The 72,089-nt window shown below is 33.4% G+C and overlaps 3 protein-coding genes across 10 annotated transcripts in view; 2 read left to right on the forward strand and 1 right to left on the reverse strand.

Moving 5' to 3' along the window:
- The first annotated feature begins 25,090 nt into the window (after nucleotides 1–25,090).
- Nucleotides 25,091–38,274, forward strand: LOC127725189 (uncharacterized). 7 transcript variants are annotated; one of them, XM_052232044.1, is made up of 10 exons: nucleotides 25,097–25,124; nucleotides 26,349–26,400; nucleotides 28,425–28,859; nucleotides 30,055–30,164; nucleotides 30,794–30,905; nucleotides 31,412–31,509; nucleotides 32,185–32,246; nucleotides 33,002–33,085; nucleotides 33,965–34,046; nucleotides 34,948–38,274. In XM_052232044.1, the coding sequence occupies exons 2-10, from the start codon at nucleotides 26,373–26,375 to the stop codon at nucleotides 35,173–35,175; spliced, it is 1,239 nt and encodes a 412-aa protein (XP_052088004.1). In that variant the 5' UTR covers nucleotides 25,097–25,124; nucleotides 26,349–26,372; the 3' UTR covers nucleotides 35,176–38,274. The 7 variants fall into 7 exon arrangements, with proteins under 7 accessions (XP_052088005.1, XP_052088004.1, XP_052088007.1 ...); XM_052232047.1 differs by lacking the exons at nucleotides 25,097–25,124; nucleotides 26,349–26,400 and adding exons at nucleotides 25,133–25,172; nucleotides 27,591–27,643; XM_052232043.1 differs by lacking the exon at nucleotides 25,097–25,124 and adding an exon at nucleotides 25,139–25,172.
- A 10,546-nt stretch (nucleotides 38,275–48,820) lies between these two features.
- On the forward strand, nucleotides 48,821–59,611 carry LOC127725192 (uncharacterized). Of its 2 annotated transcripts, XM_052232053.1 has the most exons (8): nucleotides 48,823–49,444; nucleotides 49,914–50,023; nucleotides 52,220–52,331; nucleotides 53,304–53,401; nucleotides 55,791–55,852; nucleotides 56,592–56,675; nucleotides 57,344–57,425; nucleotides 58,991–59,611. In XM_052232053.1, the coding sequence occupies exons 1-8, from the start codon at nucleotides 49,099–49,101 to the stop codon at nucleotides 59,213–59,215; spliced, it is 1,119 nt and encodes a 372-aa protein (XP_052088013.1). In that variant the 5' UTR covers nucleotides 48,823–49,098; the 3' UTR covers nucleotides 59,216–59,611. The 2 variants fall into 2 exon arrangements, with proteins under 2 accessions (XP_052088014.1, XP_052088013.1); XM_052232054.1 differs by lacking the exon at nucleotides 56,592–56,675 and having other exon boundaries at nucleotides 48,821–49,444.
- Nucleotides 59,612–62,331: 2,720 nt separating this feature from the next.
- The window catches only part of LOC127725187 (uncharacterized), a 20,128-nt gene continuing 10,370 nt past the window's right edge, over nucleotides 62,332–72,089 (reverse strand). Inside the window, exons 6-8 of the mRNA XM_052232042.1 lie at nucleotides 68,341–68,580; nucleotides 65,902–66,138; nucleotides 62,332–63,016 (exon numbers count right to left, since the gene is read on the reverse strand). Of these exons, the coding sequence (XP_052088002.1) occupies nucleotides 62,424–63,016; nucleotides 65,902–66,138; nucleotides 68,341–68,580 (1,070 nt within the window). The 3' untranslated portion in view covers nucleotides 62,332–62,423. The remainder of the gene's footprint in view (nucleotides 63,017–65,901; nucleotides 66,139–68,340; nucleotides 68,581–72,089) is intronic.

Genomic DNA, 72,089 nt, shown 5'->3' on the forward strand with positions numbered 1-72,089 from the left:
AGTGTACGGAAAGTGTTTAGAGAAATTTTCCCTTGATCCGGATGAATTCCAACTTAGGGCTTGCTATATCAAACAAATTACAGTAGACACGACTACCAAGTAAACATGAATACGCGACTACCTAGCCAGCCTCAATGATAAATGTGTATTGCGTTACTTGCAGTAGAAGGGTTTTTCTTATGATACTGGACTGCGGTAAAACTCGGATTGCAAAATATAAGCTGGAAAAATTAGACACACACTTTAATTTGCTAAGACCACATGTATGAGATTTAAACGAAGAATGGTCACCAAATTTTACTGGCCTTTACTTTGTCGAAAACTACATACCTCGGCTGAAGTTAACATAAATGTACCATCTTTTGTGTTCGATGGATTATTTTTTTCGCAAAGAATATATATCAAGCAACAGACTGCCTTGATTAATCTATGATGTTCCCAGAAAGTAAAAAGTAATTGATTGTGACATCACGTTTCCTATTAAGGAAATCGATGGAGATATGATAGCAAAAGAAGGGTTACCTAATGATTGTCCACTGGCTCCATAATCTTTGTAAATGAACGGAGTCAAGTCTAGAACCAGTCTAATCTTCAGAACAAGACAACATATGTGGTGCATCATGTACACTTAAAGAGATATCTGGCCACGGGGTTGAAACTTAGGAATCTACAGAAAGTTATCATGTTCAACCAAAGCCCACGGTTGAAACCTTACATTGACAAGAAAACGAAACTCCGAGCCGAACATATGGCAACATTTAAAAAAGAATTCAATAAGATGATTAAAGGGTTTGCAAAAGCATTGAAAATATCCGGAACTGTGTTGGTATCCGTAACAACACGAAAGCTTTAAAACTAGCAACCATCCCCAAATTCAAGAAACGGACTATATCTAATGATTTATTGGCTGTAATCCACAAGACACGAACCAAGCTGGTATTTGACAAACCAATCTACCTACGTTTGGAGATTTTGGACCTGCTAAAAACACTGATGACTGATTATGAATAAGACTACCTAAAAACCAAAATACGGAACGCGAGCCACGATCTGCTTCACACACAATACTAAGTCTCGTTTGCAATATTCACACCACAGACATTTACAAATACATATATAAACATGTGCTCAGTGGTACGAGATCTGCAATTACCCGACTGACCATAAATCCAAAGTTTAGACTAAGGTCAAAAAGAAAGTTCTTGGAATCTTTAACGAGCCGGCTGGCCAATCTAAGATATTCTCCACGTTGCCCATATGCATTGTACCAGAGATAAAGGTAGATATTGCCTCTAAAATGGCCAATAGCACTTATGCACTAGACCCGTGCGAACTTGTCACATTAGTGTGAGGGGTACCTGGTGTGTCACATACTAGTAGTCCAATAACTATTGCCGATTGTCCAAACTTAGATATTCTCCTTGTTGGCCATAGTACCAGAAGTAGAGGGAGACATTACCTCTAAATGGACTTTAGCACTTATACTCTAGACCCGTTGCTTATTCTCCTTCGATATATCATTGGATATTTGATATTTAACTTTCTGGTACAGCGCTCAAAAATCTTATTCAAGTTTATTCACAAAGATCTTGGCCACTGCATTGTACAATGTGTATAACAAAGTGGTTCTCTAGTTAACACCCTGTCCTCATAGCACTTAATGATATAGCAAATTCCGGGCGGTGTGTGCTTCTCTTAGGGTTTGATGTCTGGTTTGCAGTAGTTCATTCGGCACCAGTGACTCATCATTTCTGCGGCCGAGATCTCTTTCTGTTCATTGATTTATTTTACAAAGTCTTTCAATTGATTTCTCTTCGATCCCTCACAATTTTTTGACTTGACGTCTTATGTGTAGTGGCGATGAAGACATATAAAATATACAGCCGTTCAAGTCAACCATTTAAAAACATCTTATTTCGACTTCCACCCAAGACGACGTACCGACGTCGACAAACGAAAGTACAATAAACAAGGAACGTAGTTCGCGCTATTTTCGCGACATTATCCGGGCACGCATGGAAAATAAATACAATTATATATAAAAAAAATTTAAAGTTACCAATTAATGACTTTAAATCAAATAATTCTCAAAACATGTCCATGGTTACGGCAGAAAGTGAAATTAACTTTCAACTGTCAATATCAGATTTCACTGAATTTAACTTTAACTTTCACAAATTAGTGTCCGTGTATCCACTTGTGAATTCTTTCATTCGCTCGTACTGATGCTTCTGTCAGTCTGATTTTCGGCAATGGTGGCGGGTCAGTTTCTCTGTGTGGTTTCCCGCTAACTTTTCGGGAAGTTATACGTTTGTGTATAACCTTCTTCGCGTACTGGCGAATGCATGGATTCCAATATTTTTGTATTATCTGAGTTATTGTAGCTAGTACTCCAGAATGTATCAATGTTTCATGTACATCCAGTACAACCAATGGAGTAAGTGGGGGATCTATAGGTAATAAATAAGGGAATCTAGCAGTCTCTGTCAGTGGTTCGTTGTGAATCCTCCCACCGCAACGAATAGTTCCATTTAAATAAAAAAAAAAATAATCTTAACTGTTTCACGAGTGACAATCTTTTGCTGGTCTGTGACTTCAAGTTGTTATAGTTCACTAGTATCAAGCTGGTCGGTTTTCTCTGTGATTTTGGAATTTTACAGTTGTCTACAAATCTCAGAATAAAGGCGGTCACTCGGATCGTTTTGTATAAGGTGCTGTACCGAGTAATGTCCATAATAATATCAATTCCTGTTTCCTTTAGACTGTTCCTGTTTTTGGTGTGTTGTCCTTGTTGTCGTGTTCTACGAAGGATGATTATACGGTACTACTTGTGAGTTCCATGTCGGCCATTTTTTCTCATCTGTTAGCCATTCCTGTCCGTTAAACAAGAGTGTGTTCTATAAAAACTGTTCCGCAGTCAGTCCTCGAGTCAGTCTGCTGGATTCTCTTTAGTTGGACAATATCTCCATTCATCATGTGCAGTCAAATTTTTTATCTCATCAATTCTGTTCTGAACGAATCGTTTTAACTGTCTCGACGTATTCAACCAGTGTAGAACAATTTGGCTGTCTGACCAAAATACCACTTTGTTGCTAGGTTGGGTAGTCCTGATGTGGCTAGCGAGGCGAGCGCCGATAAGTGCTTCCATTAGTTCTAATTGTGGAAGAGTCAATCTTAAGTGGGTCTACACTATTCTTCGCCATTACTACTGCTAAATTACTTCCATTACCAATATATGCTACTGCTCCATATACGCCCATACTTGCATCGACGAAAACATGTAGTTCATTGTGGTCCATGTTGACTGACGAGTTTGTGAAATAGTGTATCAGTTCTGCAGTTGTTGTGATCTTTAAATATTTAGCAAGTTTTATCCATAGATGTTGTAGTTCCGACGGTAGAGGTTTGTCCCAGTCCATTTTCTGTCTCCATAAATCTTGCATATACTTTTTAAATTAGTAGTTTGGATCTCACAGTAATAGGGCTTAACGGATCGTAAATCCCTGAAGACTGGCTAAGAATCTCCCGCTTTGTGATATTCCCGATTTCCTGTATCAATTTTACTTCCGGACTAGTTTGTCTGTTGTTGTATCCCAACGTAGTCCAAGTATTTTTGTTTTGGTGTCTTTGTCCAGTACATTTTCAGCTTGTGCAAGTTTTCGGGAGATGATTACTACTTGATGTCAATGAGCGAAGATTAAACCCAGCTTCTGACATTAAGGATCTTGCTTCACGGAAGTATTTAAGAGCTTTCATCTCATTTTCAAGGCTTCACAAAATGTTATCAACATACAAATCCTTCTTCCGTTTTGTATTCATCTAAGTGTTTCAGTAATGCTGCATTTAAGATTAATGGAGAGCATTTGGTGCCAAATAATACAGATTTAAATCTGTAAGTAGTCAACTGGCTAGTTTGATTATTCAGATCCATATGAAGCGTGTTACATCTCTGTCACTGCTGTCTAGGCCAACATGTAGAAAGGCGTTCTCAATATATGTGCTCACTCCAATTTTGATGAGTCGAAATCTCATCAGAATTTTTGTTAGATCATTAAGTACTGGTGTTATCTGCATTAAACAGTCGTATACTATTCTAATGAATGTGGTAGCTGAGTCCTTTCTTACAGCATGGTGTGGAATGTAATGAGTTTTGACTGGAATTTTGTCTTAATGTACCTTTTCGATGAATCCTCTTTTCTCCTGCTCTTTAATAATATCCCCATATCTGTGTAGTAACTCTAGTTCCCGACAAAGTTTTCTGATTGGGCTCTCTGTTCCTGATTTAGCGATATAAAAGTTTGATGGCAAGTCAAAGTGTTCATGTTTCCATGGCAATTTGGCCTGGTACTGTCCGTTTTCAAATCATTTAAGTCTGTTTTCAATTATTTTCTCCTCCATATGATGACTTGATGATGTTCAAAAGGACGGGAGAAATTGATGAAGTCCTGTTATCGCTAACTGGTCCTTACAATAAAAAGCCAATTATGGAGCTAACTGTTGTGAGTCAATCACCTCGTATCACCTTATCCTATACTATCTTACAGTAAAAGTCTGCTCCTATCAGCAACGAAATTTCAAACTGTTCATGTGAAGTCAGTGGATGCGCAAGTTTAAGACTTCTTAAATACGGCAGATTTCTCACGTTACGTGTCATGTTGGTCTGCATAGGAACGTATATGGTTGAAACAATCAGTGCGTGAATTGGTATATTCTCTCCAGAATCGGTCTGTATATCAATGGTTGCAGATTCAAGTTGGCGTACATTGTTACTCACATCTCCAAATGCAGCAAGTTGAACTGTTTCTTTTCCTGTGGCGTTAACATTCACTTTCCTGGCCAAACTCTCAGTAATGAAGGAACGATGAGCGCTCTCGTGAAATAAAATGTTTGTTTCTTCGTAATTGTGTTCAAAATGTACTGGTGCTATTGAGGTTTTCAACAAAACATTCGAGTGTTGTTTTACTTTAGATGACGTGTGCATTACAATTGGTACGGCTTTCTCTCCGTTTTGACCTTCCGTCTTTACTGACTGCGACTTCTGTCTAGCTACAAATCGACCTTCACACATGATTGTATGCTTCTTGCTGCATTTTCGGCATTTATTCTGTGAATTACATTCTTTGGCGAGAAGCGATCCAAGGCAATTAAAACATAGCTTCTTATGTTTTACTACGGCAACACTGTCGCTGGGGTCTTTTACCTTTATACAATCATTAGAATCATTAGAATGGTGTGTTCCGTCACAAAATACGCAAACATGTGTCTCCTTTGGCATTTTTGTCTGTTTATGGTCATAATGAGATTGTTGTCTCGACTTCGCTCCAGCAAAACAAGTAGCTGTCATGCTATTAACTCTGTAATCTGTAGTCTGGCCTACTTCTAGAATGCTGATTTCTTTTACAATCGATTTGCGTAATTCAATCAAAGAAATATTGTTGCTGCCATGTTCTCGTGCGATATTTTTGCGAATTTCAGGTGGAAGTTTTCCATGTACAGGGCTCCGTACATCTCTGGTGCCTGGCCTTTTGATTCTAGCCCCCGAACATACGCTTCAAGATTGTCTCCATAACTTCTCAGGCTTTGTAAACTGTTGCTAAGAATCGGCATTTCCATTAACGCTATCATGTAGGTATGAATTACATTATGGGGCTGTCCAAAACTCTCTTTGACTAAATTGACGGCTGTTGTGTAATTTGCATTTGTCAGTGCGAAACCTTCAATTGTTTGGGCGACGTGACCATGGAGTTGGGCCTTCTGGTAACTAAATGTCTATATCTCGGTCAAATTACTGTTGTAATGGATAGTTGATTCATACGAATACCTGAAAGGTTTGGCATTGTAAAATGTCCCCATCAAAGTGCGATAAATCTAGTTTCGATAATCTGTGGTTTTGACTGCTATTTGATACCGTAGAAAAGCCTTGGTTGTACAAATTACTTGTAGACTGCAATTCACGATGGGTATTTAGCATGGAGCGGAAATCATCAAAATGTGTTTGTTGTACATTTATTACATTTCCATTGCTGTGTATGACATTGTCATTGGTAAGCGATGAATTCGTCGGGTAAGTAGGTGTAAAACTGTTTGCGTTTGGATCTAAAGACGTTGATGCGACTCTTACATTTTGAGACAGGGAATCATTGTGTTACAGTTTTATCTCGAATTTTCCGAAACTTGGACTCTTGGTTAAACATATACTCATCAGACTCTTGTATTTCCTCCGCTACATCCTCCTCCGACGTTGAATCCAGTATCTTTTCATTTAATTCCACGATAGTCCTCTGTTTCTGTTCAATGGCATCCGCTATTAGTTTCACTTCGTCTTTGTCTAAGTCCGATTTCTTTTCAATGTCCTCGAATTTCTTTAGTAACCGTGTCATTTGTCCTCTGTGTCCTGCCCGTACTGCTTTCAACTTCGAATCCATTATTTCCAACAGTCACGGCACCAAAATACAGTGGCGATAGGAGACATGTAAAATATACAGTCGTTCAAGTTTACCATTTAATAACATCTTATTTCGACTTCTGGCCAAGCCGAGGTCATTGCTGTACCGACGTCGACAAACGAAAGTACAATAAAAGAGGAACGTAGTTTGCGCTATCCACGACACTTAGGAAAGCAGTCAAATTCTGCGTACACTACGAAATAATGGAATCTTCATTATCTCATGTGGTTTTTAAAATCTTGTTAAACCCCTTGATCCGGCATCTTTACATTCACAGTTATCTTGTTTTTATCTTACTCTTTTTGCTGGGATAGGGTCACTTTGGGAGTGATTAAAAGAGAGGCGAAAGATACCAAAGAGACATTTAAACTCACAAGTCGAAAACAAACTGTCAATGCCATGGCAAAAAACAAAGCACGACGAAAAAATAAACAAGTACACAAAGCAATATGTCAATCAGTCTTTCTCAATCGTCAACAAGTCCACATTCAGTTCTCTTTTCGCAATGTCCGATATGATCAGTGGGTAGATCCTTTTCTTTTCTAAACCATTCAAGTTGGTGAATATATTTGGATTTGTTTTTTTTTCAAACTTGTTCTTGAAATTCACTGGGAAATCAATCTTTTCAACGTTAATTCATCTCCCATCGCTGGTACTTGTTCACCCGGCCGTGACTTTTAAGGTCTACCATTCGTGGTGTATTGATGCCAAAAAATTGCTCGTCCTGGTTCTTCACATCCATGATCGATTTATTGTCTGCCAGCCAATTATGTAAGACCTAGTATTGAGATCCGGCAATGGATCTATATTTGCCGATATCAAATGTTATACTAATCACCTCTTTCAGTGCCTCATCACTTTTATCCTATGTCCAACTTGCAAATTTCTCTCCAAAGCTATTATACATCGTTTTCAACATATCTTCAAAGTTGGTCGCCTTTGTGAATACTTTGTCCAGCAATGCATAATTACTAAGCTTCTTCTTCTTCCTTCTTATCACCAACCATCTTTTCAATCATACAAAGTAAAATTACATAATCCATCTAGACTGTGAGTTTAATTGTCCTTGAGGCAAATAACCCATCCAAGGTTTTTTCCTAGGGTTTCCTACTTCTCTTACGATTGTTCCTTGTTTCTACTGGTTTCTCCACAACACTTTTTAACAAAGCAGTCTTTTTCATTCCGCTAACACCCTTCATGCTCTGTTTCAGGGTCCATCTTTAAAGTTCCCTGTATGTCATTTCCTTACCTTTCCTTTTTGTCCGTTTTGTTTCAATCAGTTCAGTTATATGAGCTTTTTCTTATTTTTTAATTTTTTCAAGCAGTTGATTCCTTGCAATAACTGTTTTACTATTTCAACATCCAACATCCTACTTTTTGTTAATGCCATTTCGTTATTGTATATCTTTTTATCATCCTTCTAAACAATTGTTTTTATCATTTCAAAGTTTATTTAATATTTTTTTTATACCTACCCCGATACTAGTTACTTATCAACAAGGAGGGGAAATAAGCCTATTATGATTTAGGGTTTATTTGTAAACCGTTAATTTTAACATAGGTTCCCACCAATTCATTTTCTTTTTTTCTAGTCTAGTGAAAGCCCCGACTGTATTAATTTTCAGTTCTTCTATTCCTAGGAATTAAAAGTTTTACTTTGTCAGAATTTTACATCCAATTCTGTAATTTCTGTGATTTTAAATATCACATTTTCTGGTATATTTTTCTCCATTTTATAGCTTAATAATTCATTTTCATTCAGATCATCTGAGTAAATACAATCTCCCACACTTTCCATTTTATTTTTTAATGCCATGTCTTGATTGTATTTCTCATTTTTATCATTCTCATGCCAGGTCAATTGTTGAAAAACCCTCGATAGATCTCACCACAGATCCAATATCGAGGTCTGATAATACTTACCTCCTTCCTATGGTCTAAATCTAATTCGAAAAAGATCCCAACTACAGTACTTTTATCCTGACTAGAGCATATGACAGATAGACTATTAAGGTTTTACCGACCAAATGGCCAAGATGTGTTTACTAACAGAAGATCCGCATCATAGGCTACAAATCGGGGTCTGAGATTACTGACCCCTTACCATCACTTAATTAAAAAATTTATTACGACAACATTTTGATCCGCACATGATGCAAATTAAAGATGTCAGACCACCAATTCAAAATCTCCATCTATTCAACCATTTTTTCCATTTTCACAGCTTCCTAAATATTTTACCGTAAGATTAACTTCATGGAAACCAGTTATATTTTGTATATGTATCACCTTTCTACATGCTAATTTTCAACCCATGTCCAACTCATCCAGCAGCGCCTGCATACGGAGTATATATCTCCAAATTGATACGATATTCCAGGGCCTGTATTTCCTGTCATGATTTCCTTGATAGAGGGTTGCTGCTCACAAGGAAACTTCTGAACCAAGAGTTCCAAGTGGTGAAGTTGAAGTCATCCCTTCGTTAATTTTACGGACGCCATCACGTGTTGGTTGACCGTGATGGAATATCTGATTCACAGATGATAACCGACAACGGATATGTTCCGATTGTCGTAACTACAATCCCGTCTTCCCTTTCCCCGATTATGACCTACCGAATTAGACTTATTACTGGGTACCAACATGAGCAACTCGACGGGTGCCACATATGGAGCAGTATCTGCTTACCCTTCCGGAGCTCCTGAGATCACCCCCATTTTTTGGTGGGGTTCGTGTTGGTTAGTCTTTAGTTTTTTATGTTGTGTTTTGTGTACTGTTGTTTTGTGTTTGTCATTTTCTTTTTTAGCCATGGCGTTGTCAGTTTATTTTGACTTATGAGTTTGAATGTCCCTTTCGCCTCTCTTTAAAGTCTTGTAGTGAAATACCATTAATCCTCAATTTTTAATGCAGACTTATGGACATAAGTAAATTTTGGCTCAATATATATTTTTCTTTCATTGACAGTTTCATTTCTGCAAATTTTTTGGTCAGTTTAAGTAAACAATGACATCAAAAGCACTATTTTTAGTTCTAGATTGGAGTGAGTGAATTTTAGGTCTGACACCTAAATGCAATGATTTCAGGTTTCCTAGACTAAAATGTCCCGGTATGAGGACTCACGCAAGGACTACCTTATATGTTGAATATGGGGGTCTGATATAACAGACCCCTAAGCTACTCTAAATCTAACTCCATACGTCAATGCTTTTATCCACACTAGTAACAAAATCAAACCAGTGACCTACGGTTTCTTGAGTCAAATTGCACATTTTGACACAACTCTTGGAAGGTCTACAACACATTTCTGTTATCAAGTTCTGACGTTACTGACCTCTGTGGGTTAATATGAATTATCATTGATAATTATGGTCATAATCATAAATTAACAAAACTTCAAACTTTTATAAAAAAAAAAGGATTTTCTACCTCAGGAATAGGCTACCTTATGAATTAGCTGTATTTGCAAAACCTTTCGGAATTGTTTGGTCCTCAATGCTCTTCAACTTTGTACTTTAATTTACCATTTTAAACTTTTTGATTTTTAGCGTCACTAACGAGTCTTTTGTATTCACAAAAGGTACAAATAAAAGCTAGTGGCCTATAGTTTTCTAGATCAAATTGTCTAGTGGGATACCTTTTACGCCCTAGATGTAAATGAAAGGCAGTGGTTTATGGATTATTTAATCAAGAAGCCCAGATAGAATACTTCACGGAATGTCTAAACCATATATAATATATAGAACATAGAATATCGGAATTACATAATTGACCCTATCAACCATATTTCCATTCGTAAAATAAGAATCAATACGGCAATGCTTTTATCTGCACTATAATGTTCCAATACAATCCAATAGCCCTATATTTCCTGGACCAAAAGGCTCAAGGGTGACAATTCACAGAAGGTCTATACCATTGGTCCAATATCAAGGTATGACTTACTGTAAATTCAGAAATTATTGCGATGTTTTTATTATTGCGAAAAATGCGACAGGGTTATAATCGCAATAATTTAAACACGCATTTTGAAAGTTTTTATATGAATTAAACAGGATTTTACCGCATTTTAGTCTAAAATGACAAAATCGCAATAATAAATGCACGCAATAATTTCTGAATTTACAGTATCCAACCTAAATCTAACTCATAAACAAATCCTTATGACCATACTTTTATTTGATCTCCACAAGGTATAAATGCAAACGAGAGGCCTAAGGTTTCCTGGACAAATGCCCAGGTAAGAAAACTCACCGAAGGTCGTCACCACATGCCCAATATCGGGGTCTTACATTACTGACCCCCGTCACTCGCCCTAAATTCAATTCGGAAAAACCTCTTTGATATTATTTTATATGCACTAGATTCCAATCAAAGGCAGTGAACTTGTATGTCTTGGATCAAAATGCCCAAACAACTCACGGAAGGTCTACACCATACAAAGGCCTAGTTGGGACAAGGCAGGAATGTCCAATATCGGGGTCTGACATTACAGACAAACTGCACTTGGTCTAAATTTAAATCGTTCCCTAAAGCAATTCTTGTTGAGTGGGGGTAGCTGGCATGTCACATAGTCTAACTTAGCTATTGCCTGCTGGCCAAACTAAGAGATTCTCCACGTTGGCCGTGATACAAGAGGTAGAAGACATTGCCTCTAAAATGTCCTTTACCACTTATGCCCTTGACCCGTACGAGTTTGTAAGCATCGGGTGGGGGAACTTGGTATGTAACATAGGCCAAACTAAAAGATTTTACATGATGGCCATGATACAAAAGGTAGAGGCATTGCCTCTAAAATGGCCTTTAGCACTTATGCCCTCGACCTAAACGAGCTTGGCAGCATTTGATGAACAAGGGGAGGCGTTGTACCCAGTATGTCACATAGTGTGACTTAACTATTGCCTGCTAGCCAAACTAAGGGATAATTCACGTTATCCATTGTACCAAAGGAAGAGGTAGATATTTCCTCTAAAATGGCTCTTAGCACTTACGCCCTAGACCCGTATAAGTTTGTCAGAATAGGGTTTGGGGTTCTTGCATTTCACATATTCCGACATAACTATTATCGAATCGGCATACTAAGAGATTCTCCACAGTGGCCATGATACAAGAGGTAGAAGAAGATATTGCCTCTTAAATGGCCCTGATCACTTATGCCCTTGACCCACACGAGCTTGTCAGCATGGGGTAAAGGGTGAGGGGGTGTACCTGGTATGTTAACTTGCGAACTTGTTATATCTCATAGTCAGACTTAACTATTGCCGCCTGGCCAAACAGAGATTCTCCAAGTTAGCCATGGTACCATAGGTAGTGGTAGATATTACTTTTTAAATGGCTTGTTGCACTCAGGTCCTAGACCTGTTCGAGTTTGTCAGCATAGAGTAAAAAGGGGGGAACCTGGAATATCACATAGTCCAATTTAACTATCAAACTAAGAGATTGTTCACGTCAACCATGATACCAGAGGTTGAGGTATACATTGCCTCTAAAGGGGCTCGTAGCACTGATGCTCTAGACCCGTACGCGTACGAGTTTTCAGCATAGGGTTTGGGGTACCTGGTATGACTCATTGTCGAACTTTACTATTATTTGTTGGCCAAACTAAGAGATCACAATGTTTGCCATGATACCAGAGGTAGAAGAAGACATTGCCTCTAAAGTCGCTCAGATCACTAGTACTTATACCCTAGACACATGCGAGCTTGTCAGCATTTTGGGGTTGGGGTGGTGGGTGGGAAGGGGGGTCGTTGTATCCTGGTTTATTACATAGTTCACTTAACAATTGCCGGCTTGCCAAACTAAGAAATTCTCCACGTTAGCCATGGTACCACAGGTATAGATACGCATTGCATCTTAAATGGCTCTGAGCACTTATGCCCTAGACAATTATAAGTTTGTCAGCATATTTCAGTGAGCCGGCTGCCCAAACTGAAAGGGTATCAAATTGGGGCCATGATACCAGAAATAGAGACAGACATTACCTCTAAAAATAGCACTTAACAATTATGCCCTAGATCTGTAGGCAGATTGTCAGCATAGGGTTAAATGGGGTATACCTGGTACGTCACATAGTCCAACTTCACTACTGTCGGCTGGCCAAACCTAGATATTATTCGCGTTGGCCATGAAACAAGAGGTAGAAGAAATTGCCTCTAAATGGCTTATGCCCTTGCCCGTAAGACCTTGTCAGCATTGGGTGAAGAATGGGTCGGGGGTACCTGGTATGTCATACTCTCACTTAACTATTGCCGGCAAGCCCAACTAATTGTGTCAGCATAGGGCGAGGGAGTCGGGGGTACCGGGTATGTCACATAGTCCGACTTAACTATTGCTGGCTTGCCACACTAAGAGATTCACCACGTTGGCCATGATACAAGAGGAAGAAGAAGACATTGCCTATAACATGGCTCTGAGCGCTTATGCCCTTGACCCATACGAGCTTGTCAATATTGGGCGAAGGGTGGGTTGTACCTGGAATGTCACATAGTCTGACTTAACTATTTCCGCCTGGCCAAACTAAGATATTCTCCATATTGGCCATGCTACCAGAGGTAGTGGTAGATATTGCCTCTGAAATGAATCATATTACTAATGTCGTAGACTCGTACGAGTTCGTCAGCATGGGATAAAAAGGGGGAACCTAATATGTAACATAGTCCAATTTAACTATTACCGGCTGGTCAAACTAAAAGATTGTTCACGTTGACCATGATACCAGGGCTTGTATCCTGATATGTCAAATAGTCCGACTTCACTACTGTCGGCTGGCCACACTAAGAGATTCACCACGTTGGCCATGAAACAAGAAGAAGATGAAGACATTGCCTCTAAAATGGCTCTGAGCACTTATGCCCTTGACCCATACGAGCTTGTCACTATTATACGAAGGGTGTGTTGCTTTAGACCCGTGCGAGTTTGTTAGCATGTGTGGTGGGGGGGGGGGGGTCCTTGTATCCTGATATGTCACATAGTCATAGTCCAACTTCACTTCTGTCGGCTGGCCAAACCTAGATATTATTCCCGTTGGTACCAGTTGTTGCCTCTAAAGTGGCTCATAGAACCTATGCCCCAAATCCGTACCAGTTTGCCAGCATAGGGTAGGGGTACCTGGTCTTAACTTTTAGTCTGAGCTGTTAAATATGGTCGAAAACGATTGTATATAATAGGAGTACTGTATAATTATGAAAGTGATTTAAAACCAGCAAAAAATGTCACGTCGGCATGTAAGAGAATTTAATAACAACCATTTTGTAATTCTATATGGAACGTGTCTTTACCGAGAAGCATCTGTAGATTGTATTTATGGTTCAGCTTAATGTTTTTATATAAAAGGCTATTCATTCATGTTTCAATTGACATTTTATATAATTTACCGAAAAAATATTTGTAATTATCGGTACTCCGTAAGCGTTCCCCTTTTATAATTGATTAAGTAAACGCAGACCTCGAAGAAGATACCCATAGTGTTCAGATTTTATTGTTATTTATAGCAATCTCAAATATAAACAGCAAACATGATTTTATCCTAATAAACGATATTTCCTTACAACGCTTAATCGAACCCAGGTCATCTCATGAATATTATCGCAGGCTCATGAATATTATTGCAGATTGGATAGAAAGTTGCCGACTGTTATCGCCGGCTAGCTTCACAATAGTAATTTTTGGGGCCGGCAAAGCTGCGCGAAAATTTACTTTCGATTTCGTACACAATAATTCTTTATTTTGGATAGAATATTCATTTCATCCTGTTTTCGACAAGATGGGTTATGTTTGTAGTTCTCACTTTGTCTATGACAGCTTATTCATTTCATTGCTTATTTTCAGTTCTAACTAGCTAACATTCACCAACCGAATTAAAAATAATTTTTTGTATCCCTCCATTCGGCGGTATATATATATATATATCGTTTTTGGCAATTGCCCCCCCCCCCCCTTCTCCCTTTTCTCCTTCAAAATTATTGGATCCACCCCTAAAACGCATTCATAGTGTTTACGATTGTTAAACTAAAAAGCGTCAAATATAGTATAGAAAAACATTTGAGTCTTATGCAACTTTTGGGTTTATAGACATATCTGAAAACTGGCTGCTAGCGGAGTGGCTGCTAGCGAGTGGCTGCTAGCTTGAGCCTAGCGCATTTGTTCAGGGTTTTTTTAAACGATCACCACGAAACAATCGATATTCTGACAAATATTTCTTTTTAAATTTTATTGTGTTGCAGTTATTCAAGCTGATGGAGCAAGGACGAAAGTACCGAGAGTTTCATCGTGTGGTAGCCATTGTCCAAGGTATCCTGAACAGGTGTAGAGTGTGCTGTATTGCCAAGGGGTTTCATGATGGGACATTTGAGGGATGACCAATTAAGACGTGGTGCGTTTGTTGGATTATTATACCAGGATAAAAGGTGAGACAAAATCTCTACAAGTTTTAAAAGTACACAGAAACAACAAAGACATATCGATCGGATGCCCATTGTAAACATGAAGAAATAATGTTATAAAAATGATATCAATGGGACAACGCTATTTGTTGTCGGGAGCTCTCTTAGATTGTAGCTTATCTTCGGATTACGTTTTTCTATATTTGATCTTTATAAAAATAAGCAAATGTGGTATGATTGCTTATGAGACAACTCTCCACTAGAGACCTAATGACATAGAAGTTAACAATTATGTATGAACAGAATGAGATTTGGGTTAAACGTCAACGAGACAACTCTCCACTAGAGACCTAATGACATAGAAGTTAACAACTATGTATGTATAGAATGAGATTTGGGTTAAACATCAATGAGACAACTCTCCACTAGAGACCTAATGACATAGAAGTTAACAACTATGTATGAATAGAATGAGATTTGGGTTAAACATCAATGAGACAATGATAAAACGATACAATTTGGGAGCATTCTAATAATAGCGTCTTTAACTATTAATAGTCGACAAGTTTTTCAATCTGTGTATCGTCAAGAGTCGAGAGAAGTTGTGAATGAATTTTATAGAGATTCTGGCAGATTTGACATTGACCCCCGATGTAATAAAGAAATATAGATTGGTTTTTTTTCTGAGAATATCAGAGTCCAAACCTACTGATTTATTTAGCTACGCTGCAGTGTGATAGAGAAATACTTCATGACATCCTTATTATGTTGGACTTGTTATCGGGGATACCCTTTAAGAACTAAATTTTGAAATAAAGGTGACTGTGGTGTACAATGGTAGCAAGTAATCAAGGCATTAACAAATTTAGTCATTTTGTTGGTTTTTTTTGTGTCCGTCTTTTTTTACTTTGTTTTGTGTGTCTGTTCATGCATAGCAGGAGACGCTTACCTTGTCGACGTAACTCCCACAGTTGTAGTTTTTACATTGATTTTTATTTGTTTTCATTGATTGATTGACGTTGTAACTTTGGAACACTACTGCTGCTTCGAATTTGTTACTTAACAGTCGAAAGCGTATTACAGTTTTGTTGTAGGAGACCATATGATTCATTTCCAGCAAATTAAAACCTTACAATCATTGCAACTATTGTAAAGTCTTTAGACTTGTTAGGATTATACACCAAGCTTCTATATCTGTTCTGGTTTTTCAATTATTTTCAGATGTTTAACTTCAAATCAGAGACTAGAATGCTTATTTATTTTTCACGACTTACAAGTAGTGTAAATGTTTGTATTGCTTCTAGTTTTTTCGATATGATTGTCAGTCAAATTATGAAAGTGTATGCTAGGTTTGTTTGCCCGTCATATGTCATAATCTATTAACACCACTCTGCAGCTGCAAATGTAGCGTGATCTACCATCTTGGAAACACTCAACTAACACATTTTTTTTGCGACTGTTTTATTTTATTATTACTAAAAACGAGGTTTCAGCTTATATTCCACGTTAAAGGATTCAGTGTGACTTAAAGTTTAGAAACCGCAATGGAAATGTTGTTCCTCTGCATTAGGTTGTATATATGTCATAGATTAATACCATATCCTTTCTTTTTCGTTAAGTTCGACGACAACGAAACAAAGAAAAACAGAACTGTTACAACAGATACATTTTGAAATAAATGATAGTTCAACCTTTTCTTATTTATTTAATTGTTTGTGATAGAAATTAATTCTTAACATCATTTAGAAAATGAGGAGCATTTTTTTAAAACATTTATCTAATATCAAATAATGTTATTTGATTAAAATAAGTGTAACCACAAGAATAGTTTTCGTTGTAAATGGTTCTCCTGAGAAAATTTGTCATTCGTACATTTGATAGCAGTGTAATTTACAATCATTAAACAAAATACAAAAGAACATTTATTTGGAACTGACCACACAGGGTTGTGTTATATGGTGAAATATCCCCTAAGTAGCCCTGTTGAAATTTGACATGTCTTTACTTATCCGGCATACCTTCTATATCAGGTTGCCGTTTAAATGTCTCGCCTTTCATCCCAGTTTTTAATTTTAAATTCTCCCTCATGAATTCGTCAGAATTTAAAACATTTCTATTCTAAATACATGGCTAAATAAGAGACAAGTCATAATTTAGGTTTGTTTGCTCGCAGTAACTTTCTTATTTTCTCAGCGAAACAACATTTAATATCTTGTAAACATTTTACAAATTACAAAAATATACCACAATTCAATCTATATACATTCACAATGTCCTCTAAATACATATCAATACAAACATAACTGTAATATATTATGCAGAGCTTAACGTTAACTTCGTCTATCAAAGTTACTGGAGCACATCGATAATAATCAAACGTAATCAGGACTTATATATGCCTATAAAACCCCACCCGTACTACCGCCCTCGAAATATTCGTGCAGAAAACAACAGTAACATCAGACCACTTCTGATTTACATACTAGCCAAACTTGTACCACAAGTCTAAAGATAGAAATAGAATAGGGAAATTCCAAATATAATAGAATAGAAATAAATTTAAATTCTCCCTCATGAATTCGTCCGAATTTAAAACATTTCTATTCTAAATACATGGCTAAATAAGAGACAAGTCACAATTTAGGTTTGTTTGCTCGCAGTAACTTCGATAAAACAAAGGAATAAATAATTTGAGAACTATATGCCAAGATTCAAGGAAACAGCCATTTGAGATTTTAAATTGTCTTTAATATACCCATCTTTGGCTTTATCAGAAGCCCATCTACCGTGGACTTTAAGTAACCTATCAGAGACTCCTCTATTAGCCCCCGTAGAAGCGCCACCACTTCTCAAACTATGAAGCCCAAACTTAAGCTTATCTAAACCAATATCTGATAAACTCTCTAACAAAATTTCTCTCGCTCTGGTATAGGACAATGGACTATTTATATTACATAATTTATAAACATCTTTCGATTTCATAAAAGACAGTGCTCTGAAAATATAGCTATCAGAATTTTTGCTCAATTCAGCTAAATTGATATACTTATTTAACCAAAAAACTGGACATAAATCTGTACCTGTTGCAGCTATAACAACAGAATTACCCCTTCTGTATAAATCAGTTTTGCTTTTATCAATGCGAATTTTAACATGACTGACTTGAAACTCAATATTATTCATCTTAATGTTAGCCAATTCACTATACCTCAAAAATCCAGAAAATCCTAACAGAAATAATACTACTACACGCAATTTTTTGAGATTATTATGATCTCCGAACTTCAAAACAATTTTCCTTAATATATCTGGCGTAATAGGTTCTTTTTGTTTATAGGTTTACTTAGCAATCTCCTTCCTCCTTCATAAATAAGACCAAGGAATTTGTCTGAACAAGGATTATGTTTGAAATTAAAGTCATGAAACCATTTTATTGAATAAAAACTTGCATCTAAAATCGCAACACTGGATCCCTGTTGAATGAGTCCACCTATATACATAGAAATCGTAGTAGTTGTCGCTGGTAAACACTCAAGTGAACATGAAACACACCGTTTTTCAAACTTTTTAAAATAGCACTTGTATTTCTTAATTGTAGAATTTGATCTAGACGATTCGACAAAAGAGGGTAAATCTCGTATGATACTGGCAAATCTCGAATCATTGACATAACACTCAAATTGTTTCCATTGATCTGTAAAATAAATATAATAATGAATACCAAGTAATAACTATAAACAAAGTAAATATAATTAACATCACTACTATAAATGAATGCGGCATTTCCCTCGCAAACAACCCAGTGCGGCATTTCCCTCGCAAACAAATGAAAGCGGCATTTCCCTCGCAAACAAATGAATGCGGCATTTCCCTCGCAAACAAATGAGTGCGGCATTTTCCTCGCAAACAAATGAATGCGGCATTTTCCTCGCACACTTACTGTGGCATTCAACCTCACAGTATCTAAAAAAGTCATATACTTATATATATACAGTGGCATTAACCCTCACTGTATTCATAAACAATTAATCAACAATGTTAACAATGACATATCTAATTGTTGCAGTTAAAACATCACAATGTTAAATTTAACATTCTTACGAATATAGTCTCATATCTGATAACTGCGGCAAATAACCATCGCAGAAAACTAAATCAACTACAGTCTGTATACAACATTCAATGCATAAATCTCAATACTTCGAGAAATCCAACAACAAAACATATACATTACTGTTAAAAGGTCTCTGTGCAAATATACTCTTTTCTTGTGAACCTTTTGTAAAAAAGTTCATAGGTTTTACGTACTCTCTAAAGTCTATAACGAAAGATTTAAATCTGTCTGAAAACCTATTCACTAAGATAGGCCAAAATAACGCTGATGGCCATTTAGGTACAACTAAAGTGCCTTTAGCTTTACATAACCGCATGTGATTCAAACACTTGCTAACTAAACAAACTGGTGCTTTTTGTTTCTCGACAAATTTATTAACATGTCTCAAATCTAAGACTAATCTTTCTTTACCCGTACTATTTACCGACACAGTAAGTGGATTAACGACAAATGGTCGATTTACTTCTTTTATACATTCTTTAGTTAAAAGTTCTTCAATAGAATTTTCCACAAATTCTGAGTGTTTTAACGCGGATCTATTATTACTTAGAAAAATAGTCGGTGGTTCACTCAGAAAAGGAATTCTATAACCAAAATTAATAACATTCATTATAAAATCATTAGCGTTAAGTACATTTTTCCAAAACAATGCATGTTTTCTTAAATTTCCTTTCACATTTATAAGATTTTGACAAGATTTTTTCTCATACTTGTTAACAAATTGAAAACAATACTCAACTTCATCTATGTCTGTATCTGTTTTGTTACTGGGTCTTTCCTGTGTTCTGTTCCTGGAACTTTTGGTGCACCAACTGTGGCTGTAGGAATCCTTTTTTCGGGGCAGTTCCTTGCAAAGTGCCCGGGCTGGTTACAATAGAAACACTTGTAACTTTCTGACTTGCCTGCTTTGGAGAACTCGGTATCACTGACTTGGCCAAAACCACGAAAAAAAACTCCTGGAATTGAATTCTCCTTTTCCGGAACCACTATTGGAAGATTCTGGTTTACTGTACGGCTTGGAACTTCTTTTACGAGAAGCCCTGTAAATAGCAGCACGCAAATCACTAGCATCTTCTTTATTGTCGGCCAACGGACTATCCAAGTACTCTTTAACCGTGTCCCATCCATGCTTGTCGGCTATCTTTAGAATTTTGTTACGCTTACGGATGATTTCCTTTTCCTGGGTAATAATTTCACTAACTTCGGAAGCGTTTCCAAGCTTTATACAACTTTCAACGGCAGCAAGCCTCTCCAGACGCTCGGTATTAAACGAATGTTGCACTTTAATTCCCTCACTTTGGAATACAAATTCTGGTTAGTCGACACCGGTTGCTTTAACACTTTTCCTAAACGAGCTTCGAAATGATTAATCAAGGAATGTTTTTGCTTCTCTAAAGCATTGTTTAAAGCTGAAGTGAAAAGCGAAATAGCCCCGTCCGTACTTAACTCTGTTTCGTTACTATTTTCAGCATGTTGAGTAGTAGCACGGCGTTCATCATGGTCGGAGCCTTCCTCGGACATATTATGCAGAGCTTAACGTTAACTTCGTCTATCAAAGTTACTGGAGCACATCGATAATAATCAAACGTAATCAGGACTTATATATGCCTATAAAACCCCACCCGTACTACCGCCCTCGAAATATTCGTGCAGAAAACAACAGTAACATCAGACCACTTCTGATTTACATACTAGCCAAACTTGTACCACAAGTCTAAAGATAGAAATAGAATAGGGAAATTCCAAATATAACGGAATAGAAATAAATGTATTTACTGTAGCGTTGTTCTTGTGCTAATTATATCGTATATGTTTGAAACAAAACAGCAAACAGATTACAACTAATCAATCATTTGAAACATCTGATCTTTCCTCCCTATCTTTTGAGTATACACCTAGTTTTTGCCGGAATTGGTGTTGTTCGATCTTAAATTTTCTGTGTAATAAGTTGTGGACAATAAACACAATTGGTTGTGTTTCCGCTTTTTCTATTGTTTTAATTTTATCGTTTATTTATTTTGGCGTTGTGTGCGCTTTGTCCTTGGAATTAACGTTTTTAGTCTTGATCGACTACTAGGCATCCTTTGCTTACCATAAAACACTACTTAAGTTTGTACTAACATGAGCAACACGGCGGATGCCACATGTGGAGCAGGATCTGCTTACGCTTCTGGAGCACCTGATATCACTCCCAGATTTTGGTGGGGTTCGTGTTGATCAGTTTTTAGTTCTCTATGTAGTCATGGTAGTGTTTTGTGTACTGTTGTTTGTCTGTTGTTTTTTTTTTTCTTTTTTTAGCCATCGCGTTGTCATTTTATTTTCTGCTTATGAGTTTGAATGTCCCTCTGGTATATTTCGCCTCTCTTTTACGTGTAACTAACCAATTAAGAACTCATGTATGATAAACACGAAAGTACAACAACTAGTGCACAGTAGATAATATGGAAAAAGAGTTACGATAAAAAACTTGATGGTTATCTCCCTTTGAGCAGTAAATTAGACAAAATTTATCGCATATATATAACATCGTCGTGCGTTGATTATCGTTTACGATTCTACTACTTCTTATAAATTCTCTTAGACATGTAGGATATATTGTAGATGAGAAAAGAGTGTTGTTCCGAATAAATTGTCTTGTATAAAGATAGACTCATGTTGATGATTTTCTAAAGTCTGCTCTCACAATCATAAGATACTTTCTGCATGTCACAATGTCTATTTGCTAAAAAATAAATGCACAAACAAATGCACGCTGAAATCTCATTTATATTTTAGGAAAACAATACATTCGATAGGGTTTAGTCGCTATAAATTGAGACCACAAGTTTTTCATTTAATAAACCTGGAACATAAACTTTGTCTTTCAAAAAATCTAAATGTCATTTTATCTGCTATCAGTAATCGTTGTGTAAGGTGTGTGGATATGAGAAAAATAGGAGTTTAATATGCACAAAACAAGAAAAGATTAACTTAATCAATAGTTTTTTTTTTTATAATATTTAAGTTTTGGAGAAAAGGCATAATATCAGATGATTGTATTATGATACTGACTAATTATGCCTGGAAATGGTACAAAGCTAAGTAGGCATTTGGACACTATATTGATTTTGTGAACCGATAATTCAATTTAATAAACATGAATTGTTTGATTCTAAATTTCTTGACGTTTCACATGAGAATTTGAAGAAGAAGAAAAATGCTTGAAAGTTATTATAAAAGTATGTATAACATTAATTTTTAAAGGAAAAGTTCTTGTTCCTGTGAGTGTTTTAATAACATGTTTGTCCCGAAAAAGGAAACCCTGTCCCACCTCAAAAGATAAATGGTCGGTTCCAGACTTTAAAATAGATCAAATGGGCGTCCTGAACTACTACTAAATCCAATAAAAGTTAGCGCGCTTTTTTTTATTTTTTTTATTTTTTTTTTGTGGACAATTCTTCAGTACAAAATTGAACAAAGTCAATTGCAATACTCCAGTTTAATTTCTTTTTTAATTTTTAGTCCCTTACCTTGCTGTTCTGTTAAATCTTTATAATTTGGAGTACATTCATTCTCTGGTTTGATATGTAAGTGTTTTCAATTATATCTAGTCTATCATTTCATGTAATATCATTAACTAAAAAGATGTTACAACATTAATATCAATATTATAAATCAGTTAAACACATTATTATTTATTTTTACAGATATAAAGATCAATTGTAGAATGATGTGTTTAGTGAGCTGTTGTGGCTACAATTTCATCATTGCATCTTGTGTTTAGGGGGTGGGGGAATTGATACAGAAATTAAAATTCTAGTATTCAAAGTTTGAAATACGACTAAGACGTTTCATATAATTCCATAAAATTGAGAATGGAAATGGGGAATGTGTCAAAGGGACAACAACCCGACCATAGAGCAGACAACAGCCGAAGCCCACCAATGGGTCTTCAATACAGAGAGAAACTCCCGCACCCAGAGGCGTCCTTCAGCTGGCCCCTAAACAAATATGTATACTAGTTCAGTGATAATGGACGTCATACTTAACTCCAAATTATACACAGGAAACTAAAATTAAAAATGATACAAGACTAACAAAGGCCAGAGGCTCCTGACTTGGGACAGGCGCAAAAATGCGGCGGGGTTAAACATGTTTTTTGAGATCTCAACCCTCCCCCTATACATCTAGCCAATGTAGAAAAAACAAACGCACAACAGTACGCACAGTAAAACTCAGTATAAGAGAAGTCCGAGTCCGATGTCAGAATAGGAAACAAAAGAAAATAAACAAAATGACAATAATACATAAATAACAACAGACTACTTGCAGTTACTGACATGCCAGCTCTAGACCTCAATTAAACTGATTGAAAGATTATGTCTTCATCATATGAATATCAGGCACAATCCCTCCTGTTAGGGGTTTAGTATTATACCGTCATAAAATATATGAGAAGAACATAACCCGTGTCATGCCAACAAATGGTTTTAGAATAAATGTGTTTAATGTCTTTATTGAAATTAAATACACGGGTTAATGCTATTTACTTTCAAAATTGCAAAAGATCGTATTTCCCCTGCACTCTTTAAAATGTTGCTGTATGAAATCTACTTAGAAGTAAGTCCAGCGAACGATATTTGTGAAGGTTAGGACATTATTTCTGAATCTCAAGATTATAGTTCACGTCCGCTTTGAATATTTGCAAGCATTGGATGTTTCAAGTTAATGTATCTGTCTCAAGTAAATATCAAATGAATGAAATTCAAATTAAAATGACGTCTTTACACTAAATACATTGGATGTTGGATGTGTACTGATTGGTATTTTAGTCTTAGATACAGGATATTTTATTGGTGTTATTTGCTTTGAACTAGTTGTCAGTAACTGTGAGTACTCTTAGATCTTTACTTAGTGTCTTTGTTTGTTGTAGGATGTATAGATACGCTGCCACGTCTTGTCGTGTTTTCGTTAGATGTTTTCTGCTTTGTATCGATCTGATGAGTTAAGCCCCTTCCAACTGGTATTTTATGGTTTGTTCTTATGTTGTACTGTTACACCACTGTCCCAGGGGTTTGGCGCCATCGAACTAGTTTAACCCTGCCACATTATGTATGTTCCTGTCCCAAGTCATGAGCCTGTAGTTCAGTGGCTGTTCTTGGTTCATGTCTGTCACATTTTTTTTTTTCGCAAAGTGTTTTGTTATAAATTACGCCGTTTGTTTTCTCAATTGAATTGTTTCATATTTTTCATAACGGGACCTTTTATAGCCGACAATACGTTATGGGTTTTACTCATTTTTGAATGCTGTACGGCTGTCTATAATTGCTTATATCCACTTCATTTGAAATTTGGTGGATAGCTAGCTGTCTCATTGGCAATCATAACTCATATCCTTAATTTTATATCAAAGAGGTAGAGTCAATGTCTTTTGATTTTGTTTTTAATACCAAATCTATTAACAAAAAATTCTTAAAATGTTTACTAAAATTCTCAATACTAAAGCTTTAAATGCGGGCTTTGAGGTACTAAACAATAGCATGATTATATCAGGTAACCAATGCAAAACATAAACGATTGAAGATAGCTCAAAACTGCAAAGTTGACTGTTGTTTGCAAATTTTGTGTATTTATTTAAATAAGCCTAAGCAGGACATTTTAAACTAGAAATAAAAAGTGAAAACACAACAAATAAGATAAAAAATAGATTAAGAATTGTATAAAATGTCTGCAACAGCAACATCTAGCGAATAACAATTTAATTTCATAAAAACATAATAAAATACTAGACTCATCTTTATTCTAATAGAATTTGACAATTTCAAGAATGTGATCCTTGTATCAAACAGAAATAGTAGAAATAAGGACAGAGTTTTTGTGATGAATGTGTAGCAAGACGTCTGAGGAGGGGCTGCATTGCTTTCTTAATCTTACTTATAATCGTTATTACAATCCAAAGTCTTCTATCTTTTATTTAATAAGCATTCAGAAAAAATCATCTCATATTAGGATTACGTCTTTTCATTTTTTTTTATGACTACATGGGTTGCTTTGTTTTATATTAATTATTATTCAAAAAGATGGTCCTGGTAGGACATGGATGAATGAATTAGACATTTCATTTTAACCATGTTATAAATAGTTAATATGTCTTTACGTTTTTTAAATGTAGTATTGTGTATTGTAACATGTGTAATGTTAAAACAGGTAAGTCTAAAACCATTTTTACATGTTTACAATGTGCATGTATCTGAGGTAAGTTTTGATGAAATCTACGTTTTATATTTTTAAATTCATCCAGGTATTTGTAGCTACTGAACATGGTGAACTTGTCCATTTCGAATTTGATAAATGCATTTGATTTATTTTCAGAATATTGCCGTTTGACACATATTTTGATCCCGTTTTAAACACATATAAATCCCGTCTCACTGAAGGAACATGAAATACTGTCCCTTTTTCCAAGCAAGAAAAAGGCCATCTCCCCATTAGACACGAAGAGTAGGCTCAATAGTGGTGGATTATCCCACCCTTACAAAACCTTTAATATATTTTCTGTGACAGTCAAACATCGGTCCCTATTGTGCACCCCATGTCGTTTCATGTTCATTGCCACAATATACTATGGTTTTGGGGGAATACAGTTGACAAATATTATATTATTTAATAAATAATGCTTAACAAGTGCTAACGTATTTAAAACTATCAATCATATGCAGAAATCTTATAAAATCATGTATCTTAACCAGACAGCCTATAATTTATGCGGAAGTCGGATCGAATGCAGGGAGACGTGGGTTCGATGTTTGACGAGATCGATCCACCGTTTTATATGATGCTTCTTCACCATGTTCACATAACCATACAGAGTTGGAGAGTATGAGCTCACCCTTTTGCACCAGAGTCAACATAATGTATCATGGCATATTCATATTATATAGAAATGCAATTTTCTTGAACATTCATGTAATATATACAGCCTTATCGAATCAATGAATTAGTCAATCATATTTTTCATCACAATATTGTATTATTGTCAAATATATATATGCTGAGTGAATTAAGCATGACAAACAGACATACAAGTTTTCAGCAACGTATATCTACTAATTAAGAAGGGACTTCCACTCCCTTTCTCCAAAATAATTTTTTGATTGTTTTTGGTATTTTTTTAATTAACCATCTGAGACATCTTCCATATACACATGAAATATCAGTGCTATTAATAATTTCTTAATAGGCGATCCCGGCTCGAGCTTTTGTTTACACATTCTTATGAAAAGAATACATTTAATAATCTTTGACCTAACTGTTGTTGTGTGACTTTGATAATATCCAATAATACAATTAATTTACCTGTTGAATTTAAATTTAACAATGTTTAAATCATTACTGGGAAATACAAAAAGTTATTTTTGTCTTCATTTGTAGTTCGTGGAAACCCATTAAACGTTGATGCAGTGTAGAGGAAGTGACACTGGAAGTAAGTTGTAATTTATGTTTTACAAGTTGTACATTTAATAAACATCTTTATTTGCAAGTTGTCTCAAACATTTAAAAGTTTTCAGACCGTGAAATATTTATTGTAAAATTTCAACATGCTTGATACCGTACTAACTAGATGTCAATGAACTTTTTTCTCAATAATGTGCATGGATATTAATGTCTGGTTAGGAGAATATATCTAGTTATTCAACTCCATTAAACGAATTTTTATTCTATGTTATTCAATTTATCATATTTCATGCGATTGGTTTATTTTGTGTTTGAATTTATCTAGGACAATATTAGTTATAAAATTAGGTCTGGCATTCATTATTGTTTGGAGTAGGAAGTGTTAGGCACAAGCACATGCGTTCAAGTTTAAAAGACTACGCATGGGTTTTATTGTCATCTTCATCCACACAGTAATAGTGTGTGTCTAACTGGATATATTACAGCATTTGGTAAAACAGAGTGGCAAGTTAAGTTGGGGGGGGGGGGGGGGGGGGGGGGGGGGGGGAGGGGCTATTTAATTGTGGCAGCGATTTCTAATATTAAGGCTTTTTAGCTTCTTACATTGGAAAGTTATTCCTCTTTCCCTCTTTTCTTCAAAATCTAAATTGTGCCACTGACAATATACAAGCAGTGCATAAAAATTAGTGTGTTATCATAGAATACTTTATTTGAAATCTCCCTTCATTTGCATAAATGTATCACACGAATTGCGCTAAAAGTCTCGTCTATAGATTATTTGAAATTGTCCTTGAAAAACACTTATTCGTACAAAGGGATAAATCCTTTGAATTTAATTTTGCTATTTACGGTGGAAAAGATTAGATTTTACATAATAATTAAAAGAGAGACTCCGTGTCAATTTCTTGTATATTCTAAAAATCTTAAGAGAGTGTCAATTTCTTCTTCATTCTGTCACTTTCATCTTTCGTTTTCAAAGTAACTTTCCTTAACTGAATTCTTGAAATAATGAGATGTAGCAGTAGTGTCTGAAACGATATTTTTCAAGATTTTTTTAATCCTCTCAATTAACATATGATATTGGTAACCTTGAACTTTCTAACAACGTAAATGAGGAAATGATCACTTAAGGTTTTATGTTTTGTGGTTTATCCACTTATTAAGAACCACATGATCGGAAAACTTACATAATCAATTATCATTTTTTTTAATTTTCAGAAACTTGGAGTTAATTAATTCTTAAAAATATCTACTAAGAAAATCTACAAACGGTAAGAAAATTAATTCGAAAAAATGGATAGGAGACAGCAAAAAGAAACAACAACGAAAAAAACCAAAGCAAACCAAGACCTATATCTAGAGGTCAATGTGCGGTTTTCAATAACAGACTTGTTAAACAATATGACATGATGATATACCCTGAATCTAGAAAATTTATGAATAATTTACCAGAGACTGTCAAAGATCTGTCATTAACACCGAACTAACAGATACTGTCAAAGAGCCGCCAATAACTCTGAACTAACAGAGACTGTCAAAGAGCCGCCATTAACTCTGAACTAACAGATACTGTCAAAGAGCCGCCATTAACTCTGAACTAACAGAGACTCTCAAAGAGCCGCCATTAACACCGAATTCCACAAAGTTACAAAATAGGTACCTTATAATAGAAATCATGATTGCCAATAAGACAACTATTTATCAGACATAAAATGACAAGGATGTACATGTAAGTATTTAGTACAACCTTAAACAATGAGTAACGTTCTAACTGTATTGTCTGCAATAAACGGCCGTTTAAGTGAGAAACCAATGGTGTGATTTATTCTAAAAATTCTAAGATACAAATTAGCAAAAACGTCTGATTGCACGGGTAGCAAGCTCATAAAGTTTTGACTTGGAGACTGTAAAAGATTTTTCTATCAAGCTGGTGCGTAGCAGTCTCCAAACACAAACCACTTCAATTAAACTTATAAAATGCACTTGAATGAAACCTTAGTTGCACACTGAAACTCTTTTAAAATATTGAAGGATTACAATTTTTCAACATAGGCTTTTGCTGTGATATGAGCAGGAGAAGTCCATCTGAAAGCCCACGAGAGCCAAAGAAAGAAGCTTGTCCTTGTACTGATAGAGGAGAACCATGTGGACAAGACATAAACCATGCAACAGTGCAGTCACAAACTAATGATTCACGTACAATTATCTACCGGCGATCTCCGGCATGTGAACACATGGATATAGACCACCATAACGAAATAGGAAGGCAATGCCATCCGGAACCTTTCTCCAATCCTCTGGCTAATACACATGAAGATGGAGTGTCTGAGAAAGGAAACCCCGTGGTTGAGGACCGACCCAATAATGTAGATGTAGAACAACAGTATTTACTTTTAGCCAGAGCTTCATCCACTGACACTAGTAGTTATTCTGAACTTGAATTAAGCCAAGGATCTAGTCGCTTTAGTGGCTCATTCAATAGAGATTGTATGTATCATATTACGAGTATTATATTTACAATATTACGTCATGAAAAATATTTTTTTGTATGACAACTTGAAATTTTGGAATGGCTAGGTTTGCCGATTGTAAACACAAGTCTCTTGCCGAATACTAAAAGGTTGATACATTTTCTTACTTTGATCTTTGTCTGAGGCTAAATAACGTACTATGCGGTAAGGGTTTTTTGCTTATTGTTGAAGGCCTTACGGTAACATATAATTGCTGACTCGACGTTATTCGGATTCAATCATGCCACATCTCCATTCATTATTAAAGATAATAAATACATTGTTAAGGAAAATCTAAATATGCTACAAAATTTTCTTATTTCGTCATTAATTTGTTAATTGCTATTGTAAATGCAACCCGTTATATGCTAATTTTGTTTTGTGTCTTTAATACCTTTATCTTTGCAATTTTATCGCAAATACCGGTATAAGGTTATATATAGTTATGTTAAAATGTTCACTAATTTGTGTGCCAAATATTGGCCTGATTGTCTTTACTCATTTGACAATGCTTTAAGTTCTTAAATCCTTTTGCAATGCTTTAAGTTATTAAAACGCTTTTTATGTTGTCATAATTGATATATGACATTTAATTCTAAATGTTCTACATTTGATTTATTGAAAGACTGTTGTTTGCTTAACGTCCAGTTAAAATTTCTACAATTAAAGAACTCATGATGATATGAATATAATCCCGATTTATTAGAGATTTTTGAAAGAAATTATAAATAAAACTGATAGAAGTTACTGTCTTTTTATTCAAAACAGTCATGTAACCTATATTGCTTATATCCCAGTCATTTGAACTCTCTCATAGTCACATTGCCAATCATACATGAACCTCTGACATCTCATTATTTTGTATAGTCCAAATTGAATATGTTAAACAAAGAAAGATAAAAGATTTTCGGCTTGTTCATTCATCCTATGCTTTTATTTGATGAGATAAAAGAAGAATGCGTCTGAAGACACGAAGGCCCCCGCTCAAGCTTTGCAATTTTCCAAGTTAAAAAAGGGAATATCTCTAGAACGGTAAATGTCTTACAAAATTCGAACTCTGTCTTCCTGAACTTTTTTTATTCGGGCGAGATGATGAGTCTTTTGTAGACGAAACGCGCCGTCTGTCGTACAAAAGTTAAATTCTGGTATCTGTGATGAGTTTTTTTACACAGGTGGTTCATGTAAACTGCTGATGCAGAAATTGAACTGTGAAGAGACAAAACAGTTCTGGAGAGAAATTGACAACGAAGGACCAAATGCTGATCAAAGCTGTCATGTTAAGGTCTGTACATTACAAACTTACATAAATGTTTTGATTATTATTATTATTATTATTACTATTATTATTATTATTATTATTATTATTATTATTATTATTATTATTATTTAGTTTTATACAAATTGTCAAATTGTATATATAAAAAATATACGATTTGTTCATTAATGGATAAATGTAATAAATAAAATTTAGTAAATTTAGTTATAATATCAATAATTTCAATTGAAATCTTTTGATTTTGGTACGAATTTCAAAAGTATTTTGAATTAAAAATTTTCCTCAAAGCATACATTGTACATTATAATTAGCTGCACGTAATATAAATATCGGCCCAACTATTGCTGAATTACTTTGAAGACAGTGTGATTGGGGGATAACACGCCTAATTTTACCGTCGGGTTCGAGGCTCAACATTATTGGTTCCGGGCTCCTCTTATCAATGCTTTTTTGGGGGGTTTATTACTCCATGGTTTCCTCTTAAAGGATGAATAGGTCCTAAGAAAGTATAATGGGCTCAAGATACATTGGCTTTAGGCTCCAGGGGAACTGTGGATCCCGTGTTTTTACCTAAGTGTCAAATTTACTAAACATAAGTATGATATGTTAAATAATCTTTTCGTATCTATTTATAGTTCTTTGAAAAATTTCTGGAGAGATTGAAAGACGCATTTCCGAGAGAAGAAGGTCTGAAGAGTAAAAGTACCATAAACCTTTTGAAATTTCTATTAAATGTTGACCGAAAAGGTAATTTTATTACTTCGTCTTTTGCTTTGTATTAAAAAATGGCAAAATAAAATGCAATATATATTCACAACACTATAACTTAATCTTAATGTAGATCAACCTCGCACCAAGATATATATTTAACTTCATTAGGTACATGTTTGATGTGGAAGTATGTATATCATTTAGTTCTTACTTTTTATAATGCACTATTTTATTATTCATTGACAAAACGATGAAGTTGTGTTGAATTACTGAACTCATACAATGTAGAGAATCTTATATCTTTTATTCTTATATCTTATATTCTCATATTTTATATTCTCATATCTTATATTCTCATGTCTTATATTCTTATATTCTTATATTCTCATATCTTACATTCTTATATCTTATATTCTCATATCTTATATTCTCATATCTTATATTCTCATGTTTTATATTCTTATAGTCTTATATGCATTGTAAACATAGCATATTTATGTTAATTTTCTTCATAATAATATAAAATTACACACTATTCACAGACCCTATTGCTGGTATAAAGCTGTCCGATTTGAAGAGGATAACTGATTTATTTGGTCCAATCAAAAAGCAGGACAACAGATGTGCATTGATATATCAGGTATTATATATAAGGTTGAACAATGTATCATGTAAAACTGCTTTATACATTTTCCCTTGACAATTTTTCAGTCATGAAAAATACGACACGCATTCAACGAATAGTTAAAAGGACAAGGTGCGATAAGGGCAATCCTTAGTCTTAAATTTACTAAATTTTGAATTGTTTAAAAGTTTTCAATATAGTTTAAAAGCTGAGTTTATTCAAAATTAAAAACGAATAGTTTTCGATTCATGACGTCGCAATACATTAAGTCGTGACGTCGTGGAAAATACCCTTCTACGGGTTTTCGAGAAAAAAGTGGATTTTGATTAATTATTTAAACTAATCAGATTTCAATATTTTGCACAGATGCGAATAAAACCACAGTTGTAAATAGATCAGATATTTGTCAAATATATTCATATTCCTACGAAATAGCCCAACCACGATATGATGTATTTATTATAAAAAGATAAATATGATAGGGTTTGTATTTCTGTTATTGACATATAGAAAGGGTGGGGTATTGGATGTTTCGGATGCTCATCCCTGCCACACAAGGATTGAAGTGCCCAAATAAATAAAATTTTAGAAAGGGTTTATTATATTTGCTGTTATTCATTTTATCTTCTGTTTCTTTTATTATCCTACCAAATTAAATTTTTATTATACAATAATTGTTTTATTATTCAGTTACATCTGTTAATAAAAAGATCCCTGAAGACAAGAGATAAAGACAAAAAAATCAAATCAAGGTTTGCTATAGATATATATTTAATTAATTAATTTTCAATGGTCAATGTTATAGGTCAAGTGAAAAAGAAGTACAATGAAAATGTAGCTCAATACAAAAGTTGAAAAAGCCATCGATATGGAGAATGGTTTGATTAAATGGATGTTGATACTTTCATGCGCTAAAATGCCATAAAAGACATCCAATAGATTTAAGTACATTATCGATTATCACAAAAAAATATGATGAAACGTTGGAAGTGCATAGTTACGAAAAATTAAAATTTCAAAAGTTGACAAAGATTAACTCGACCTTGAGAACACAAGTGCGTTTATTAAGGGATGACAGATTTGTTTACATAATTCTTTCTACCTGCGATTCATTGAACGTCAACATATTTATGGCATACACCCAGCAATTAAAAGAGATAACAGATATTACTAAATACATTTACACTTGTTTGGGTTTTTTTTTGGGGTGGGGTGGGGGGGGTATTTGTTAAGGCAAAAGGGGAAGGAGAGGAGCTGACTTCAGGTACTGTGCAAACCTGTCTATAGTATAGATGTTAAAAGTTATCTAAAACATTTTAAACTTAAAACGTCTAGCTTGTTGCTTAGCAGAAACTAAATTGAAATGCCACGTGAAAAAAATCATTGTAGTATTGATATATTGGATCAATGTGCTGGTATATATTTTTCTCGGATGTTAGGGGAAAATAGAAAATTGTACCGTTCATTGAGGAAAAATATGTGATTTATCAAATTTTCTTTTTATTAGTTGGTTTGTTGGTGATATGACACGTGAAGAAGCCGAGAAATGTTTATTGGCTCAGGACTGTAAAGATAAATCCTATCTCGTAAGGTTGGTATTTGTACTAATTCATCCAGTTAGAAAAATAAGTTTATGATTAAAAATCCTTAAGTGTCCATTTTAACATGAAAAAAATAGGAACATCGTAACTTTTTAGCATGTCATTTCCACCTAATAGTAAATATCTATATATTCCTTGCACCACAATAATTGACTGGGATATAGAAATATGGTTATCTCGTCAAGCAGTAAAACATTTCTAAAGAAGTGCATCCATTTTATTGTGCATGTTGTAAAAATACACAACCACGTTAGGATTAAATGGATATATTACATCCGATACGTCGTATAGGGTGAGTACCACACTGTTTGAACATAATAGAACCTTTATAACAACTCTCAGAAGAATTAGAAGATAGTACATTGCAAGGCAACATTTTGCCTTCTATGGAACGAATCCTCATCATCCAGTGGCAGTCAAAATATTTCACCCTTATCCAGACCTCAAAAGTATATTGTAGTAATTTTAAATTTGTTCCCGTCATTACGATGACCTATCTAATGTATCATTTGAATTGTAAATGAAATCCTGAAAACCTTAATATAAAACAGGAACGCATGGGGCATATAAAACACTGAAAGTGTCACGTATGAATAAGATATGAAGGTATAAGTAAACTTAAAGACAAAAGTTTAAACTACTTTTACAGATCAAACTCAACCACCAAATAGTAAGATATGCCATCATCAACTCCTAAGTGACAAAAAAATGCAAAAAGCTGGAGTATATTGTTCAACATAAGATCCACACACATTCTCTGTCTCTCTCTCTCTCTCTCACACACACACACACAACACACACACACAACACACACAACACACACACACACACTAATAAGTTCTGCTTTATATAAGTTGTTGTATTTGAAGGATAAGTGGTACGGATGGAGAGGATGGAGATTTTGCTTTATCTGTGAGACACGAAGATCACTGCCATCATTTGAAAATACAGGTATTATTAGTCAAAGGTCTAAATATTCACCATTATATCATTCCTTTTTCCATTTCCAGGCAAATTTAATAACATAGCTGCTGGTAGGAAATGAATGTTTATAATATCAAAGTGTACATTCGTGCATAGATTTATTTATTTTGCCAACATTTGTGCGACTCAAGTTTACCTCACAAATCATGCCATTTTCTGCTTGTGTCTTACTGTTGGTCTATTGCGTTAACTATGACTTAGTCATTCACCAGGTTAGATCTTGCAGCAAAAATAACCCTTTTTATACGACTGGTTTTGCATGGTATATATTCTAATTCTATAACTATTTACGTGATTTCAATATCTTTCCTTCTACATCCGTATGTCTGTAATACATTGTGTAATTATGAAGATTTGCTTCGTTTTTGACTTTTTATTACTTCTGATTCAGTTTGATCAGCATGTTTTTATCATACAATTGTGGACAAAAACACAACTTGATAAAATGCAACACAAAGTTATCCCAAAAACAAATAGCTCCATACTGTGTGTGCATTCTAATTCACAAACTACCAATATAATTAGATATGTTCAGTGTAATTACCTACTCAACCGGCCATACACGAGAGGTAGAAGACAAAAAAGGGATATTCAATTTCGTAAGTCATGACAAACTGAGAATTTCATGGCAAAAAAAAACCCCAAAAAAGGCAGTCTGCAAAACACAACCTAAAAAACTAAAGACTGAGCAACACGAATCTCATCACAAATCGGGAATTATCGCAGTTGCTCCGGAAGGGTTAACAGAATCTGCTCCAAAAGAGAGAACTACATTTTAGAAGAAGCTATCCTTTCTCATAGACAATAGTAGGGTGTATTGCATTTTCTATATTTACTGACATTCGTAATATATATTACTGATTTGTAGGGTGATCCTAAGACAGCTCTGTCTGCATCTCCATACAATGCTCATTTAAAATTTGCTGGACGGGAGTTTTCGTCTTTACCGGAAGTGGTCGATTACGTCACACACAAACAGGAAATTGAAATGGACACAGAAGACGAAACTGGAGATTGTTCTTCTGTGATGTGCCTTCGAATCTTCACTAAATCTCCACTGAATGGTGCTATGTCAGGCTATGAAAAGACAAAATGAAAAAAAGTACTTAGTGTCTATTCAGACTTTTTCAGACATATTTCTATAATCGCTGTATATTGTTTTATTCTTTCATTATTGATATGTTTTAATTAATATTCAAACAGAACAAATTTTCCCTTTATGTGTTAATTTAAAAGTTTGATTAGTATGAAATCAGTCGCATATAACATTGATAGTTGTGCTTAATGTAAGCTTGCAACCCTCCATCCATTAGAAATATTGAACGTAGACGTTTCGACTGTTCTGCTGGCTTATATATATATATTTTGATCACATTTATACTTGATGAGGGCTTGAATCATCTTTCAGCTGATTTTATGATTCAGTTCACATTTGGACGAGTTCTGAATTTACTATTTACAGATTGTTTATTTTTGTTAATCATACTTGATGTTCACTTCAGTGGCAGCTATTGTCAATCGATATTTATTATCAATTCTACAGAATCAAGGTCAACGCATGTTTTTAGTAGTGAAAATATATATGTAGGCATACACATTTATTGTTATAGGGTAAACAGTACTCTGATAAAATAATTATACTTGATGAACGTTTTATGGTAGGCCACCTCATTTGGACTCTTTTGGATAGCTGTCTCACTGGCAAACATACCGTCCGTCCCTATTTTATACTGAGATTAATGTATTGAATCTTTAGCACTTTTCTATGTGAGTATTCTAACAAGACGGCACTATATTTAGAATATGGGGACATGCATTACTTTTATGTATGTTATCAACTATTAAATTATGTTTTGATCATGTGTATGTATTAATTTGGAAGAATATGTTTTGTAGTCAATGCGTTTACATTTTTGATCTGATGACTTTTAAAAAAATTCCATCATCTCAAATGTTCCATTTGCTTTGTATATGATGTGACAAATATCAATAAGGACTGTAGGTAATATTAATTTTTGTAAGGGTAAGTTATTTTGTATTTTCAAAATGATATTGAATTCGTTGATATTAATTCATTAATACATATTTGTTGTTTACATCTTTATCCCTTGTACTTTTGGATAGTTGTCTAATCGACAATCATACCATATCTCTTTAATTATATATATTGTATAAATCTTTGGCATTATGAATGCTCCCCGTATCATAATACTATATAACAGGACATTTTCTAGAGAAAATACGTCTTTGGGTTCGTTTATATTCCGTCAAAAATCTTTGGTTTAAGTAAAAGTCATTTGTCCGTCGAGGGGAATCGTCACTTCCTTTCAACGTTGACCGAATTATTCGGCAACTTAAATTATAATAATTACATTAGATGTATGTTTCATTATAATACGTTATTCTGATTGGCTAACTGCAATCTCGCGTTATTCCTTAATCAACTTCATTACACAATGAAATTTATCATTCATGATGACACGAGGTCCCACAATAAAGTGCACAGGTAAATTAAATAAAAACTTGATAAAAATCGTGTTTTCATGATCCTAGCTAAAAAATGTAATTATAAGTATTGAATGCTTCTTTTTGTAACTTCATAGGGTTGTAAAAGCGTTGACCGTGCTTTCGCGCTTCATACAAAATGTACTTCGGTCAACAATTTTACACCCCGATGAAGTTACAAAAAGAAGCATTCAATTCTTAAATGATTGTTAATGTGATTGCAACTTATTGAACAAAAATTATTTCTAGATTCTCCTGCATAATGACGACCCCCGAAGACGCTTGTTGAACTTGAATAAAGCCGGGATACAGGAATGTTCATCTACTGTGGATTCATTTTTATTCTTTGGATACCAATTTTCGTAGGTTTCGTGTGTACAGATGAACCACAAATTCAAATATTTAACGCATTGCAAATTTTCTATAAGCTTTGTATGCATAGATGTCAAAACCACGTAATCAGATATCCACGAAAATGCAAGTTTTCCTCAATCCTCGAAAATTGATACCCACAAAAATGAATAAATCCACAGTATCTAGTAAATGACGCCATTAAGGCATGCATAATTGACAAACTTGTCTGGTGAAGGACATTGCTCAGAAACCCCCTATTTATCTTTCGCTTTTCTGATACTGTTTCTTTCTCTAAAATGTACCTGTCGCGAATATTCTTATATATGTCATTCTTATTTTCTAAGATCTAAAGGATTGTAGATTTAACAATTTCCAACAAAACTAATGCAAAACTAATCATTGAAAAACAAAATTTATGCGGCGCTATAATTTCTAGGTTTATAATTCATTGAATATTACTAATCGCTATATTGAATGATGTTTTTGTGTTCATTTTTTATACGCCCGTTTACGGGACGTATTATGGTATACCGTTGTCCGTCTATCCGTCCGTCTGTATGTCTTTCCATCCGTCCGTCTGTCCGTCTGTCATCAACATGTCGGACATTAACTCATAAACGCTTTAACCAATTTGCATAAAACTTTGGTGAATTGTTTATATCTGTTGACGTGAGCTCCATATCGTTTTTTATAAATTTCAGATTTTACGTTTCCGAGTTATGAGGTTTTATTCATTAAAAAAAGGGGGATTTTCCAGTTTTCGGACAATACCTCAAAAATGCTTTCAGCAGTTCTTATGAAACTTTGGTGAATTGTTTAAATCTATTGAAAAAAGCTCCCTTTCGATTTTCATAAATATGACATTGAGAAGTGATTGAACTTTATTCTTTGAAAATGCGACGGGCGTATCATGCGCTCATGACGCAGCTGTTTATTAAGTTTTGAGATAAGAATAGGAATATTTTGTAAAAAATATAATAGTACAAAAAACGTCGTTTAAATGTAAGATATATTTACAAGTAAATAAACATTCATTAGGTAGCACATTATACTAAGTCTTCGTGCCTTACAGTCTCACAAACAATAGAAAATGCAATACTTTCAGTCATACCAAAGACCTATTAACTGTAATACAAATCATGACATATACAATAACATTTTTGAAACGTTTGAAAATAAATAGGACTCAAAACTTACCTATACCAAAATAGTGACTTAATGTTTATTTATTTTACAATTGTTGTTTTTTATTGTTTAACATGTATATATACAATGTACATCTATATATATATGGTTTATTGTGTTTGGAATAAAGAAATAAAATTACATATATATAGACAGTCGTCATGTTTGTTTTATTTCTAGCAAGACATGGATATCAATAAATCGTTGATATTTGTACAAACTTGCCATATTCTATTTTATTTGCAAGTGAATGTTTATATACAATCATTGTTTTAACTGCAATGATTTATTAATAATGCTGATACCAATACACTGACTTATATCGTTCAAAAATACAAATTGATCGTTGTTTTTTCTTCCCAATTATCTATAGATAGACCAATATGAACGATATAAATCAATTTGATTTAACTCGAAAAAAAAGTCTTCACCTTGGATGACAATTGTACCAGCTTTTCAACGTTTTTATTAAATTTAGATTTAGAGTTTTCCATTGTTTGTTGCGAGCATCAATGAGGAGACACTTATTGTCTGAATGCGCAGGTGGTACAGTAAAATGCATACCATATGATATGACTACCGAATCTGTGATGCATGCATAGCAGAAACGTCGAAACTGGCGATGGACCTTGTCCCACTGGAAAAGATATTGGTGTTAAAATATTTTTGTTTCACCTGACCTACAGACTTGTTCCGGTTATAACCAACAAACTCGAAGTTGTTTATCTTTATTTCATTAAGCAATATCGGAATCTGAACTCCTTAAGCAGATTAAAATAAAAATAACAACATAATATAATAAAATCTCAACATTATAAATAATAGCATAATCAATCTTAACAATAAACACGTATATATCAAGATAATACAAACCAACAAATAATAAATCTGGATCAAAACAATGCAATACAAAGATAACAAATCCAGAACAATAGAACACAATAATAAGACGACAAATTTGGAACAAAACAATACAACACTTAGACAACAGCTATGTTTTCACGGTCTTGCTTAGAGTTGACAAAAACAGTTTTGTTCTTTAAATTAAGTTAAATAGAGCTACTTTTAATCTATCTACCATATATGTTCTTTTCCACTTGATTGTTTTGCACATGTATACACTGTTAGAAGTTTTAAATGTTTTGGAGAATCATAAGACTCGTATATTAATATTTAAACAGTTTCGACACTTTAGAACAAAGACTATAGCATGTATAGGAACATTGAACTCAGTATATCAATGCAATTGTTAATTGATTTGAATATCACCGATTGTGTATCTATGTGTATACGGTGTAAGTAATTTATAAATCTAACAAGACCGAATAAAATTGATAAAAAATGAAATAACAAAGAAACTAAACTGCAAGGTAAATTCAAAACAGGGAAGTCGATAAAAACTGACATAACCAAAAGCTCATGTCAACCAACGGAATGACTGGAAAACGACTGTCATATTGCTGACTTAGATTTGGCATCTTCTGCGGTTTGCTAATTAAAACAGTAGTATACCGCTTTTCAAAAGTCATAAATGGATTAAAAGAAAACAAATCCGGGTTACAAACTAAAACTGAGGGAAACACATCAACTATAAGAGGAAAACAACGGAACAACAGAAACACTGAACTGCAACAAAAACAAGCGTCTACATACATAGAAACGGACTATTTGAAAACAACTGCCATATTCCTGACTTGGTACAGGACATTTTAAGAAAAAATGGTGGGTTGAACCTAATTTTATGGCTATCCAAACCTCCCGCTTATATGGCAATGTAAAAAATATCGCTAAAATGACAACACTACGTGACAGGAATGCAGTACAAACAAATGCAAGAACACTCAGCACAGAGAAATGCATAAATAAATAATATAATAGTATATTACAACATGTATACCGCAGAATAACACAGGGCATCTCCAATTAACGACAGCACAGAACACCACAAACTGCCCGTCACATGAATGGAGCAACGCCACAAAAAGTGACGTATTTTTGTGACGTATATATAATCTTGAAAATCATACAATTATATGGAACGAGATAAAATAAATCACAATCATTTTCACAATACTAGTCCAAATAATTAGCATGATTATGACGGTCTTGAAAGGCTATTTTAAATTAATGCTGTGACGACGTCATAATTATTTGGACTAACACAATATTTTATCCATGGAAAATGGAAATTAACTCGATTATACTGACAAATAAGACACATGTGAAATGTTCCAAAAATACAGAATTCAAACCACAGACGATAAGACATAACACAATTTCAAACGGTACTTACAGAAGAAACATCATAACTTAATACATTAATGTTGGATGTATAAATACCGAGACACATCGTATAGCAATGCGAATTCACACTCGGCAAACCAGTCATATTCGGGAATAGGTCACGTTAGGTACTTAGCAGACAGACGACGTAGATGTCTAAACCTGGTTTTATAGCTAACTTAGCTCAAACTTGTACATGTGTACATGTTTGCCAGTTATTTCTAGTTCTGTTATATTGACAAAACTGTGTAAGCAACCAACACAGACATACATTGTTGTAATTATATAAATGACAATAATTGAGATCTAGCAGCTAAAATTGTGAAAATAATACATCGTAGATATATAACATAACTAAATTAAGTAATCCAAACAAACATACAACAAAATTTAACAAATACGTAAAAACTTTTGTAGAAAATAGTAAATATAATATATTACAGTATTGTAAAACATAATGACATTTAAGTACAATTTAATGAAATGGAAACACGAGATACCCTAAAAAGATGATAGACAATCAATTCGATTTAAATTTGAAGTGCATAAATGTGAGATAAGAAAATTTAGAAGCTACATGTCGAGTAAATATGGTAAAATGAAAATAAAATGATGTAATTTAAGAAGTTATAATTGATAGTGTAGGTTACAACGCGAAGTACTTGTACAATAGTGGTGATTAATACGATGGGCGTGCTTTGTTCATGTACCATTATCATAAAATCCTGGTTGAACAATTTTAATTTACGTGAATGTCCCTATGTAGCATTATATTTTACATAATTGACAACTTTCTATTGAGGTCCGGTTTTATCGAAAACGAATATAGATCTTATGTAGAAATAGGTGCACCAGAGTACTAATATATGAATGTAAATACTTAATGAATACAATAATGAAATGTCAAAGTGAAACCGTGAATCAAAGAAAGACTGACGATCATTTACGCTTGAATGTTGGTTTTAAAACACATTCAACTTCGTAATTTGAATTAAAAAAAAGAAGATGGTATGATTGCCAATGAGTCAACTATCCATCAGAGACCAACATATATAGAAGTTCAAGTTCAAATTCTTCATTGTAAACTCTCAGACATATGTAGTGTTACAAGAGGAATTCAATACATATATTCAAATGGAAATGGCAGCTAAAATATACAAATATGTGTCATCAAATTAATTATGAACAGATGATTTATCTAAACAGTTCAGCTAATTTACAATATTTTGTCTAAATTCCTCAAAAATATAGCTATGTTGTGCATACACTACCATAAAAAGTTATTAGTTTACTCGGTGCGACAAAAGTTTTATAGTATGTGTAGACACTCCTGTATATCGTTGAAGACTGTAGGATGTCTAGATTGGTTTTTGTCAGTGAAATGTTGTCTCATTGCGATTACCTTGCATCCTTTTTTCCGGCAGAACTGTCAGTACAATTTCAAGTTGTAATTTGACGTTAATATTTATTTTTGATACTGCAAAACTGTTTGCGGTCGTACAATGGCAAAAAGTAGAATAACAAAAATAACGAACTCCAAGGAAAATTTAAAACAGATAGTTCTTTATCAAATGGCAAAATCAAAAGCTCAAACACATCAAACGAATGGAAAACAACTGTCATATTCCTGACCTGGTACAAGTCAGGCAAGATAGTTTTATTTTCTTACCGCTTGTCTATACTAAGAACTTTTTATAAAAATACATATTTGACGCTTTTTTCATTTTATTATTTTCTAAGGGCTCTCATATATTTGGACCTCCGAACTCATGAAATTGAATATTTTGGTCAAGTGTTATTTTGAATGAAGTAATTTTGATAAGTCACATTTGATTTCATTCAGTATCAGTAATTAAAAACTCTCAGTCTCATTTAAACCAATATGATTACATTAATTGTAAATTTTGATTATCAATTCGACTTTCAAAACGTTTAAATACAAAACTTTGGTAGGTTGTGGGTTGGTTGTAATGTAATAAGATATAATTAATCTTAAAGATAGCATCGTGTACAATAAAAGAACGTTGATCTATACGACTTAAACGCACGGTAATAATCCTGATGTAATGTAAAATTATCTTAAAAACAGTTTTTCCAATACAGCAATTATTTGTGAAAAACCTTATCAACGTAATATAAGCACACTGATAAAATCACGTATACGTCAATGTTATCTAATACGAAATTAGATCTCATGAAATACTTAACGTTTTTAAACGAATTTTTAAGGTATATATATATCTGATCCATTAAAGTATTTATTATCCGGCTTTTACACATGCTACTGAATAAGTAATGTAGACTTTAGTGCATGTTACCGAACGTTAGTCTTAGACCGGTTTAAACAATGAGGATGTTGAAATCTTAAAAGCCTGTTTGACCCCAAATTCAAAACTCATATGCCTGGTCAAAAACTAGAACCTCGCCACTTGTTGTTTTATGTGATATCATAATGTTTTTTGTTATTTTGAGAAATTTGAATTGATAACAATATTTATTGTTTTTTTTTTTTTTTTTTTTTTTCCAATTATAATTTTGTTGTTGAAGATTGAATGTTGACCTCATACAAACCCATTTTTGTTTATCCCAATCTTTGTCTGTTTCATATCTTGGCCTTCGAGACATGTTTTTTTCATCTGTACATACATATAATTACCTTAAAAGGCATGTTTGATATGTTAAACTCTATAACACACGCCAAATTGCTAACTGAAGGGCACAACAAGGCGACTTTATTAGGTTTTGACTGTTCTTTTCAGACATTTATGATTTTTATGCTCCGAACCGAGTCCCTCAAACTACTATTTCTGATTCCAGCTGTAATTCGCGGTCAGTATTGATCTTTATATTACTGTAGATTCTATAACTGGGATACATAAGATATAGGCAATCTCATAAATGTAGGATTGAGTGATATGACATTATTAATACATCTTAACATGAAACTAACAATCATGGCGAAACAATTTTCCTTTGTTTTTGTTGAGAATATGATTTATGAAATTAAGACAATAGTCAACCGAGTCTTAATCTCATTATTTGATTCAGAAGATCCAAATGAAGGTAAATAAAAAAAAAAACTTGGAGAATAGCATGCACTCCAAAAAGAGAGGTGGAAGATACCAAAGACTGACAAAGCAGAAAGCAAGATCGGTTGCCTCCACAGGATAAATGACTCATAATATGCATGCATCACACGTCCTGCGAATTCACAAGTTCCGCACGTGATTGCCTTATAGATACCAGGATGTAAATTTTGTACTCCAGACTTGCGTTTCGTCCGCAAAAGACTCATCATTGACGCTCGAATAAAAAAAGGTGAAAAAGGTAAAATAAAGTACAAAGTTGAAGAGCAAAACAAGTGAAAACTTGTTTTGTTGGCGTCTTTGTTTGATTTATTTGTAAGAATGTTTGAATGATTAATTCAGTTGTGATGTATGTCTGCTATGTATATTTTCATAGTTTTGGCTGCTGGATCCCAGTTATGGCCAAGTTAACCAATTATGTCTGTTTGGGTTGCTCACCCAATTTCGCAATATACGAAACATTAAACAACTGCTATACAAGTGGGCCTTTTAGCTAGCTAGAAAACCAGGTTTAACCCATCATTTTCTTATGAAATTACATGTGCCAAGTAGGGAATATGACAGTTGTTTTCCAACGAGTTTTTTTAAAACAATGTTTTTTTTACAATTTCTGTAGAAATTAAGAAATATTTTCGTTTTATTGATATGACTGTGCATAAAAGTTAATGGAAATCAGACGAGACAATCTTTACTGTTCATACAACATAAAACTTATTTTGTTATAAGGCAACTAGTCGGTGTGGTATTATCAAATATTCATATCCAATTGCATTAAACTAGCATAGCCCTATTCGCATACCAAAGTGAAACGGAAAAAGTCATGCAAATCCAATCTTTTGCTATAACATTAACAAATATATATTATCATGTGTTTCAAAAATAATTTGATCGTTGTCGTGGATTTTTGAAATAACGAATAAGCGGCAACAGATCTTCCATGATCCGTTTCATGATCATCAAATAGCCGTACCCGATCTTTCACGATCCGAATTATAAAATTTTTAAAAAGTAATCCCATGTTTGGAAAATTTTGAATTGAACTAAAACTAAATAACTTTAAGAACCATTTTAAACAGTAATACGGAACGATAATTGTTAAGAAAAAGGTAGTTTACGTATTCAAAAAAACATACGCCGAAGAAACCTATTGCCAGAAACACATATGAAATACAGATGAAACTGGATTAGGTAGGCGCAGATTGCAGATTCCTGAGATCACCTCCCGTTTTCGTGGGTTCGTGTTGCTCCGTCTTTAGTTTTCTGTGTTGTGTTTTGTGCACTGTTGTTTGTTTATCTTTTCTGTTTTAAGCCATGGCGTTGTCAGTTTATTATAGTTATTAGGGAATGCAAGCTCTGGAATATCGTATCATCTGGGAAATATGTACTCCATAAGTAGGCGCCCCTGGAAAGTTTTGTTCTCAAACGACCCTCATTGTCAATTTATACATGTACATGTAAGTCAATATATGAGGTTCATGAAAACCTTATTTCAAGTTCTATAGATTCCTAGATTTTTAATTGAAAGAGATCGGTATTATCACGTTAACCAATTATGTCTGTTTGGGTTGATCGCCCCGTTTTGTCAATATAATAGAACTATAAACAACTGTCATTTAAGTGGAAAGTTAAGCTAGCTATGAAGCTAGGTTTAACCAACAATTTTCTGCAGGAATTCCTGTACCAAGTAGTGAAGTTGTCAGTGGTTTTCCATTGGTTTCGTTGGTTGATATAGTCAAGCGTTTGATTTTGTCAGGTTTGGTGTACTCCTCTTATTCAGTTTGCCTTTGAGTTCGTTTTTTTTTCGCATTCAATTGATCCTTTTAATATTATATAAACATAAGGAGATGTAGTATAATTGTCAATGACATGACTATCTTCCAGAGTTAAAATGAAGTGGATATACGCAATTATAGACAACCGTACATCCTTCAATAATTAGAAGAACCCGTACCGTATAGTCGGTCATAAAAGGCCCCGACATGAAAAATGTGAAACAATTCAAAAGATACTACTAATGGTCCAATTTATAACAAATCAATTTACGAAAACAAATCTGACAGATATGAACCAACGACAACCACTAAACTACAGGCTCCTGACTTGGTACATGCACTTAAATATTGTGACGGGCTAAAACTTGTTTGTGGGAGCTCAACCCTCAAAAATGTGTAATGGACTCACACTACAGCTAGCTTAAGTGTCATTTACAATGCTGTATCAACTATGACAATGATAAGTTTACCAATTTGTTTTCGATTAAAATGTGGGAACTATGGGATACACGGTTAACTCAATTTACCTTTGGTCTACTTTCCCTTCCTGAGAACAAGTCGGTATATTGTATATGTGTTGTAGTGGATAGAGGATTGTAAATGATATAATGCTATATTTAAAATCTCGCTAACAATCTAATTTTCATATATAAGCTATCTGTTTCGCATTTTCATGTAAAATTTAGATACTGAATTTAAAGAAGAAGGTCAAACTTTAGGTGTGAGATACACTTCAACCACGTGTAAGTTAATAAGTAAATTAAAAGTGTTGAAAAAAGACTTTTACCAAGCAAAAAAATGAAAAAAAGAGAAGATTGGATAATACAAGTTGTTGTTTTTCCTTTTTCCAATTTCCTTTTTATTTTTATTAGTTTTGTGTCTATATGTGTGATTCCAGCCTTGATTATCAATCACACTTAAAGGCGAAGATTACCATTTAGCGATTAGAAAGGTTGTCATGTTTATAGACTAAGTATTCGACTGTGTAAAATGTTTATAAATCTAGGCGACAGTAGAGAGTATTCTGTTGTTTAGTACTGACCTATAGTCTCGGGTTTTTCATTTTTTTTTATTTAAGTTCACATCCACTTTTATCTTTCTAGAAAACACTGAATGAGGAAGTTGCTATAAATATAACATGGGAAAACGCAGTTTTATTTTTATTTGTTTGATAAGTACCTTCGATATGTTGATACATGATATCATTTTAATTCAGACGTTTAAATGAGGTAAGTTGTTTTTGTTATAATAGAATCTACTAAAGCAATTTTTTACAGGACAAGAACTGATAGTTGGCTATACAAAAACATCACATTTCTCTTTTCTAATACAACCCATCGTTAGGCATCATCACGATAAAGGTTGTCATACAATGTACATTTCTTTCTTTAATATTTTAAGAAGACGAAATGCCATGTTCTTGGTTTAAAAAACTGTAATCTTATTCCAGGATGTTTACCGAGCATAGTATTAATTATACAGTAATTATTTAATTTGAAGAATGGACATAAATACAAGTATATGATGATAACGAATATATTCATAAGTTATGTTTTTTGGTTTTTCTTTACATATATATGTGTATGTTAGAGTTGTTTTTCTGTATTTTTTTAAAAATGTTATGTTCTTAAGTGTACATTTATTTTACAGAAGCGGGGATAATACATGTATCTATGAAACGTATTTTGGTAATGCTGCATCATATTCATGAATCTGTCTCTGCTTTAGTCAGTGATTGTCTGACGTCTTTGCTGTATTACTGATTTTTGGTAGCGCCTCTTCGTAATTCATTCACATCGTTTTGAGAATTCGAACAATTGAAAGCTTTGCACAATGCACAAACAACTGCTTTGCTTGATCTTGGAGACAGATTAAAATAAGCAACGCCAGTTGTGTTCCACTTGTTCCGTTGGTATATATAACGTTGATTTTGTCAGTCTTTATGGACTCCCCCTTTTTATATTTACCCTTGAGTTCGTTGTTTGTGTTATACTTTAATATTTTTTGGATCCTATTGTTTATATTGTACTATCAGATATGATGTAAATCATTGAATGCAATTTTATTTGAATCAAACACTTGTCTATTATTTAATTTCCCTTTTATGTATCATTTCTATTTTATTGTTTTGGCGTTGGGTTGCTGTCTCATTAGCATACACCCTACATCTCCATTTAGTGACTTGTATTGTTTCCCTCCGAATGTCGGTTTAACCTTAAATTTTACGTGAAGTACTCCATTTTTTATCATAATAAAATAACAGTTGAATTTGATACAATTTTATAATTTGTCCACTTGTACCTAACATGTATGAGATCATTCCCGGTTTTATGTGGGGTTCGTGTTGCAAAGTTTTTCTTTTTCTATTTTGTGTTTTTGGTCTTTTTCTTTTCTTTTGTATTGCCATGGCACTGTCATTTTATTTTTAACTTATGAGTTCAAATGCCCCTTTGGTATCTTTTGCCTCTCTTGTACTGTCTAATAACATAAGTATTTTTTAATATGAGGAAGTACATGTATTAACTGACGAAGTCCATATTAATACTTTATGAGTCAGGAATCCATGTGTTATTATCAATAACTATAATTTTTATTTTTTTTTAACGTATAATCTATCAGTTTTGTTTTAAATAGTTCTGTAAGCAGCTGCTGAAGAATACCAATGACATACCTGTTTCATTCAAAGTATTAAAATGTTTCTATTTTGATTAATTTTATTTAAGTAATGGTTACAGTTCCAAATAAGAGAAGGACTGTTCAAAAGACAATGTAAAGCATACACTACAGTATTGTGGCATAACTTGCCTCTATGCAAATGCATCTACCTGATTCAAAAATTTCTAATGAATGGTCACTTATATGCAGTAAACTCATCATAGATACCATGATTTCATCAGACGCGCGTTTCGTCTACACAATACTTAGAAATAAATTCACCTGTCCTAAGTCATGAAATCTGATGTTCAGTAGTTGTCGTTTGTTGATGTGGTTCATAAGTGTTTCTCGTTTCTCGTTTTTTATATAGATTAGACCGTTGGTTTTCCCGTTTGAATGGTTTTACACCAGTATTTTTTTGGGGCCCTTTATAGCTTACTGTTCGGTGTGAGCCAAGGCTCCGTGTTGAAGACCGTACTGTGACCTATAATGGTTTACTTTTATAAATTTTGACTTGGATGGAGAGTTGTCTCATTGGCACTCTTACCACATCTTCTTATATCTATTAGACAATAACCTTTTCTGTTCTCTATTTTCAATCATCAGATAAGATTAAAATTCAAAATTAAATTAAAATGTTATATATTATTACAGTTTAATGTTTTCTTCCATTATTGAATAAGTTAAATTTCAAGAATTCTAAAAATTTGGAAATGAGGTTTTGTTTAACTTTCCTTACAATATAACTGGCTTTTAGTTACTCATAGTTCTTTAGAAATGATTCTAATTTTAAATATTTAAGAATTTCTTGAATACACCCATACCATGAATTTTATTTTCAACAATGTCATATATTTTGATAAATTATATGCCTCTAAATGAATATAGTTATTTTGTTTTACATTTTTAACCATGGAACACCATTATTTAACAAGATTTAATAATACTGATATAATATAAATGGTACATAACATATCCCATTCTTTTGTTTGGTATACTCTTTTCATACACAGAAATAAGCAACTCAAGGTCACTGTACGGCCTTCAATAATGAGAAAAACCCATGCTGTACAGAAAGCCATAGACAGGCCCAAAATGACAAATGGATACATATCAAACGATAATTTTAATGGCCTGATTTATTAGTTTACTTACCATTTCCAAGACGAAATTGCCACTATGAGTAAAGAAGCATCCTGTAGCAGTCCAATATCAGAAAGTGGACAGCCATGTGTTCAAGATACAAATCCTGCTGCTATGCCTGCGGAAGAAACAGATACAGAAACTTTTCTGTGCTTACGCTCAACATCTCGTGAAAAGACAGATACTGCTGATCTCGGTAAAGAGATTACCACACAAGTCGTCGACAATATCCAGCGTGAAAGAAAACTTTCAGACAAAGGAAATCCGGTAGATCAGGAGAAGGGTCACATGTGTGACAGACAAGAATCTGCTTCGTCAGACACTAGCAGTTTTGTTGGAGTTGGTTCAAGTGTATTTGGTAGCTCGGGATATCGAACTGAGTGTAAGTTTAAGCATGAGCTAACAGAAAACAAAAATTATGATTTCATACAGAGGCAAAAAATTCTTTGATTAATGATGTAAGTTTTTATCTGGATATAATCTATAGCTTGTGTCCCAATTATAAGAAATAAACAGTATGTTTTTTCGAAGTTTATCGATACCTGAACTCGAACTTTATATCAAAAACTTACATACTGTTCTGTCTACTTATTACGGGTTACTGATTGAGTCGCCCAAATGAACACATCGATGTATTCCTTCACAGTTATGTATTCAGTATATCGTTACTAGTTTTAATGTTATACTTTCATGTTTATTTATGGTAGGTCTAGATGTTATCTTTGTCTACCGTGTGTCATGTTGTAAAATAGAAATTAATCTTCGAAAAACCTTATAAAATAGACTGTACTTAAAGATGGATGCAGAAGAATTTATTATCCAAAAATATTTATGAAACATTTCCAACACAGGTGATACTTGTGACCTGCTTATGGAAAGTCCCTTTTGTGAATTCACGAAGACATTCTGGAAATCAATACCGAATTTAGGACCGGATAGAAGTCAATCCTGTCATTGCAAGGTGACAAACTTATGCAAATACATTGTATTTCATAAATTATTATCAAGTACTTTTACTTAGAATATATAAAATAACAATCTCTGACGAAAAGAGACATATTTCTGTCAGAACATCATGAAAAAGTATTCTGATAGTTAGCATGAATAAAGGCTAATAATAAAGAAAACAAATCCGGGTTACAAACCAAAACCGAGCCCAAGGGAAACACATCAACTATAAGAGGAAAACAAAGGAACAACAGGAGCACTGAAGGGCAACAAAAACAAACGGCAACACACATAGTAACGAACTATTTGATAACAATTGCCATATTCCTGACTTAGTACAGGACATTTTAAGAAAAAATGGTTGGTTGAACTTGCTTTAATGGCATGCCAAACCTCCCGCTTTATGACAATGATAAAAAATATCGCTAAAACACTACGTGACAGAAATACAACGCACAAACACATGCAAGAACATACATAACAGAGAAACGCACAAACAAATAAAATAATAGTCGACACAAAATACAAACCACAGAACAACAACGAACATATTGCATCAACGACAAACACCACAAGATATCAATAACAGTGACGTGCTTACGTAACTAACATGCAATCTCGAACTTTATACAATTTTTTTTACAATATTCGTCCAAACAATTTTCACGACAATAAGGTATTGAAAGGCAATGGAATTTGATACGACTGTCGTACAAGTGAGAGGTTTAGCGCTATAAAACCAGGTTCAATCCACCATTTTCTGCATAAGAAAATGCCTGTACCAAGTCAGGAATATGACAGTTGCTGTCCATTCGTTTGATGTGTTTGTGCTTTTGATTTTGCGATTTGATTAGGGACTTTCCGTTTTGAATTTTCCTCGGAGTTCAGTATTTTTGTGATTTAACTTTCTTTTTTTTATAATTATTTGGACTACAAACGATAAGACATAACAAATTATCCAACCGAAACCATAACAGAAACATCAAAAATAAATCCATGAATGTTGGATGTACAAATCACCGAGACACGCCGCACAGCAATGCAGATTAACATTCAATATAACAGTCATATTCGGGAATATGACAATGATGGTATTGAAAGGCGATTTTATATATTCATTTGGACAACAAACGATACGATATAACACATAGCGACAATCATTTTTGATAACAATGAGTAAAAAGTAAAATAACAAAAATATCGAATCCAAGGACAATTCAAAACGGAAAGTCCCGTATCAAATTGCAAAATCAAAAACTCAAAAACTTCAAACGGATGGTAACAGATAAAAACAGATTGTTCCTAAATGCGCATTGATATATGAAATACATTTATGATGACAATTACAATATTGTTCTATAAAACCCTTATCTCTCGAATATACCAGATGCTTCGAAAGGTGTGTACTACATCATTAAAATATCAATTGTCGAACTTCTCTTATTTAAAGTGTATACTTCTGTAATAATCAATATGTGATGACGAGTCTCCAATACAAAAAGAAAATGGAAAATATTCGTTGTGTTCTTTTAAAAAGACATTTGTATGTCAATTGGAATTAATATATATATATATATATACCTTTAACGGGTGCCACATGTGGAGCGGGATCTGATTACCCTTCTTGAGCACCTGAGATCACCCCCAGTTATTGGTGGTGTTCGTGGTGATCAGTCTTTAGTTTTCTATGTTGTGTTTTGTGTAGTGTTGTTTGTGTATTGGTCTTTTTCTTTTTCTTGTTTAGCCATGACGTTGTATGTTTATTTTCGACATATCAGTTTGAATGTCCCTCTGGTATCTTTCGCCGCTCTCTTCTTTTACTTTTTTGTACAGTTAACAGCTAGCGTTAATTCAAAATCCCAATAGGAAATATAAGTTCTTGAATTTATCTTAAACATGTTTTATTTCCTTAAATAAACAAAACTTGTTATGCAAAATTATGCAAAATTTATAAAATATAAAACTAAGAGAATGTGGTATCAAAGGGACAATGGAGCAGCTATATAGCAGAGACTAAATGAAATAGATGTATTTTACAATTACCGTACGGTTTAGTAATTCAGTCTGTTTATATATAAAAAAATTGTAACAATATGATATTAAAAGAGCATGAATAAAATACAATACTAAATAAGAAATGTGTAAGTGCTTCTAAATAAAAGATGTATTTATTATTTTATGTATCTTTTAATTATCTTTTACGTTCTAGTTTTTTGGAAAACTTGTACAGAAACTGAAAGATGATTTTCCACACGAAAAGGGTTTAAACAGTAAAAGTACAATCAATCTCCTCAAGTTTCTGTTACATGTAGAGTTCAAAGGTATGACCAAGACAAAATTATTTTATTATATACTGTCCTTGTGCATATATCCTGGTAAACAGACAAATATGATAGAAAAAGTGAATAATAGACGTATAAGGAAAACACTATGATTTGTATTTGCATGTAACAGTTTGTGTTCATCGCACTGATTTTCCTGTTGGCATTGTCAGTTGAGTTGTTTGTATGAAAATAAGAAGATGTGGTATGATTGCCCATGAGACAACTATCCACAAGAGACCAAATGACTCAGAAATTAACAACAAAAGGTCATCGTACGGCATTCAAAGTCCATACCGGATAGTCAGCTATAATAGGCCCCGAAATGACAAATGCAAACAATTTTAAACGAGAAAACCAACGGCTTAATTTATGTACATAATAATGAACAAAAAACAAAAATGTTACACAGCAACACACGACACCCACTGGATTACAGGCTCCTGACTTAGGACAGGCATATACAGAATGTGGCGGGGTTAAAGTCGTTTGAAGGCGCCAACCCTCCTCTGACCTTGGACAGTGGTGTAAAAACACAACCTAAATACAAACTAAAAAAATCAGTTGAAAAAGGCTTAACTCGTCAGATTGATAAACAGAAGTTCATCCAACAACAACACAGAGTGGACGTGGATGGGTACTTATAAATCACTTCAACAAAAAGACAATAAGTACGTATACATAACTGATAGTACTCGCAGTGCCGTATTTTAAAAAATACGGTACACTACCAATGTTTAGTCATTTAAATACTACTTTAGAACATGTAATCTTCCTTTTATGTTTATTGTATCTATGATATTGTGTTATTCGTTTTAAAGAAAGATCATTTGAATTGTGAGCATCACATCGAAATTATATTTGTTTAGAACTATTGCCTTACAGCAATTAACGTATCTTTTATCTTTATTTAATAACTGGTGATGTTTTTGTTGTAATTGATTTATCTACTGTCACTCTATAACATTCTAGATCCAGCTGCACCTGTTCTGCTTTCAAATATACTAAGATTAGTCAAATTGTTTGGACCTGTTCGTAAAGAAAATAATGGTTGTGTACTTATCAACCAGGTATAAACATTTGTTATCACTTGACGCTGAGAGTGACAAATTAGACTTTAAATGTGGGGACATTTTCAAAACATTGAATATCGATTAAAACAGGTAAAATTCCATTTGCGTGATATTAACTAGGTATCCTACACACTTCTTTCGTTCGTTTAAAAAGATTATTTTCTGATATCATTACTTATGATTATAGGACGGGAACGGTGTACGTGTGTGCGGGGAAGGGGGTTGATAGTTATTCAAGTGCACTTCTAGATTTGAAAAAAAATCACATAATACGCCAGTTTGATTTTGTTTATATTAATAACTGTTCTTCGAGCATAATTATCAATCTGATACTCCACTATATAACCTCGTCCTGAAAATGCATGAGATATTTGTTACTGGACGAACAGCAAACATCAATCAATCGATCTCTACTAAACCCGCATAAAGCTCCACAGTATGGTCTGGTTGATTTTGAGTTTTAAAGTTTTTAAGCGCCTTAAAGCGTGTTCCACATATACTCGACACCCGAACGATAATCGCAAGTTAACTTTGTACATTATATTCTTTCTGCTCTTGGTCTACATGTAGCTCTAAGTTTACGACGCCTTTAGAGGCAACGAGCGGATAACTACATGTGATATATCATTACCTTAAATGACAAAAACCTGGTTGGAAATTGGTCGCAATTTTTATACGGTCGACTAAGACAAATTCAGTGTATAGATTTCACAAAAAATTGGTATCTAAGCATGTACTTGTGCACTTAATTGAAGCATGAACAGAAACCTCAAAGAGAAATATGCTGAAATATGTATAAAGATGTTGAACATGCGAAAAACGAGTCACATTTGACATAGAACCCTTACATGAGGAATTACAATTTCAGTTTAAACTTTCTTTTCCTAAGACTTAGTTAACGTTAAAGTTAAAGAAATAAACAAAGAAACAACATGCCTTAGACTTTTCGGACTGCTTGAAAGGCTGATCAAACGGGTAAGACAATTTTATACCCATGAAATTACAATTCGAAATGTTTTAAAACTGTGCATGAATATGTATAGGATGTCTTGTTCTAAAGATTCTTATTTCGTTGGGTCGAACAAGTAACATTTTACATGAAAATAATATAAGGGAAATTAAGCTTTTCCTAAGAAGGCATTACCAGATTATGACTTTATTATAAAATCATTCTCAAGGTCTTAAAAGGGCAAGCGAGGCGATAGAGGTATCATCGTGGTCATATGCATGATACATGTATGTGTAATTGCCAAAAATTTCGGAAAGTTCAAACTCTGAAAAAAAGGCAAACTGTATCCAAAAGGAGTTGCATATTTTCTATGTATATGAATACCGCGGCATTGCACAAAGTTTAGAAGCTACTAGGTTAGGAGTTTATTCCTCAAAATAGTTACCCTCTTCTCCCGCTCGCCTGCACTTCCGCGCTCCCGAAATGAAATAAGTCTGTTCTGCATTGCTTGCAACACGTCCAAAATTTCTGACCTCCGGAAAACACCTCGTTAAGTTAAATGATCCGTCGCTGCTGATTTCGAAAATTTCGAAAAATTAAAAATAGCAAATAAATATTGATGTAATAATTCATAAAGGGTTGGTGGTGGTGGTTGGGGTGGGGGATTGGGGGGGGGGGGGGGTTGGGGGGGTAGGGGTTGTTTCTCTCTGGATTTTATATCCTTTCTGCAATACTCTTACCTCCTGTAAGTGTTCCAAAAAAAAAGAAATATAATGGGATTCATCATTTTTATTCCTCCAGGAATTATTGTTATGGACTTTTTGTCCATAATTAAAAGATCAAAGGGACGTCTTTTATAAGGAACAAATATACGTGGACATCAGTACTATGCAGTTAAAACACAAGATCTATATTCAATTGGTACACAGGTAATTTAAATCTTTAAATCACTTTTGTGTTTTGATACGATACCCGCATTTAAAGTCTAATTTATCAACCTCAGCGTCGAATATATATTATTTCGTAACATGTCTAATGGAAACAATATCCAATGAATTTATGTATTTAGAGACTTAATCTTATTCAAGTATTGAGTGGCGTTTTTTTTTTTTATTTATTTTTATTTTTAATTTTCATTTACAGTGTAAAATTAAGAAAGTGTTGTGATTGTTTTTAACTGACAAGGTAAACTTCTGAATAATATATTAAGATATGATTTGCAAACTGAAAATAACATGAAATTTGATGAATTATATTGAACTAGCATCCACATGTTATGTACTGCTTTGAAGACAATTTTCAGTTTCTGTCAAGTTTCTTAATTATTTCACATAAATTCCGAAGAAACTGCTTTATAGTAGCTCTACCCGTTGAAACATTTCACAAATTTGTATCCGCACCGCTTAATTGCGCTTTTTTTTAATTTTTCCATGCCAGCTACACCAACTGCTGAGAAGATCATTGAAAAAGAGAGAACAAGATTCAAATAAAATGTCAACGTATGTTTTATAACCTATTATGTATTATTTCTGGCTATAGTAAAATTAATGCAAGTTATGTGTGAGAAATTTCTCTAACAACTAAATGTAGATATTTTTCTTGGTATGTTTTGTTCACTTTTTTCAATAAGCTTTTGCACGTTTTTAGAAAATAAAATAAGTTCAGGCAGTCTTGAATACATGTTCAAATTTTCGTCATTACTGTTTTTTTTTGTACGTACTATGAATAATACTGATAATTGTATCGTTGATAATTAATTTTGCTGTTTGGACGACAAAACATGTTTAAATACGTATTCGTTCCTTCTGGAGTCACTGTTTGAATTCAGAATATATTCTACGCTCTAGTAAACTCTATATATTATTTTTCGGAGAAAGTTGTTGCAAATTCAATGTTTGTGAGATGTATATATGGGTGTTTTCGAATTTGATCACTCATTTAAAAAAGATCATTTGTCTGTTCATATCTTTCAATCACTCATATATATAGGGATTTATAATCATACGTTTGTACCTTATTCTTGTGAAGTTATAATATAAAGTTGTTGACCAATCATGATCATTGCTGTGTTCTTTCAATGTGTTAACATATCAACCTTTAGGTGTTTTCGGGCATTTTGTTGTTCTCATAATCGATTAAAGTTATTGTTATTCCCTAGGTTTATGTTTGCTACATGTATTACTCTTTTCCTAATCGATTCACGAACTGTCGCCTTAATTTATTATCTTGACATTACAGGTGGTTTGTTGGAGAAATGAGCAGACAAGAGGCAGATGACCTTCTGTTAAATGATAACTGTAAGGACAAAACATTTTTAATCAGGTGGGTTAAGTCACTTTTTTTTTTAAATTCTCAAATAAGTTAGTGCATTTATTTCTTTAATTGTTATCATAAAACAGTGAACAGTATATAGTTGTTTGTACTTCTAAATATTTTAAACAATAAAGTACATAAATTCCAAGACATGTGGGTGCACCAAAAGGAGCAGGGCTGACTTACATTTCCTGAGTGTTAGGTGCAGTTTGTAATACGCAATTTGTAGTTTTTGGTATAGTTGTTTCTTTCTTTTGGCCATAATGGTGTCTGTATTTTTATGTCTATTTTATCACAAATGCTAAGGTTACTCTAACTACTACAAGATAGCATATTGCCGAACATGATTTCATCTACCGTCTGTTTTTTAAAAAAATGCCTGTTGTTTGCTGTCTAGCATAATTGTTTCTCGTTTATTGTTTAATATAAAGCAAGCCTTTTGGGTGTGTTATTTGCTAATTGTTGAAGGCCATACCTGTAGCTAATCACAGCCTTGTCATTTGCTCGTTGTTGGGTAGTCGTGTCTTTGGTAATCATACTGCATCGCTATTTTATGATATCTGTCATGTTAAAAAAAATATATATATATATAATTTCCGATGTCTTTCTACAATTAAATGTAATAGTTTAACCTTCGTTACATCTCATTTTTACTCTGATCCTCTCTTTTTTAATAGAATCAGTGGCACTGATGGAGAAGATGGAGATTTTGCTCTATCAGTAAGACATGAAAACCACTGTCATCATCTTAAGATACAAGTAATGTTTCAAACTTTTAAAGTAATTTTGATGTGTTTCATCATTTGTCTATTTGTGCATGCAATTTTGTACAGTTTTTAATATTTGAATATGTACATCAATTATAGTGTTCATAATATTTTCCTTTTTATAAATTCAGTAATTAGAAGTTAATTCCTTATCTAAGATAGTCTCTGTTATATTGTCACATATTTGTGTAGACCCAGGTCGATTGGGATATTGACATATTTGTCTTTGGGTTGCAGTTTCAGAAGTTGCGATTTCATGAAAAACGTATAGACCCTCCTGTGTTGTTTTATCATTAAAATTTTTGTTTCAAAATTGCAGTTACAAATAAAAAATACAGCTGCAGCTGGGGTAAAGGAGAAATTAGAAAAATTTGATTAAAATCTTTTATTATTTCAACGTCTCTTTGCGTTTAAAAAGTAAAAATCACAAAAATACTGAACTCCGAGGAAAATTCAAAAAGGAAAGTTCTTAATCAAATAGCAAAATCAAAAGCTCAAACAAATCAAACGAATGGATAACAACTGTCATATTCCTGACTTGGTACAGGCATTTTCTTATGTAGAAAATGGTGGATTGAACCTGGTTTTATAGCTAGCTAAACCTCTCACTTGTATGACAGTCGCATCAAATTCCATTATATTGACAACGATGCGGACACTCTGTAATCGTTTAACATATAAATACATGTATGATGTTTTTCTTTCAAAGAACCGATTTGTCTGTTTTCTGTAAATACCTATCCAATGTAAATTTGTTTGAATTTTTAAGTTTGCTAAATGCCCTTTTAAATCTGTTGTATAACTCAACACTTCTTTGTTTTATTATTAATTAAATTGAGAGTGAAAATGGGGAATGTGTCAAAGAGACAACAACCCGACCATAGAGCAGACAACAGCCGAAGTATATTCCGGTAAAGTTGACCCCAGATGAGTCAGGCTTTTCTTTGTATGTACCATTTTGTCATTAAGCTTATATATAATAAGGTATTTATACAATCATATCTGGTTTGAATTTTTTGAGGTTTGAGCGTGCTTGGTGAAGGTAAATCAAGAAAAATATTTCGGAAACACCAAGTTTATTAATTTGTATATTCATTTCAACTTACTAGATCGATACTGGTAGACTATTTCTAAGATTTTCTATTGATAAATTTGGAAATCATTTAGAAACTAAGATGGCAACTTCCGCAGGAAAATTTAACCTTTGATTTTTTGCTATTCCTTTTAGTCCGTTTTGATCATTAAGCTCCTTACGTATTCGGAATGTATAATCTTTGGATTAAAATATTGTTGGGTTGGAGCGTTCCTGATGAAGAAAACCCAGAAAAAGGCTTCGAACGCACTAAATTTATCACGTTATATTTTTATTGGTTACTAAATACAATGAAATAATTTTTTAGAAAAATGGGAATTCTACTCAAATCGTTTAAGAAAGTGTTTTTCAATTGCTTAAGTTATAACAAATAGCAAAATGATAGTCTCAACTCTGTTTGAGAACAAATTAGTTTCGAAAATCTGTTACAGATACTTATCTGATCATTTGTATTTTATATTTAGGGAAACCCAAAGAAAGCTTTATCAGAAGAACCATATAATGCTCAACTGAAATTTGACGGACAAGTTTTCAAGTCACTAACTGATATAATCGAGCATATAAAAATGGGTGATATACAACTTGATGATGATACTGAAGATAATCCATGTTCATCTATCTCATGCCTCAGAGTATATCAATACTCACCATTAAATGGTGTGATGTCAGGGTATGAAAAAACTAAATAATGAATTTTACTGGATGTAAAACAAAGTATTGTCAGTTGTTAATGAAGATAGTTGCATAACATACAAAACTTACAAAATGTATATGTTGATTGGCTGATACTAGTATTATTTGACATTTAACATATATATATATATATTATAGACAGCCATTACCAATGTTATATGAAATGAAGTCGATTTGTTTTAAAGCGATTGACAGTATGTTTTTTTTTAATTCAGGTGTGTCCATATGCCTTTAAAAATCTTTGCTTTGTGTTTATGAAATATATAAAATTCTAAATAAGGGAGACTTATATAAGATCTTCTTGTTTCCGAATCCTTGTATTTCTATAGTATAACTGCAATTTGTGCACTTTTGAAAAATTAAATACTGTTTAAACTAAATAAAATTGTATGTGATCGTTTTCTTTATATTTAAGTATTTCTGATAGTTAGACCGTTTTTTAAAGCTATATTAAATAAACATAATAATGATTTTATGACAACTGCCAACATGTCTTTGGCTTATAAAAACTGATAATTGTCAACATATCTTGCTGTTCTTAATTTAACAACAGGATTTGGAATAAGTTTTATTGCTTTGAAATATCTACTCCAATAAAAATATCAATTTTAATTAGGATTGTAAGGTGAGCAATATTCAAGGAATGGAAATAAAAATAAATGTTATTGAACTGAGAAAACTGAACAAAATCGAAAAGAACAACACAAATCAAGTCCAACACGCAAAAAACAAAATCAAGAATAAAATTGTAAATGAAAGTACGGTGGGAATATTAAGTCACAATTTAAAAAAAAATATAGATCTCAAAAAAATATATTATACCAGGCTTATAATTATGTACGCCAGACGTGCATTCGTTTACAGACTAATCCATGGCGCTAGAATCATAACAGTTGGATGGCCAAATTAAATACGACTTTGAAGAACGTTAATCGAATCAAATGTGCAAAATACGGCTAAGGCAATCTTTACAATTGGTGTTAAAGTTAATGTTTCGAATAATTTATGATCAGTAAACATACAGAAAATTAACACATCATAACACATTTCATTATCAATATATTTTTAATGTTATTTCATGTCAACACAAAGTGCTGACTAGCAGCTTATGGCAATGAGAATTCAATAAATGATTTATCTATGCAAGTCACACCCATCAACATACGATGGTGGTCAAGATGTAGCAAGCAAATGATAATTGAACTATATATACTTTACTATTTTCAATATAATTGCGGGTCTTCAGTGGCCGAGTGGTCTGAATAGTTTAACTTCTGTATCACTATCCTGTCAACACTGAGGTTATGAATTCGAACCCTGCACGTAACAGGTGAGTTCAACTTTAATCTTAATTTACAAGGATTGTCAGTTTTCCTACCGAAGGTCGATGGTTCTTTCTGGGAACTCTGGCTACATCCACCAATAAAAGCTGACCGCTGCGAAATGACCAATAGAGCTGAAAGTTGCGTTTAACTTCAACCAATCAATCAATCAATTAATTTGCCGCTTTAATACTTGTAAATCAAAAAAGTCATCATCTTGTGATTTCCATTGCTGTGCTAACTAGCATCATGGATAGGTGGAAGTGAAAAAATCCATCCCAGCTGAAGTGTAAATCCAACATTCGCATGTTTACTGTCTAATTCGGTTTAACCGTATGTGTACTTGAGTGTGTAAAACGTTCAATGAAGTAACAGAAGTATATTGTCCCTTAATTTCAAATATCATACACCTAGGAGGTAAAAAACGATTTTTCAGTGATTCATTTGGACATCAATTGGAACTTATTTTTCAGGACCCAAACGGATTAAAACCAAAAGTTCTCTGAATAAGCAATTAACACTTTTCATATTTTACTGAGATAATCTTCGTTGAATTAATTCGGCAGTTTGACATACAGACCATTGATAATTCGGACGGAATCTCTTGTTTTTCCTGTATGAAACATAGTATATATATATATATTAAAGATACCAAGGCGGCAAACATAAGCCAAATAGCAAAGCATGGTAAAAAAGAAGGACAAAAATGAAAGACTACACGATAAATTTAAAGATGAGTCACACAAACCACCTAGAAAAATCAGAGTTGATCTCTAGTGCTTCAAAATGGTCTGCAGTTCTTGTTTCATTCGTGACACCAACCGTGAAACTCCTGCTATAATACGTTGATTGGTCACATCCTATAAGCATGATAAGCAGGGATCACACATTTAAAATTTAGAAAATTGCTCAAAGGGCCTTACGTGTATCTACCCCTAAGACATAACCAAATCATCGATCTGGGAATATTTTGAAACCATACACGTTAATTTTGTTTAATTGATTGTATAGTCATAACCAATAAAATAAATGTATCAAGGTTAGTGCTCATATATAGAAAGGAGTGAAATAACGAATTGGGGCTGTCTAAATCTTAAAATATTGTAGGTATACTTTTCTAAAAACGAGCAAAAGACAAACAACAGTCTACACACACAACATAGAAAACTAACGACTGTGAAACACGAACCCCATCAAAATCCATGGGGTGTACGCAGGTATTTTGTTGAGGTTCCTTGACGTTTGGCTGCTTTTATTCATACTCAATTTCCTTTTTATATGACAAATATCAATGAAATGAGGAGAGGAAATAACCCCATCATAGATACCAGGATTACAATTTTGTACACCAGACGCGCGTTTCGTCTACAAAAGACTCATCAGGGACGATCTAATAAAAATAGTACAATCTGCCAAATAAAGTACGTTGTTAAAAAGAGTAATTTCGAAAGGTTTTGACAAATATAGCTAGGGTAATCTATATCTGGGGTAGACAACCTTATTTTTTAGTATTTCAAAAAATATCAAAGTATTATACACAGTCAATTTATAATTATGACCATATAAATGATAATTAATGTCAACATAGAAGTGCTGACCACTAAGCTGGTGATACCCTCGGGAAGATACCTCCACCAGCAGTAGCATCGACCCAGTGGTTGTGAATAAACTCATCATATATACCAGGATTGAAATTGTGTACGCCAGACGCGCGTTTCGTCTACAAAAGACTACAACAAAAAACATCAGTGACGCTCGAAAACAGTTATAGCAAAACCAGAAATATTTAACACAGTTCATTAAAATTTAATACCCATAACTCAAATAATCATTACATTCATAATAGTTAATTGCTAAAACCAGTATTGCCAACTTACAGCCTTCAATTTTTAGAATCAATATATTTCCCTGGTGACACTTTATTTATAATTTGTTTGACTTTATTGGAAAGCTCCTTTACTTGTGATGTGCGACCAACAATTATAATTTTTGAAAGCGATGGTATAGGATTGATAATGAACGATGGATTTGGGAAAATTTTCGAAATTTTTATCATGACAGCATTCCAATTATTTGGTGATATAGTATGTTCCTCGACATCTATATCATTCATAAATGTAGACAAAGTTATATTCACGGTTTTATTCCATGACCCGGCGAGTTTACTATACTCATGTATTTCCTCAGTCAACGTACATTCTATGATAATTCTGTTATCTTTTGGGGAAAGCGGAAGAATCATATGTGCAAAGCATTTTTGTAGATTGTGTTCTAGTTCCTCACTATATGGCAGTGAATATTTCAAGAAATGAACTTTGTTTTGGTCATTATGTGTTACTATTAGAGGTGCCATTTTTAAAGTTGACTCCAGGGCGACATTGCTTTCAGTTGAGGTTCCAAGGCATTCATGGAAGACTTGTACCTTCAAGTTTATGTTGTCAATTTCATGAGATCGTGTGCAGGCTATGACGGCGTCTAAAATTGATTGGAAAGGACTTCATTAAACAGTTTTATAAGTATATGACAAATATATTTTATAAGGTACCAAACCTTACAAAAACGCATGAAACAAATAAGTTGTAATTGAGAAATAAAACTACTTAAAACGTAAAAACCAAACGGAAATCGTTGCACTAGAGAAGAGAAAAACTGAATGACTATATATAATGGCTTTTCAACTATGACAAGCAGAAATAGAAGCATGTAACTTCTTTCTTTTCAATTGTATAGGTATTTGAACATGAATCATATGAAAATGATCCAAGCATACCCAAGTTAATATTTATGTAAGGTGTAGGAATGTGTCTTTTGTTTCTATTCTTTTGGATTTATTGAATCTTATTAAATTATTGCTGAATTTATATATTTCGTTATACTTGTAAATTGAGGAAGAAACGTTTTTGTACTTTTTTCATGAATGAACAAATGTAACGTTGCGCTTATTTGAAAAGTATAACAAAAATACCGAACTCCAAGGTAAATTTAAAATTAGGAAGTCCATAATTTAAACCTTTCAACGTTACTCAATTGTCCAGATGTATTTACTAGTTAACACGATAAACATTCTATATTTCTTCTTGATGTTATCCTAACATAAAATTTAAAATTAATTGATGCAAGCATCCTACAAATAACGCTTAATTTGAAACAAATTACCTGCAATCTGACGAACAACGTCCAATTAGTCTAGAACAAGATATCCGGCAGTTTTCATAATGGGGGCCTACTTTAAATACTCATAACACTAATAGAAAGTTTAAAGTAAATATTCAAATATAAGTGATGCCGTGCGCGGAGTGTGCTGACTGGTGCTGAAATTTCAACATACCTTTAGTAACATAAACGGTACCAATTTTGCTGCACCAGATGCGCATTTCGACAATCAATGTCTCTTCAGTGATGCTCGAGGCCAACATATTTGAAAATCCAAAGCTTATTGAAAAGATGAAGAGCTATAACCCAAAAAGGACAAAAAATTATAACATAATGCATATTTGAGCTAACTTTTTCCCGTAAGTTTGGTAATACAAAGCATGTACTTCAGATCCGAGCACAAAGGCAATTATTCCCTCATATTCTAATTTGATATACTTGTTACTTGTTTAATTATTCAAGGTAAACTTTAAACAAGGGGTTTACAGCATTTCCAAGTCCTCAAGCTTTAAGCTGATACCATAATTTCCTAAATATTTAACATATTGACAAAATGAAAGCTATGCGAAGGATATGTTTTGTTTCAAATGTGTACTACTTTCTTATATGGTCTTCAAAACCGGGCTCGAATTATTGGTTCTTACTTGCTATATGGATTTCTGCTTTACTAAATTTTATTCTATTTTTTTTCTAGCGAAGAAAAACAGCTTTTGTCAAAACACTATTGCACTAAATTTAAGCTCAAAATGGACTGTTAGAAACATATGCTTGATGCACAGAAAACTGCATATGAATAGTAATAGTGACCAAAATGAGATTGTTTGCATTTATGAATTGCCATTTCGTATTTGTTAATAGTTAGTAAAGTAAAAATGTTCTTACATTTATGTTTTATTTTATCAGAAATAATTCAATATATAAATATAGTGGTCAAAAGTTAAAATATAATTGCGAATTGTGTCCCCCTTTTTTTGTGCAAGTTGTGGAAGGGGTGTTTTGTTTATAAACAACATACTTATATGCAGTAACATGGATAAAAAAGAACAATTTATGTATCTTCCAGTCCGAAACTTACTTTACTCTAAAATGACATTTCAAAATATTTTTGGATTCGTATATAAGTATATTACAATTTTCGAAGTCATAAAATGACACAATAAGAAACCCATAAAACTAAAAATATGACCAAAAACTATCTGTTTACTGTAAACCAGGCATGCTATACAAATCTCGTTTATTCCAGTATAAAATAATGCAAAAATTAAAACCTCAGATTGAGGGTTGACTGTTTGCATATTTATGATCATAAAATGCTGAAATATCCTAATAAAGGAATGAAGGGCTATGATTTGGTACTAACATATATTTTTTTTTATAAAAAGATGAATTAACATGACGAGTAAAAAAAATGTGCCCAATTTCTGTTTGAGATTTCGATTTTGCCAATTGTTAAGGAACTCTCCGTTTTGAATTTTCCTTGGAGTTCACTATTTTTGTTTTAATTTTTGATTGAAATGGTAATAATGTTTAACATATAAATTTCCTATGCTTTTCAGTAATTGGATTTTAAACCGCTAATTCGAATTCATAGCCCTATTGCTTTTTGTGTTTAATTCTGCAATTTAGAGCATGAACAGCTATTTTGTCTTATGTTGAAATAAATTGACAGTCATTTCATGTTAAAAATTATACCTTATCTTGACTAGTGCTTAAACATTCGACATACCTTTAATTGCATATTAGAGCCCATTGGTACCCGGAAGTTGTGGTACGAAAATAGGTATTTATGATGTGAGTAAGAAGCTAAATAGGCCCTCCTTTGTCAATTTTAATTATATGTAATATTATTCAAGAGAACTTTCAACAAGGGTTCTGCAGTGATCCAATGTCAGTTTGCTTTAATTTTTTACCAAATTTTCCAAAAATGTTGACTGGTCACCAAAAATGGTTCTTTACCTTTAAATGGATATATTTTGAAACAGTTTACGACGACAATGAGAGAACAACGAACAACAAGGAGATAACAACGGACGGCAAGTGATAGCAATAGCTTATCTTGCCCATGATAATCCCAAATGTCTTTGATAATTTACAGTCTATTATAGCGTTCGTTCTGTTTTATGTGTTTCCCCGGATTTGTTTCAGTAATATCTATTTATGAACAGGGGTATACTACTGTTGCCTTTATTTATGCCATATAAACATACCCTCAGTATTCTCAAAACAAATAATACAATAACCAGCTTCCTTGTTCATGTTGATAGAGGTGACACCTTCTACTCCAGCTTTTCTTTTGGTGTCAAAATAAAATTCAAGGTCACATTCCTTTGTCTTTTCACTAAAACCTTGTACTAATATGCAGTTTGAGACAATAACGGGTTGAATAATTGGGTAGACTCCATCAAACGATTTTTGTTCGCAAAGTGATTTTATTTCTTCAATATCTATAAAAGAGAACAATGAAGACAATATCAATTATTTCAAACTTATCTAAATTTACTTCAAATTAACCATATGATTGATTATTCTTCCTGCTGAATAATGTAATTGAGGATTCATGAATATTAGTGGGATGCCAGTTGTCATGAATTTTATCGGTATAGGTAAACCACAAAGTTAGATGTTCAACGAAGTATACATTTTTTAAAGACTGGTATACAGAGTTTGACATATCCACGAAGAAAACATCGACAGAAAATATCTATCCACGAAAATAAAAATATCAAAAGTAAAATCAATAGGCAAAGTCAAAACAAAATCCCGTGGTTTGTTTTACATTCCATACATAACATTTATAACATACATACTGTTTGAGTCCAACACAATGTTTTTAATTATTATTTCCTTCCTTGATTTCGTTTTAGAGTATCTACATGCCATTTTGTTTTTCTTTGTTGACATAGTTGTTTGTTTTTATAGTGATTAAGATTATAACACAATCTTGACTGCTTTACCCCAATTTTCGACATTTTTACATATTATGTCTTTTTGGTTTGCTGACACATTGTTGTAAATATAATGAAATTCTATGCGACTGTCATACAAGTGAGAGGTTTATCTCTGGCAACGCCATGGGAAAACAAAGCAACAACAAACAAAAAAAAAAGAAAAAACACCAAAAGACAAACAACACTATATAACAGACAACCTTGAAATGTTTTAACGATTACATTGTATTTATCAAGCTCTGGGTCGTAAATCATTTAACAGAGACAATCAAAGATATGTCATCAACATCATTTACTAAAATGTAAAACAACAGTCTAGCTGATTTTAGAATAGTGTAAAGGAAAATAACAAAAAAAAAACGAGCTCCAAGGAAAACGGAAAGTCTCTTTTAAAATGGAAAAATCAAAAGCTTAAACGATTGGAAAACAACTGTCATATTCCTGACTTGGTACAAGCATTTCCTTATGTAGAAAATGGTGGATTAATCCGGGTTTTAAAGCTTGCCAACCTTCTCACTTCTGAGACAGTACGGTTCTTTTTCCATTTTATTATAGATTTATTGCCATTCAACAATCGATACTGCAGGATTCAGAATATTTACATTGTGGCAAATTCTAATATGACGTTCTTCTATGGCTTTGGATACAAAGCCATGTTATAATTCCAATAAAACATGGGCTGCACGTGATTGACGTCACAATTGAAATTGCAACGTCAGTAGAATTTTGAACAACGCCGGAGATCAAAATGGACATTTTTGTTGGTGTTGCTCGCTAGGAAATGAAATAAAATCATTCTAAAATTAAGTTTTAATGTATCTGTTCATTTTTTATCGTTAAACTGTTGACTTTCTGTAACATATTTGGTTCACCAAATCAAAATGGCTGCCTTTCAAGCATGTATTACTTGTATTTCCTATCATGATTTCCTTGATAGAGGATTGCTGCTTATAAGGAAGCTATTAAACCAAGAGTTCCAAATGGTGAAGTTGAAATCATCCCTTCGTAAATTTTACGGACGCCATCACGAGTTGGTTGACCGTTATGGAATAACCGTTTCACAGATGATATCGGATATGTTCCTTATGTCGTAACTACAAAACCCTTCCCTTTTCACGAATGTGACATACCGAATAAGACTATTTACCGGATTTGAAATAACATAAGCAACACGACGGGTGCCACATGTGGAACAAGATCTGCTTACCCTTCCGGAGCACCTGAGATCACCCCCAGTTTTTGGTGGGGTTCGTGTTGCTTAGTCTTTAGTTTTCTATGTTGTGTCATCTGTACTATTATTTGTCTGTTTGTCTTTTTATTTTTGGCCATGGCGTTGTCAGTTTGTTTTCGGTCTATGAGTTTGACTGTCCCTCTGGTATCTTTCGTCCCTCTTTTACAAGTTCGCTTCGGAGTACAAAAGATTTAATTTTTTCTTTTAGAATCAAAATAATTCTCGCTTAGGCTCGGTATTAAGATATTGACAAATATAATGCCTACCCATGTTAAAATGAGCATATAGCATGGCTTGAAAGAATAATTTCTTAAACAGCTGAAGAGATGAAATAGATAGAATGCCCAAATGGTGTATAAAATATTTTTTGGTGTCCTGTAATAAAAGATATAAATCTTCTATATGAGGTAAAGCAATCACCAATCAATCAATCTATATGAGGGATCAATAATGTAGAAAATACAAACCTATTCCAACGTCGCTAAATGTAACAATTGCATTCTTTGTATCTTTCTCAACGACTTCTATATTTCGAACATTAAGTTTTGTTCTAGCTTCCATGAAATTGATGATATCATAAGTAGTGGTCTGTGAAGTGAAACCTTTCACTAAAACTTTATTCTGATAGAATCGTACGGGAGAATGTCTTTGTACTTGAAGTTTTTCGCCATCTATTATGTGATTTTTGTCCAAAACTCTCTGAACAGCTGAAGAATAATTGTGAAAAATATAAACATTACTTCTACTCTTCATAAAAATCAGCGGTATGAATTATATGCAATATTATACCGTGTTTGATGTATTTTATGTATAATGTTCATTATTTTATTCATCTTTTTCGTCCAAAGTTTAAGCTTTGATCTATCCATATGTAGGTTAATTTAGAAATGCATATCAGGAAACTAATATCAGGCGTTAAATTCGATTACTTACTAGATGATTATTAGGATATCAATTTAATATACAATATATAATACAAATGTAAGAAAATGTCAATTATTTTGCAAGTGAGTTAGAAACTGAGGAAGGGTGATGTTGACCAAGTTATAACTGAAATCTGTTTTTTTGTTTTCCTCTGTTATATTTTACTACACGGGATGGGTTTTGCTTATTGTTGAAGGCCGTACGATAGATGTAGTTTTTTTTTATTCGAGCGTCACTGATGGGTACTTTGTGGCCGAGACGAGTATCTGGCGTACACAATTTCAATCGTATTTATGATGACCTTATTTACATTCTCGTCCGTTGGTCTCTGTCAGAAAAGTTTTTCATTGGCAATCAAACCATATCTCCTTATTTGCCCCATATGTGACATGAAATTGCCATTAAACGAACGTTGTTTTTGTTACTATATTTATGAATAAGGAAAAGAAGTGTTCCAGTAGCAGTATGACATTATTCAATAAAATTAACATGGGGGTGGCATATTTATGTATTATAAAAGTTATGTTCGCATAATTCGTCGACATGATTTAGAGAATTGCCAACTTGAGGTTTCACTTTGTAAATACAGCTGTTTCTCAAACACCACGCCTCTTTTGGGGAGATTTTTATTATTCATAGATAATTAATTTTGTTTACGTACTGGTTCCCGGATATGATCTCTATATTTCATCTCGTATAGACATAACTTGGGAATGTTAGCAGTAAATATACATATTCATAGCGATAAAATTGAAATCTGTGGAAATCCAAAAGTCAAGGTAGGGGTAGTATAGAATTTTAATGTAAGTTTAAACTCTTAGAAGTTCGGGGCATATAAAAGTTGAAAATATGCCGCACAGCCCTGTATTTTGACCTTTGAAAAAAATAGTAGTGCATATGAACTTTCCATTCTAGGATATATATTTCTTCAAAACTTTATAGTAAAAGTGGTATAGTTTCAGCCGTGAAAGAAGTTCCTATGGGAAATTGCATTGTTGATATTTACAGAAATGCAACCTTGAGAATATGTGGTTTGAGTTAAAAACCAAATTCCGATCGATATTGATAAATATCAATTATAGGTCGGAACGGCAATCTCCATTTATTTCTGACAGTATTTTGATTTTGAAAAACGCCCTGGATGAAAATAATTGCATAATTTGCTTAGGTGATCTGAACAAAAATTTTATGTCAGATCTTCCGTCAATTATAAGAGATATTATTTTCATCAATGGCCTTATTAACATAAGTGACAAAGCTACTCATTTTGACACACGAACAGGTAGCACGTTTTAGATAAGGACACAATACCTTTTGATATAGGTATTAGTTGTCATGATGAGACATACGTCACAATTGATTGTGGTTTTAGTAAAAGACGAACTTATAATAGATTGATATGGGATTATAAAAAAGGTGATTATGACCTATTGAAACAAAAAGTAGTTGAAACAAATTGTGAATATTTAATTTCTGATGCAAGTGACGTTCATGTTGCTGCTACTAATTTCACTAACTCATTTCTTAATATAGCATCCGAGTGTATACCTACAAGGAGAGTAACTATAAGATGTGACGACAAAGTTTGGTATCACTCGAATTTGCGGCGTGAAACGCGAAAACTCGACAGGCTTCGTAAATTTTTTATTCGCTCGAATAATACATCCGCAGAAAAGAAATATAAACAACAAAGGAACAAAGTTAATAACTTGAAAAAGCAAGCTAAAAAACATTTTTATACCAGTATTAATGAAAATTTAGATGAACTAAAAGTGACAAACTGGAAAACTGGTAACATGTAAAGTAAAAGCGATATACCGTCTCATGATTTTCCTCCCATGACGGACCCGGATCAGAACTTTCAACTTGCGTACGAGGGATCCGAAAGGTCCGACATTTTATATAAATATTGTTGTTTAATTTTTAATTAAGATGGCGCTAGTAAAGATTTGCCGGAATTTGAAGACCGATGTCTAGAGTTTCTTTCACAAATTGTAGTTAGTGAACAAGATGTACTTGATATTGTTTCAACGCTCGATGTTAATAAAGCTGTTGGACCAGATATTGTTAGCAATAGAATGTTACTTGCTGTCAGAAATGAAATTTTCAAACCATTATGTCTACTTTTTAAAAAATCTTTAAATGATAGAATATTTCCAGACCAATGGAGAATTGCACATGTATTCCCTTATTCAGAAGTGGTGACAAGTCATTTCCTTCTAACTACAGGCCTGTCTCCTTATTGGCATGTGTTATGAAAAGTATTAGAAAAAATTGTTTTCAAAAATATTTTTAACCATTTACATGAAAATAAACTGTTGTACAAGTATCAATCCGGATTTATTCCAGGATATTCAACTTCGCATCAATTGATAGAATTGTATAACAAAATTTTGATAGCACTAAATGAAAAGCTTATAACAACCATTACATTTGCTGATATACGCAATGCATTTGATACTGTTTGGATTAAGGCTTTATTACATAAACTTGAAAAATATGGTATAATGGGAGACTTGCTATGTTGGTTAAAAAGTTACTAGTCTAGACGATATCAGAGAGTCGTCACAAAAGATTCATTATCAAATCTTGGAAAACTAAACTCTAGTATGCCTCAGGAGTCGGTATTAGGGCCTTTGTTGTTTTTAATATACATAAATGATATAGCTGATGGTATGTCTTGATTCGGAAGGCTTTTTGCAGATGATACTTCAATAGGTCATACTGCACCTGATGAATTCACTTTAAAAAATTCAATTAGTAGAGATCGTGATTATTTGAGTAAGTGGCCAGAAAAAAGGTGAGTGAAAACCTAATAAAACTGATATTATGATATTCATTTTGAAAAATATATATATAGTGATATTAATTTTGATTTTAGTGGTGCTACATTAACACCAGTTAGTGCGCACAAACATCTAGGTGTCATATTTAGTAATGATTGATAATGGAATAAGCATGTTGATAAACTGATCGAGAAAACTACGAAGCAGCTAAATGTTTTACGCAAACTAAAATTTCGACTAAAAATGGAATATTTGGAAAAAATTATATGATTTCTATTCGTCCGATACCTGAGTATTCATCAGAAGTTTGGGATAATTGTGGGAAAATAAATTCTGATCAGTTAGAAAATATTCAAATCGAGGCTGCTCGTATGGTTACTGGATTATCAAATTATGCTAACCGCAACGCTATTTACAGAGAGACGGGATGGGAAAAATTGAGCGTAAGGCGGGAGGTAAAAAATTGGTTATGTTTTATAGATTTATTAACAATCAGCCTACAGATT

The sequence above is a fragment of the Mytilus californianus genome, unplaced genomic scaffold (assembly GCF_021869535.1).
Source record: "Mytilus californianus isolate M0D057914Y unplaced genomic scaffold, xbMytCali1.0.p SCAF_15, whole genome shotgun sequence".
In the NCBI taxonomy this organism is placed as follows: domain Eukaryota; kingdom Metazoa; phylum Mollusca; class Bivalvia; order Mytilida; family Mytilidae; genus Mytilus; species Mytilus californianus.

Bases quoted from the DNA above. Each gene is read 5' to 3' on its own strand.
- LOC127725189 (XM_052232044.1), top strand. From the start codon at position 26,373: ATGCAGTGTAGAGGAAGTGACACTGGAA. The intron at 26,401-28,424 runs GTAAGTTGTAAT...TTTTCAACATAG, and splicing joins TAGAGGAAGTGACACTGGAA to GCTTTTGCTGTGATATGAGC. The intron at 34,047-34,947 runs GTATTATTAGTC...ACTGATTTGTAG, and splicing joins GCCATCATTTGAAAATACAG to GGTGATCCTAAGACAGCTCT.
- LOC127725192 (XM_052232053.1), top strand. From the start codon at position 49,099: ATGAGTAAAGAAGCATCCTGTAGCAGTCCAATATCAGAAAGTGGACAG. The intron at 49,445-49,913 runs GTAAGTTTAAGC...TTTCCAACACAG, and splicing joins CTCGGGATATCGAACTGAGT to GTGATACTTGTGACCTGCTT. The intron at 55,853-56,591 runs GTATGTTTTATA...TTGACATTACAG, and splicing joins GATTCAAATAAAATGTCAAC to GTGGTTTGTTGGAGAAATGA.